The sequence below is a fragment of the Gossypium arboreum genome, chromosome 3 (genome assembly GCF_025698485.1).
Source record: "Gossypium arboreum isolate Shixiya-1 chromosome 3, ASM2569848v2, whole genome shotgun sequence".
NCBI lineage: Eukaryota > Viridiplantae > Streptophyta > Magnoliopsida > Malvales > Malvaceae > Gossypium > Gossypium arboreum.
Genome location: NC_069072.1, coordinates 33288597 through 33360685, shown reverse-complemented (window position 1 = coordinate 33360685; position 72089 = coordinate 33288597).

The following is a 72089-nucleotide window of genomic DNA, read 5'->3' as shown; positions in this document are numbered from 1 at the left end:
GGCCTATGTGGGCCCATACTCTTATATGGCCTACTTAGCCCAGAAACGGCCTTAATTGTGTACTTTACACAGCCTGGCCCACAATCTACCACACTTTGTGCGACTGGCCTAATGGGCCTGCTTGGCCCCGAGGCCTGAAGTGGCCCTGTATCAATTCAGCCCATGAAAATGCTCATGGCCATCTCATCGACCACATGGCCATGTTTTGTGACACGGCCTGCCACACGGGTGCTCACAAGCCCGTGTGGTGTCGACAACCGACTTTTTGACTTTTCAACCTTTCAGCTTTTTGACTTTTTAGCCTTTGCAGTTTTACATCCAATGGCAGTGTTCACGCACCAGTAATGTAACTGTAGCCTCAGCACTTCCATGATCAAAGCACCTATGATCAACCACAACATCTCCACTATCAGTCATATTATGATTAATCCAGAGACTATAGCATTGCAGAAAACTTTAACTGAATCATCACCACTTACCAAATGAGCTATTATAAATCCCCTCTTTCTCTTAAGATCTACGTATTCTTCCCCAAAGCTTCAACCTTCACACAAAATAGTTAACCAATTAATCAAACTCTACAATCCCACAAAATTGTATCTAGGAGTTAAGGTACTTACTAATAGAGAAGGTACCAGTTGCTGGGAAAGAGTATTCGGCCTCACACCCTAGTTACAGAAATCAGGCCCCTAACAACAAACATACGAAACATGGAAAAAATGTTAGATGAATATTACCCCACGGTAGGAAAGAGATAAAGTAATCGCTCGGCCTAAAAGGTACAGAAGCCGAATCTTTAAGAAAAAGTCAGATGAGATTCGGCTAGGGGAGCAAACCGCAAACACTCACCCAGACAACCACAAAATTTTGATAGCACCCTAGTAAGAATCGACCAAAAAAGAAAGAAGAGAAGGAAGAGTCCCAAACTCAGTGTATTTGGCTAACAAAGAAAGAGGCAACAAATGTTAAGAAGAGGGAAAGAGACGAAAAGAATCGACCAAACAAATTGTTGATCTCTAGGGAAGAGAAGAGTGTTTGCCACAGTCAGAAGGATATTCGATTAGGGTTCAAAGTAGGAAGGAAAAGAAAATATCCCCAAAGGTCAATTAGGCCAGAACCTCAAAATGCAAAGAAAGACTAGAAAGAAAACTGACAAAAAAGGAGACCAATACTACCTCACAATTTCGGCATCCACTTACCCATGACCGAATTGGCATTAAAGAGAGTCCCACATTTGGCCAACTACTACCTCTTTCCCCACTCCTTGATCCATTCCCCTCATCTCTCCCCTTTTCCCTCACTTGACCGATTCAAACTCCCTCAACTACTCCTCACCCGTCTAACCACTAGAGTCCCAAAGCCATCCAGCTACCCACACAGCCAATTGCAAAAAGGGACACCCTTGCGTGCAACAGGACTCAAACTTCAGTCCCTTGGCATAAAAATACGCCACTTACCACTAGACCAGCAGGCCTTTTATAACATGATCTCTCCCCAATTATTTAAAAGCCTACTAAGTGAAAACAAGGGTTTATTGAAATAGAAGCACAATTTTTCTCAAGCCAAGGCTTTAACCCAAGACTACCCAGACACTCACAGAGCACCAAACCACTGAGGCAACCATACAACCATGTCGCATACACACAAAAAAATTTAAAAGGGGTTTTCAGGATTTGAGGCGTTACAATTCTACCCTCCTTAAAGAAATTTTGGCCTCAAAATTTACCTGATCAGAATAGGTGAGGTTATTGTTGTCGCATCACTTCCTCGGGTTCCCACATAGCCTCCTTAGAACTGTAATTCTGCCAAAGAACTTTCACTAATGGGATTGATTTCCTTCTCAAGACTTTCACCTCTCGATCCAAGATTTGGATTGGTTCCATCTCGAAAGCCTTATCTTGGCTTAGATTGTTGACTAAATGGGTAATAAGTGAGGATGGTTGCCGAATATACAAACATACATATGCATGTGTAATTGAATTATGAATGTTTAGCAAGATGGTTAAACTAGTTGATTTATTGATTAAGCTCAAGGAGTTAAAGAAGGAGAATCAAGCAAGGGAAAGGCGAAGGTCATCGAGTAGCCAACTTGGACTATTTTTACCCAACACAAGGTAAGTCATTAAGCATATATTTGATATTGCTTAAATGATTGTAATATCTATGCAATTGTGTTTACTGAGATGAAATATATACAAATGTATGTGTATGAAAAGATGATAATGTTGAACGTAAAAGAGATAGTGAAATGTGTAGGAAGTTTGCTTTGGCACTAAGTGTGCGAGAAATAGATGTGTACGGTGTGAGATTGGCCTTGAGTGTGTGAGCTTGTAATGTACGGCACTAAGTGTGCGAGTTTGGACTATATGGCACTATGTGTGCGGGCTTGAATCATATGGCACTAAGTGTTCGTGATTGAGTATTAAGCACTATGTGTGCGAACTCTACACATATCTCCGATTGAACATTTATATGGAGGCGTGACTTTATCGAGATGAGTATGGACAGCGGAAAGAGTAAGTACCTTGAGTTCATGGCTAATAGATGCTATGTTCATGCTCGGGGTGGAGTTGGTAAGATTTAAATCTATGTGATGATTTCAATTGCATTCCCGTAAATAAGGTATCGTGGAATAGATGAAAGTTCATTTGATTGCATGATTGTTGCGGAAATGAAATGATGTATGGAAATTGCTTCAAATATCCTATTGAACAGTATATGAAATGTAAATGTATGACTTGGTATGAGATTGATCCGAAGATCTAAGGAACTATGGTATAGTTCGGTATGCATTTGGAACATTTGGCCTTGTTTCATTATTTCATTTTATGATAATTGTATTAATGGATGGTTGTGGAATGCTTATGACTTACCGAGTTATAAACTCACTCGGTGTTTTCTTGTCACCCATTTTAGGTTCCTTGGGCTCGTCTCCTTTTGGGTGTTTGTAACCGTCAACGAAGTCATCACACCGACGAGCAATCTTTGGTATTGTCTTCTTAGTCGACTTAGGAGAACATTTGGCATGTATGAGCTATTTTGTTTTGTTAAATTTTGGGTTGTAAACTTTAAGCCATGTGAAAATGGCCTATGTGGTCGTTTGAGTGGGATGCTAGAATCTATAGCCACGAGTCTTAGAAACCTTAATTTTGATAAGGTGGCCATAATTTGTGTCACGTATGATGGATGAGTAGTAAGACTAAGGAGGGATTCATGAAATTGGCATAGTCTACTGCAGTAACTGTTGCAGACAGCAGCAGTGATATGAGATCGAAAAATCACTAAAAATAGTAGAAGTGGAATTAATAGCTAAAAAAATTATGTACTCGAAGCTTGATGGGTCTATTTTCATATGGATGAAACAAAACGACCATATGAGCTGTATTTTAAGAGATATTAAAGTTCTCGTGAAACAGGGCCAGAACGGTTTCTGGATCCCCTGTTCCTACTTTGGAAAATCATTGTAAATTAACCAGAGATAATTAGGAGTCATACCATATATATGTAGATTCCTCTCTGAGTCTAGTTTCTATAGAAACAAACGGCATCAGTATTGAAGCCCTGTACAGGGAGATATCCAATTCGTAACGCACAAAGGTCAGTGTAGTCGATCCCTGCAATAGGGGAGACTTTAACTAATAAACTGTACTAATTGGCTTGACAAAAAATTCTAGAAAAAAATCTGTAGATGGACATATGAGTCTAGTTTCAGGGAAAAATTACGAAACTGATTTTCGAGTTGTAAAACTCAAGATATAATTTTTGAAGCGACTAGTACACAGATTGGCAGCTTGTCTAGGAAATTCTCAATAAGTGGTTTGAAGTCTGTTAACACCTCGTGTTCGACTCCGGCGACGGTCTCGGGTTCGGGGTGTTACAATTTTATTGGTATCAGAGCTATGGTTGTCGGTTTTAGGATTACCGTAGCGCGTGTGAGTCTAGCTATACATGCAAATGTGTTAGTGCTTAAAATGTGATGACTTCGACGGTTGAAATTTTTGTTTTGATTAGCAAATGGAACACAGGGTAGAGACCCTTGGTGGATGACGTTGAAAGTGTAGTTCTGCTTACGCTCAAGGGACACCGCCTGTTGAGCCTCGGTCATCCACGAATAATCAAGATGAAGGCGAAATAAGCCTTCTTCACCATGAGCAGTGGGTCGTGCATTATGCCCGAACTAATCCTACTGTCCAACCATTCCCAAATATAAATAATCCACCCCAAGAGCCCGTAATGCCATCGATTGCTGATCCTGTGAGGTGAGTAAACCACCGTGGACTTGATTAGGAAGCGTGGGGCGAGGAGTTTAAGGCCATAGTTCTTGATGATGCCGAAAGGGCTGAGTTCGCTTGATAACACCATTAGAGTGTTTGATGAACTGTCATGCACACCGATGAATGTCTTAAGTGTGCTATATCCTTGTTCGAGACTCACCTACTATTGGTGGAGGACCTTAATTTCCATAGTCCCAAAGGAACAAGTTACTTGGGATTTCTTCCAAACGAATTTCGAAAGAAATACATTAGTCAACGGTTCATCGATCAAAAGCGTAAGGAATTCTTGGAGCTCAAGCAAGGTCGTATGATGAGATCGAATCTGAACATGAGTTCGTAAGACTTAGTCGGTATGCTCGGGAGTGTGTGGCCGATGAGGTTGCTATGTGCAAAAGATTTGAAGAGGATTGAATGAAGAATTAAAGCTACTTGGTGGGTATTTTGGAGATAAAAGAATTTGTAACACTAGTTGAACGAGCACGCAAGGCGGAAGAGCTCGGAAGGAGAAGAGGAAGGCTGAATTTGAAGCTAGAGATTATCATAAAAGATCGACGGGCAAGGCTCCATTTTCGGTGTAAAGAAGTTCAGAGAGGACACAAATAAGTCGAGGCGATGCATGGGATTTCCATTAGAGCACAACCATCGATGGGCTCACGAGCTACCTCGGTAGCTAGTGTGGGCAATAATCGTCAAGAAAAGCCCGAATGCCCCCAATGTGGAAGGCGACACATAGGTGAATGTTGGGGTAAGTCATTAATAGGGCTGTTATGGATGCGGTTCGAGGACCACTTCATTAGAAATTGCACGAGCTAGATGAGAAGAATAAGATGCAAGGTGTAAGCTCTAGCGGACGACGGCTAGAGGTAGACCCCGAGGATTCGGGAGGTAGGGGTGGTAATCGAGAGGGTCTCGATACGCTTGTTCGATCCGAGACTCGTGCTCCTGCTAGAGCATATGCTATCCGCGTACGAGAGGAGGCATCCTCCCCTGACGTTATCACTGGTACTTTCACTCTCTTTGATACTAGTGTGATTGCATTGATTGACCCTGCATCTACTCATTCATATGTATGTGAAACCTTAGCATCCAGTAAGACTCTACCTGTTGAGTCTACTGAGTTCGTAATTCGGGTGTCAAATCCCTTGGGTCGTTACGTGCTGGTCGATAAAGTGTGTAAGAAATGCCCCCTAGTCATTCGAGGTTCCTGTTTTCCGGCGGACTTGATGCTTTTGCCGTTCGATAAATTTGATGTTATTCTTGGGTTGGATTGGTTGACCGTGCATGATGCGGTTGTGAATTGCAAAAGCAAGACTATTGATTTGAGATGCGCAAATAACGAGATGATCTGAGTTGAGTCTACGGACTTGAAGGGATTGCCAGCTGTAATATTATCAATGTTGGCCTAGAAATATGTAAGAAAAGGGTGCGAAGCATACCTTGCGTATGTACTTGATGATAAGGAGTTAAAAATAAAGCCGAATCATGCTTGGGTGGTTTGTGAATACCGGATGTTTTTCAGAAGAATTACCGGGTTTGCCACTTGTTCGGAGATAGAGTTTGGTATTGAGCTTGTACAGGACCACACCGATTTCGATAGCTCCGTATCGTATGGCACCAACGGAATTAAAGGAGTTGAAAGCTTCGGTTGCAAGAGTTGGTGGATAGAGGTTTTGCTCGCATGAGTTTTTCACCTTGGGGTGCACCGGTGTTGTTTGTGAAAAGAAGGACGGAACCATGAGGTTGTGCATCGACTATCGTCAACTTAATAAAGTGACAATAAAGAACAAATATCCGCTTACAGCGTATCGATGATTTGTTCGATCAAGCTGAAGGAGCCTCGGTGTTTTCAAAAATAGATTTGAGATCGGGCTATTATTAGTTGCGAATCCGAGATTCGGATATACCCAAAAGCGCCTTGAGCGAGATATGGTCACTCTGAATTCTTAGTGATGCCGTTTGGGCTCACTAATGCCCTACGGTATTTATGGATTTGATGAATCGGATCTTCGATCATATTTGGATCGGTTCGTAGTGGTGTTCATTGGCGACATCTTGGTCTATTCAAGAGATGAGACCGAACATGCGGAGCACACGAGATTAGTGTTGCAAATTTTACGGGATAAGCGGTTATATGCTAAGTTGACAAGTGTGAGTTCGGTTAAGAGAGGTTAGCTTCTTGGGTCATGTGGTATCTGCATCGGGTATTCGAGTCGACCGGTAAAATTTCAACTATACTTAGCTCGAAGCCTCAGAAATATTACCGAGGTTCGAGCTTTTGGGACTTGCTAGGTTACCGACGGTTTGTAAAAGGATTCTCGATGATAGCTACACTCATGACTTAAACCGCTTCGAAGGATGTCAAGTTTGAATGGACGGAAAAGTGTCGAGAAAAGTTTCGATCAATTGAAAACTCATTTAACTAAGCTCGGTTTTAGTGCGGCCGAATCGGCAAAGAGTTTGTCATTTATAGTGACGCCTCCTACTTAGGTTAGGTTGCGTATTAATGCAAGAAGGTCGAGTTGTGGCCTACGCGTCGAGACAATTGAAGCCACATGAGAAAAATTATCCGACTCATGATCTCGAATTGGTCGCCATCGTATTCGCCTTAAAGATATGGCGACATTACTTATTTGGTGAGAAGTGCCATGTGTATTCGGATCACAAAGTCTCAAATATTTGATGACTCAAAGAGACTTAAATCTGCGACAAAGACGTTGGCTCGAGTTGTTAAAAGATTACGAGCTTGTCATTGATTTCACGGGAAAGGCTAATGTGGTTGCGGACGCCTTAAGCGGAAATCCTTTGTTTGCTTTACGAGCAATGAATGTACACTTGTCTATTCTACCCGACAATGTGTTAGTAGCGAATTAAAGGCCAAACCATTGTTGACTCATCAAATTCGTGAAGCTCGAAAGTTGATGATGAGTTGGTTGCAAAACGGGTGAGTGTGTTCGAACAAGGAATCGAGTTTCATATTGGTGATGACGATTGTTTGAGGTTAAGAAGTCGTCGTGTGTTCCAAAGAATTGAACTTATTTCAATGATTACGAGCGAAGCCCATTGTAGCCGAATGGCAATCCTCCGGAGTACGAAGATGTACAACGATTTGAAAGCGCGGTTTTGGTGGCATGGTATGAAACGAGACATCTCCGACTTTGTTTGAGATGTTTAATATGTCAACAAGTGAAAGCGAAACATCAAGTGCCTTGAGGATTACTTGACCGATTACGATACCCAGTGGAAATGGGATCGAGTCACAATGGACTTTGTGTCCGGACCGCCATTGTCGTGAGCAAGAAGGATGCGATTTGGGTTGTTGATAGACTAACTAAGTCGGCTCACTTTATCCCCGTGCGTACGGACTTTTCATTGAATAAACTAGCTGAATTGTATGTTTCTCAGATTGTGAGATTACACGGGGTACCGATTTCTGTGGTGTCGGATAGAGATCCGAGGTTCACCTCGCGATTTTGGAAGAGATTGCAAGAAGCTTTAGGTACCAAGTTGCATTTCAGCACCGCCTTTCACCCCCAAACCGATGGTCAATCCGAGCGGATAATTCAGATACTTGAGGATATGTTGAGATGTTGCATCCTCGAGTTCAGTGGTTCATGGGAACGGTACTTACCTTTGATTGAATTCGCTTACAACAATAGTTTTCAATCAAGTATTAAGATGGCGCCTTACGAGGCCTTATACGGTGTAAATGCCGTACACCATTGTTTTGGACCGAGCTCGGTGAGAACAAAATTTTGGAGTGGATTTGATTAAAGATGAGAGAAAGTAAAAGTAATCCGTGAAAATCTGAAGATAGCCTCCGATCGTCAGAAGTCGTATGCGGATCTGAAACGAAAAGACATTGAGTATCAAGTGGGAGATAAAGTGTTTCTTAAAGTTTCGCCTTGGAAAAAGATACTCAGATTTGGCCGTAAAGGCAAATTGAGCCGAGGTTCATCGGGCCATATGAGATATCCGAATGAGTCGGTCCAGTTGCGTATCGTTTGATTTTGCCCCCTGAACTTGAAAAGATTCACGACGTCTTTCATGTTTCGATGCTTCGACGCTATAGGTCTGATCCGTCGCACGTAATTAGTCCATCAGAGGTTAAAATTCAAGCCGATATGAGTTATGAAAAAGAACCGATTCGTATCCTAGCTCGTGAAGTGAAGGAGTTGCGAAACAAAAGGGTTCCGTTAGTAAAAGTGTTATGGCTCAAACACGGGATGGAAGAAGCTACTTGGGAACCCGAGAACTCTATGAAGGAGCGATACCCAAACCTATTTACCGGTAAGATTTTTGGGGACGAAAATTTCTTAAGTGGGGGAGAGTTGTGACAGCCTTAAAACGACCCTAGTCGGAATGTGGTTTCGGGACTACAAAATCGAGGCATAAAAATAATTTGATATTTATTTTGATGCCTATAATATGTGTTAACTCATGTGTGACATTTTGATGCTTTAATTTAGAGTTATAAATGTGAATTTCACTAGAAAGGACCTAGTAGAAAACTTTGAAAGTATGATGGGAAATGTATGATGACTAATTAAAGCATGCATGCAAAACAATGGCCTTGCATGTCAAATACCCCTTTTACAAGTGATGGCCGGCCATGACAAGGAGTATGGGCTAAACATGTCATGAAACATGTTTTGTTGGTGCATTAGGGAAACAATAAACAAATAAGCATGGGTAGTAAAAAAAGAAAAAAACGTGTGAGTGAAACCCCCATTGCCGTACATGGAAGAAAAGAAAAGAAAAAATTTTGCTCATCCATTTCATTCTCTCTTGACCGAAAATACTAGAGGGAAGGGAGGAATTTTGCTTCATGCTTGGGTTGGAAGAGGATTAGGAAGAGGTTTGGCTATATTTGCATCAAGATTAAGGTATGTTTGATGTTGTGCCATGAGATTCATGCATGTTTTTGGTTGCTAACTTGATGTTCTTATTAGCCCATGGTTCAAATCTTTGTTATATCATGGGGATGGTATTTGGCCAAGGTGGATTTTGAGTTAATGCCATTGCATGTTAAATATGAAGCTTGATGATGATACATGTGATGGTGGATTGAGGACTCTTAGATTTTCTTTGAGCATTTTGAATGATATACTAAGTTGTTTGTGTAATCGTGACCAAAATTATGGTGTTGTGATGTATTCGCCATGGTACATCCCCAAGTGTGATTTATGCTCTTTGCATGGAGAGTAAGATTTGTGTTTCAAATCATGTTCATGTTTAGTTACAATCAACTTGAGATTCGGCTCTAGCATACATATATGTATATATGTTTGAGCATGATGTATTGGTATGACGTATATACTATCTTAAGGTATATACTTACTTATGATGATGTTTTGGTTATGAAGGAAATGATAGATGTGTATTGAGTTACAATATGGAAAGGTATTAGTTAGTAATGTATGCTGTTTTGTGTGGTAATAAGTGCATAAATGGTCTCAACATGGACATGCATATTCGGCCACATGAAGGGAAATTGGTGAGCATGTATTCGGTTAGAGGCAACCATATTGAAGCCTTATCTTGGCTTAGATTGTTGACTAAATGGGTAATAAGTGAGGATGGTTGCGAATATACAAACATACATATGCATGTGTAATTGAATTATGAATGTTTAGCAAGATGGTTAAACTAGTTGATTTATTGATTAAGCTCAAGGAGTTAAAGAAGGAGAATCAAGCAAGGGAAAGGCGAAGGTCATCGAGTAGCCAACTTGGACTATTTTACCCAACACAAGGTAAGTCATTAAGCATATATTTGATATTGCTTAAATGATTGTAATATCTATGCAATTGTGTTTCTTGAGATGAAATATATACAAATGTATGTGTATGAAAAGATGATAATGTTGAGCGTAAAAGAGATAGTGAAATGTGTAGGAAGTTTGCTTTGGCACTAAGTGTGCGAGAAATAGATGTGTACGGTGTGAGATTGGCACCGAGTGTGTGAGCTTGTAATGTACGGCACTAAGTGTGCGAGTTTGGACTATATGGCACTATGTGTGCGGGCTTGAATCATATGGCACTAAGTGTTCGTGATTGAGTATTAAGCACTATGTGTGCGAACTCTACACATATCTCCGATTGAACATTTATATGGGCGTGACTTTATCGAGATGAGTATGGACAGCGGAAAGAGTAAGTACCTTGAGTTCATGGCTAATAGATGCTATGTTCATGCTCGGGTGGAGTTGGTAAGATTTAAATCTATGTGATGATTTCAATTGCATTCCGTAAATAAGGTATCGTGGAATAGATGAAAGTTCATTTGATTGCATGATTGTTGCGGAAATGAAATGATGTATGGAAATTGCTTCAAATATCCTATTGAACAGTATATGAAATGTAAATGTATGACTTGGTATGAGATTGATCCGAAGATCTAAGGAACTATGGTATAGTTCGGTATGGCTGGAACATTTGGCCTTGTTTCATTATTTCATTTTATGATAATTGTATTAATGGATGGTTGTGGAATGCTTATGACTTACCGAGTTATAAACTCGCTCGGTGTTTTCTTGTCACCCATTTTAGGTTCCTTGGGCTCGTCTCCTTTTGGGTGTTCAGAATCGTCAACGAAGTCATCACACCGTGAGCAATCTTTGGTATTGTCTTCTTAGTCGACTTAGGAGAACATTTGGCATGTATGAGCTATTTTGTTTTGTTAAATTTTGGGAAGTAAACTTTAAGCCATGTGAAAATGGCCTATGTGGTCGTTTGAGTGGGATGCTAGAATCTATAGCCACGAGTCTTAGAAACCTTAATTTTGATAAGGTGGCCATAATTTGTGTCACGTATGATGGATGAGTAGTAAGACTAAGGAAGGATTCATGAAATTGGCATAGTCTACTGCAGTAACTGTTGCGGACAGCAGCAGTGATATGAGATCGAAAAATCACTAAAAATAGTATAAGTGGAATTAATAGCTAAAAAAATTACATACTTGAAGCTTGATGGGTCTAGTTTCATATGGATGAAACAAAACGACCATATGAGCTGTATTTTACGAGATATTAAAGTTCTCGTGAAACAGGGCCAGAAAGGTTTCTGGATCCCCTGTTCCGACTTTGGAAAATCATTGTAAATTAACCAGAGATAATTAGGAGTCATGCCATATATTTGTAGATTCCTCTCTGAGTCTAGTTTCTATAGAAACAAACGTCATTAGTATTGAAGCCCTGTACAGGGAGATATCCAATTCGTAACGCACAAAGGTCAGTGTAGTCGATCCCTGCAACAGGGGAGACTTTAACTAATAAACTGTACTAATTGGCTTGACAAAAAATTCTAGAAAAAAATCTTTAGATGGACATATGAGTCTAGTTTCAGGGAAAAATTACAAAACTGATTTTCGAGTTGTAAAACTCAAGATATGATTTTTGAAGCGACTAGTACACAGATTGGCAGCTTGTCTAGGAAATTCTCAATAAGTGGTTTGAAGTCTGTTAACACCTCGTGTTCGACTCCGGCGACGGTCTCGGGTTCGGGGTGTTACACTACAAATCTTCGATAGTACCCAGCCAGTCTCAAAAAACTACAAACTTCTAACACAGTCTTAGGTTGCTTCCAATCTAAAACAGCCTCAATTTTCTGAAGATCAATCCAAATCCCCTCTGCAGATACCACATGACCCAAAAATGTTACCTCACGTAACCAGAATTCACACTTGCTAAACTTGGCATACAATTGTTTCTTTCTCAAGATTTGCAGAACCACCAGCAGATGTTCATCATGTTCATCTTCAGTCTTCGAATACACTAGTATGTCATCGATAAATACTACAACAAATCAGTCCAGATAGGGTTGAAACACTCTGTTCATCAGATCCATAAAAGCCGATGGTGCATTCGTCAATCCAAAAGGCATTACCAGAAACTTGTAATGACCATAACGAGTTCTAAATGTCGTCTTGTGCATATCGGCCTCTTTAACTCTCAGTTCATGATACCCTGACCGGAGATCTATTTTAGAGAAAACCGATGCTCCTTGCAGTTGATCGAATAGATCATCAATCCTTGGCAGAGGATACTTGTTCTTGATGGTCTGCTTATTCAGCTGTCTGTAATCAATACACATACGCATGGATCTATCCTTCTTTTCCACAAACAAGACTGGTGCTCCCCACGGAGATAGACTAGGTCGAATAAATCCACGGTCCAGTAATTCTTGAATTTGGGCCTTAAGCTCTATAATCTCCTTCGGTACCATTCTATAAGGGGTGATAGACACCGAAGCTATACCAAGAAGGAGACCTATCCCAAACTCTACGTTGTGTTTTGGAGTTAATCCAGGTAGCTCCTCAGGAAAGACGTCCAAAAAATCCTTGACCATTCTGATATCCTTTACCGAAGAGTCGCCAACATCTAACACACTGACATAGGCCAGAAACGCCTCACAACCTTTGCAAACTAACTTCTCAGCCCTTAGTGCAGAAATTACATTACTTAAATAGTTCTGTCATTCCCCAATTACCACTACCTCCTCATCTGTCATAGTTCTCAGTACGACCCGTTTAATGGCACAATCCAAGTTTACCCTATGTTTAACTAGCCAATCTATACCCAGTATTAAGTCGAATTCTCTGAAAGGCAGCTCCATAAGATCGGCTAGAAATATTATTCCTTGTATCTCCAAGGGAACATCTCTAAACATCTTATTTATTCGAACAGACTACCCCAAGGAACTTAAAACAGTGATCTCAGTCATAGTGTTTTAAGCCATAATACCCAATATTTTAGACACAGAGCACGCTATGTATGAATGTGTAGACCCTACATCAATCAATGCAGTATAAGGTACAATATGGATAAAGAACGTATCAATAATGACATCTGGTGCATCTCCATCCTCTCGGTGACGTGCAGCATGAACTAGTGTCGGTTGCCTCGCCTTAATATGACCAGCACCTCTGCCCAGTGCTCCGCGACCATGGCCCATATCATTACCACCTTTAGCTTGACCACGGCCTCTCAGTGGTTGACCAATACCCATACCTGTAGCTTGCATCTGATCGGGCCTTCGCGGACAATCCTTAACTCGGTCCTCCAATGATCCACACCTCAGACATGCACCCAACTTCCTCCAACAGTCACCTTGATGGCATTTTCCACAGTCAGCACAGAATTACGGTCCAGCTGTAGCAACAGTAGCAGGGGCTCTAACTCTGAGTGATCCATCAGCCTTGGGCTTTTTCTTAAACCTCTGAAAAGAGTTTGAGGGCTCAGTATCCCTTTTACCTCTGCCTTTCTCTCTATTTTGGCACTCAGTGCGCGTTACAATCTCGACGATTTTTACCGTGTCAACCAATGCTGCTAAATCCCGCTCCCTCTAAGGAGCTATTAAAACTATTAGACCATCCCTGAGGCCATCCTCAAAACAAACACACCGCTCTTATTATGTTGCCACAATCCCACGTGCATAGCAGCTCAACCTCAAAAATTCAGCCCCATATTCAACCACTGTCCTATATCCCTGAGTAAAGTTCAGAAATTCTCTTCTACGGGCATCCACATAGCTGGCACCCACATATTTAGCCTAGAAAGTAATCTTGAAAAACTCCCAGGTCAAGCGATTAGGTTAAGCGCCCTCTTTGACGGTAAGCCACCATTGGTAAGCTTCGTCTCTCAGTAGAAATACTGCAACTTTTAGCTTTTGATCAAGGGTACAATCAAGGTCATCCATGATCCTTTCTGTGGCCTCGATCCAATATTCAGCCACATTAGGGGCAACTCCAGCAATACCCTTAAATATCTCTGCCACATTAGACCTGAGTTGTTCCGTAATCGACCCACAACCCACATTACCAGTACCAGGCCCAGCGACCCTTTCCAAAATCCTCAACATTGCCTAGGGCAGTGTGTCATCCAAAGCTGCTTGATTTGAGACCCTGTCTCAGCCATAGCTGAAGCTCCCCATTAGGCTGGTGTCCAGAAGATGAATACCCAGCCCGAGCACCCCCACGGCTTCTGTCGCGGCCTCTACCATGAGTACCTCTAGTGCTCATTATCTACTCGCGCTTTTATCTATATTAAAAGTTTTATGCCAGTCAATTATTATTCCAGTATTTATTACAGATGTTTTATAGACAACATTATTTCAGAGTTCATTTTTGCAATTCACCGTTCGAACTTTACTCTAGCTAAAGAGTTTTCTGTACAATTTTTACAACCTAGAATAGTCTTAGTAATATCATTTCAATACTATTATTTAAGTATAAATAATCAGAAGACTGACAGTATCGGCGCGGAGATTCAGTGTACCACTTCTTTAGAAAAACATTTCCACAGTTTTAAAAACCCAAACCCATAGCTAAATTTTGCAACCTGACTCTGATACCACCAAATGTAACACCCCAAACCCAACCTAGATGTTATGGTTGAATCTGTGATGTCACATTGGTGTGTTTTTCCAAAACTCAAATTTTATGAGAAACCATTCTCCTTAAAGGTTCCTTTGGGTTGATTAAAACCTAGGATGTCTTTTCAAAAGAAAAACTCAAATTATTTTAAGAAATCATAATAAGTTTTCATTGAACTCTTTAAACAAAAGTTGTTTTGCAAACTCTCAGATTCCGTTGCGTAAACGTGGTGTTTGTAGTAAATCATCAGTTTATAACTTTTTAATTTTAAAACTCGAGACCTACAACTAATAGATAAAAATTCAAGTAAATAAAACCCCAAATTAAATAAAAATTAAAGTGGCCTTATTACATATTAAAAACCCAAAATAAAACCTTAATTGTAGTATAAAAAGATATAACTACATTGAGTGGCCACCATTGAATCCTACGTCACTTCGATCCGACTAAGCCTGGGGATTTCCTGCACAGAAAATTAGATGGGTGAGTTTACGAAAACTCAGTGTGTGAAATCACAAAATAAAAAACAATCAGAGTAAAGGCAATCAAGGCCTAGGCCCGTTAGTTCCAGTTAGGGCCTTAACCGCTTTCTCAGTAACAGAATCAGTCTGGGCCTGAGCCCATTTCAGTAACAGAATCAGTTTGGGCTTTAGCCTAATACAGTACAGTATGCAAACACATAATCCTACCTAATCCATCCACTACACACCATCACCATACTAGCCTTACACACCATATAGGGATAAAATCGACCCACCCAACCCTACATACCAAGTCGTACCGATTTTGGTACTAAATCAGTATTTGCAGTAGAGTTGCCAGTAATAGGCTTATAGCCTTTCAGTATACTTCCTCCAAAATCATATGTCCCACCCCATGTAATGCAAAATAATATACGTGTATACAGAATTATCATGCTTAGAAACAGTCACACATTATACAAGGGTATTTCAGTCAATTCCCCTCTCAGCGGTATTATGGTCATTCATCAGTACAGGGTCCAAGTGTACTTACCGACCCAACAGTAGGTCCACAGTCGTCCCAGGCGACCCATGCAACCTTAACAGTCAATCGGTGAAGATAGGCCTTTAGCCCATATTGCGGGCCCATGTGGGCCCATACTCTCATATGGCTCACTTAGCTTAGAAATGGCCTTAACTGTGTAGTTTACACAGCATGGCCCACAATTTACCACACTTTATACGATTTTCCCGTGTGTGGCCCACAAGCCCATTGGGCCTACTTAACCTCGTGACCTAAAGTGGCCCAGTATCGATTCGGCCCATGAAAACGTTCATAACCATCTCATCGACCACATGACCAAGTTTTGTAACACGGCTTGCCACACTGATGCTAACATGCCCGTGTGGTGTCGACAACCCACTTTCTGACTTTTTAGCCTTTCGGGTTCTCGACTTTTTAGCCTTTGCAGTTTCACATCCAATGGCAGTGTTCACGCACCTATAATTTAACTGTAGCCATAGCACTTCCGTGATCAAAGCACCTATGATCGACCACAACATCTCCACCATCAGTCATATTGCGATTAATCCAGAGACTATAGCATTGCAGAAAACATTTAACCGAATCATCCCCACTTATCGAACAAGCTATTGTAAAGCCCCTCTTGCTCCTAAGATCTAAGTATTCTTCCCCAAAGCTTCAACCTTCACATGAAATAGTTAACCAATTAATCAAACTCTACAATCCCACATAATTGTATTTAGGAGTTACGGTACATACAAATAGAAAAGGTACCACTTTTAGGGAAAGAGTATTCTGCCTCACACCTTAGTTACATAAATCAGGCCCCTAACAACAAACGTACGGAACATGGCAAAAGTGTTAGATGAATATTACGCCACGATAGGAAGGAGAGAAAGTAATTGCTTGGCCTAAAAGCTACAGAAGCTGAATCTTTAAGAAAAAGTCAGATGAGATTCGGCTAGGGGAGCAAACCCCAAACACTGACCCAAAAAACCATAAAATTTTGATAGCACCCTAGCAAGAATCTGCCAGAAAGAAAGAAGAGAAAGTAGAGTCCCACACTCAAGGTATTTGGCTAAGAAAGAAAGAGGCAACAAATGTAGAGAAGAGGGAAGAAGAGGAAAAGAATCAGCCAAAGGAATTGTTGATTTCTAAGGAAGAGAAGAGTGTTTGCCACAGTCAGAAGGATATTCGGTTAGGGTTTGAAGTAGAAAGGAAAAGAAAATATCTCTAAAGGTCAATTCGCCACAACCTCAGAAGGCAAAGAAAGACTAGAAAGAAAAATAACAAAAAAGGAGAGCAATACTACCACACAATTTCAGGACTCCACTTACCCATGACCGAATTGGCATTATAGAGACTCCCATATTCGGCCAACTACTAACTCCTCCCCCACTCCTTGATCCACTCCCCTTATCTCTCCCCGAATCTCTCCCCTTTTCTCTTACTTGACCGATTCAAACTCCCTCAACTACTCCTCACCTGTCCAACCACTAGAGTCCCAAAGCCATCCAACTACCCACACGGCCGATTGCAAAAAGGGACACCCTTGCGTGCAACAGAACTCGAACTCTAGTCCTTTAGCATAGAAACACGCCACTTACCACTAGACCAGCAGGCCTTTTATGACATGATCTCTCCCCAATTATTTAAAATCCTACTAACTGAAAATAGGGGTTTATTCAAATAGAAGCACAATTTTGCTCAAGCTAAGGCTTGAACCCAAGACTACCTAGACACTCCCAGAGCACCAAACCACTGAGGCAACCATACAACCATGTCGCATACACACAAAATAATTTAATAGGGGTTTTTGGGATTTGCAGTGTTACATCCGCCCTCAAATCTCTTGTACATGATGGCTTCGGTTGATATGCACTCCCTAGCGTATTTGTTAAGCCATACGAACTCACCCTCATATCCTGTTACTGTCATTCGGGCTTGCTTCAATTCTAGAAACTTCTTCCTCTTTTGATATATAAACCTCTGACTAATATACTTCTTCGAAATTCCTCTTGGAAGAAATCCTATGTAATGCTTTCCCTTGGTATAATCGACATAAGGGTGTTCCACCACTGGTAGGCCGAGTCTCACAGGAGTGACACAATACACTTCATGCACTCCTCAAGTGTGCAAGACAACTCATCGAATACCCTAATGGTGTTTTCTAGCCAGAACTCTGCCCTTTCGGGATCATCATCTATGTTTACTCTAAACTCCTCGGCCCCTTGCTTCCTAATTCTGTCAACAAGAGGTTTCTCCCTTCTTAACATCTCTACCCCTTAGGGTGCTATGGGGTTAGGTTGAGGGATTGGAGGGGGTGGGGAGGTGGAGTGCTTGAATTTGCACGAACAAACTTTGAATACCAGGCATCCATCATATGGAGGTAAGCTTCTCTAGTCCCTCCTCCCTAACTCATTGTCACGGGCCCACTCTCTACTAGCACGGTCCCTTCAGCGGGAGCCGGGGCGTTACTCTCTACATCGTCCGCTGTTGCTTCGTCAGGATCTATTTACTATATAAAAACACAATTTAAATTTGTCAGAAGTCGTTACGCTATCACAATATATTCATGAAATGTATAGCTAGACTCGTACTCATGCTAGGTTAGTTCGAGAATGGACTAAACCATAGCTCTAATACCACTAAATGTAACACATTTTACCCGAGTTCGATACCGGAATAGGATATAAGGTTTTACCGGACTTAAACACATACAAACGAACATTTACTAGTTATGAAACTTCGCTCTAATTTAAAACTATTAACAATACCCTAATGTCCCTACTATGGGCCTACGAGGCCCCGAACACACTTTGGAGTTGATTTGGGACAAATCTGAGCTCTCTAGAAAACTTGGTAAAATTTCAAGTAAACAGGGACACACGCCCGCATGTCTTCTTAACGTGGCCATGTTGAAGGCCTGTGTGGCTCACACGGCCTGAACTTTTCGGGACACGCCCGTGTCCCTAGCCCGTGTGAATTTATTTTTTTATTCGAAACTATAGGGGTTTTTACACGGCTTGGCACACGCCCGTGTCCATGACCCATGTCTCCCACACGATCATTACATGCCTATGTCTTAGCCCGTGTGCAAAAACCTTGCCATTCTGTTTCTGACATTAGTAACCCCTTAAGGGCACACGACCATAGTACACACCTGTGTACTAGGACGTGCCCTCCACACGGTTAGGGCCTACGGCCGTGTCTCCGCCCGTGTGGTTAATACTGGGCACTCTATTTTGCCAACTTTAGGTGCAGTGGACACACGTCCTTACCACATGCCCATGGGGCAAGCCGTGTGTCACACATGGTCTAGACACACGCCCGTTTCTCTGCTCATATGGACAAAAACAAAGCTATTTACCAAGCCTTTTTGCCACCCTTACTTGTACCAACCTACACAACATCAACCAAAACCAATCCAAGCATAACACATATAACCAAAACAACCAAAACCATAAGAAATTTGCATCAAATGCATTTAATAATAATCAATATTAGCTAACATTTAATAATAATCAAGTCGGCCCATTTTATTCCCGTACGTACGGATTATTCACTGGATAAACTAGCTGAATTGTATGTTTCTCAGATTGTGAGATTACACAGGGTACCTATTTCTATTGTGTCGGATAGAGATCTGAGATTCACCTCACGATTTTGGAAGAAATTGCAAGAAGCTTTGGGTACCAAGTTGCATTTTAGCTCCTCTTTTCACCCCCAAACCAATGGTCAATCTAAGCGGATAATTCAGATACTTGAGGATATGTTGAGATGTTGCATCCTCGAGTTTAGTGGTTCATGGGAACGGTATCTACCTTTGATTGAGTTCGCTTACAACAATAGTTTTCAGTCAAGCATTAAGATGGCGCCTTATGAGGCTTTGTACGGTCGAAAATGCCGTACACCATTGTTTTGGACCGAGCTTGGTGAAACTAAAATTTTCGGAGTTGATTTGATTAAAGATGCTGAGCAGAAAGTAAAAATAATTCGTGAAAGTCTGAAGGCAGCATCAGATCGTCAGAAGTCGTACGCGGATTTGAAACGAAAGGACATTGAGTATCAGGCGAGAGATAAAGTGTTTCTTAAAGTTTCACCTTAGAAAAGGATACTCAGATTTGGGCGTAAGGGCAAACATAGTCCGAGGTTCATAAGGTCGTATGAAATATCCGAATGAGTTGGTCCGATGGCATATAGATTGATGTTACCCCCTGATCTTGAGAAGATTCACGACGTCTTTCATGTTTCGATGCTTCGACGTTATAGATCTGATCCCTCGCATATAATAAATCCATCAGAGGTTGAAATTCAACCCGATATGAGTTATGAAGAAGAACCGGTTCGCATCCTAGCTCGTGAAGTGAAAGAGTTGCGAAACAAAAAGGTTCCTTTAGTGAAAGTGTTATGGCTCAAACATGGGATAGAAGAAGCTACTTGGGAACCCGAGAACTCTATGAAAGAACGATACCCAAACCTATTTACCGGTAAGATTTTCGGGGACGAAAATTTCTTAAAGTGGGGGAGAGTTGTGACAGCCCTAAATTGACCCTAGCCGGAAAGTGGTTTTGGGACCACTAAACCGAGTCATAAAATTAACTAACCGTCATAGTTGATGCTTATTATATGTATATATGCATGTGTGAAAATTTCATGTTTGAATTTTGTTAATTGTAAGTGAATTTTATTAAATAGGACTTATGTGAGAAAATTTAGAAATGTGCTAGGCAAATGTAAAGTGGCCTATTAATGCATGTTATGAAAATGATGGGTTTGCATGTCAAATTACCCAAAATTTGAGCTAGTGGCCGGCCATGCTATGGGGTGAAACATGTTGTGAACATGTTGTGTTAGTGTGTTATGTTAGAAAGAATAAAATAAAGGGTTAGTAATTAAGTAATGAAAAGGGAGGGGTGATGAAACCAAAGTTGTCTCCCCCTTACCCCCCCATTGCCGTGACTTGAAGAAAAAAAAAAGAGAAAAAGCTCTCATGTTGTTCAAGTTGGCCAAATAGAAGAAAGAAAGGAAGGGAAAGAGCTTGGAGAAAATCGGCTATGGTGGTTCACTAGATTAAGGTATGTTTAATGTTGCTTTGAAAGTTCATACATCCCTTGGATGATTAGTCTAAATTCTAACTATCTCATGGAGGGATTTGGGGTTATTAGAGAGTTAGTATTCGACTAAGAGGCTTCAAAAGTTTTAGTTGAAGCCTTGATACTATTAGCATGTTGGCTATATAGATGTGTTATGAGGCTTGAGGTGTTAGATAAATTTTAACTCATCACCAAGTTCTTTAAGCAACCCAAGTTAAAAGTTTCGGTATTGAGGTATCTTGAGCATTCGGCCATGGTAGGAGGTAGAAGAGAAATATGGTTGTTGTTAGATGAAGTAGAGTCTAACAAATGAGCACATATGTGCATTAGTTGCTTGATGGAGAAGAATCGGCTAGCAAGTTGTGTGCTAAGGCCGAATATAAGTTTGAACATTATTGAGTAATGTATGTGTTTTGGAATTGATGGAATGGAAAGTATGCTTAAATTGTGTTATGAACAATTATGTGTTAAATCAAGGTTTGCTAAGCTAGCTATTAAGGTGAAGTGAAAATGTTAGTATTTGATTTCTAGTGTATATATGTGTATTAGCCGAGTTTTGAACTTGAAACTAAATGGTATTTAGTCAATACAAGTGACCATATTTGTAGAATGTATTAAGTATACAATCGGCCTCAACATAGACATGCATATTCGCCACATGAATGAGTACATAGGTTGATGTGTATGTTCGCCATAGGTAAGCATATTGATGGCTTTATCTTGACTTAGAAAATTCGCTAAGGAGAATATTGGCTAATATGTTGAATTTGATTCGTGATTTCATACATATATGACTCTAATGCCTAATATATAAGGGCTAAGTACCTTAAATTCCTCTTTGATGTTCAAAATGATTAAATCAATTTATTTGTTAATATTAAGCTCAAGAGCAAAGGGAACTAAATCGATAAAGGGAAGGAAAAGAGATCGAATAGCAATCGAAATTGTTCGACAACATCCGAGGTAAGTTTTCGAGTAATGAAACTTAGTTTCTGATTTGATTAAGTCATGACGTATAATCATAACAAATATCTGGCGATATAATGATTCTACTTGAATTATGTGTTGAGTTAATTAGTCTATACGTATGATGGGTAGCCGTATGTGCATAGAAATCATGTCATGAAGCAAGCGAATTATCTTTGTTCTTATGTGGCTATTGAGCTGAAAATGGGAATGCTTAATAATTGATTTGTGTTTGAATTCTAGTTATGAAAATGAAATAAGGATGTGTCATGATTTACTTGATATGTGCATGAATATTTGGATGCTAACGGGTTAAGTCCCAAGACATTTGTGCTAGTGATTAATTAGGGCTAAGTCCCAAGGCATTTGTCTGAGTTACAAATTCCGGGCTAAGTCCCGAAGGCATTTGTGCGAGTTACTAATTCCGGGCTAAGTCCCGAAGGCTTTTGTGTGAGTTACAAATTCCGGGCTAAGCCCCGAAGGCATTTGTGCAAGTTATTATATCCGGGCTAAGTCCCGAAGGCATCTGTGCTAGTGACCATATCTGGACTAAGACCTGAAGGCCTTGTGCGAGTGGTTATATCCGGCTAAATCCCGAAGATAATTCGGTTTGGGAATGAGTGATCTTGCTGTAATAATTTCAATTAATACGCTCGAAAAAATCCCAACAATGAGGTACGTTTCGTATGTGCATTGAGAAAATTGATTCCATCGAAATAGTATTTGCTCAATCGATTAACAAGCTTCCGGCTTTTGGTTAAGTTAATTTCTTATGTAAGAGTATAAGGGTTGGTAATGTGAAGTAGGTATGATTTTGAGAATGTGTGTATTTGAAATTATCCGTTTAGTCATATGAATGCTATACTTCAATTGAGCCTAATTTCATTGCACGAAACTTACTAAGCATTAAATGCTTACTCCGTTTCTTTGATTCTCTGTTTTATAGATTTTGGTTCGTCAGCTATCGGACTCGGGATTGTCGAAGTCAAATTCATCCACACTATCAAAGCCCCTTTGGTACACTTTTGGTTGAACTCTGAAATGGCATGTATAGGACTACCCTTTCTGTTGTTGGTCATGTACCCTTTGGTTTTGTATAAATTTGGATAGCCATGCGAAAATGGCTTATATACTCTTTGAGCATAGCATTATAATCGTTTTGTATGTTGTTCATTGAGAGGCATGGAAATGTTTAGTAACGATTAGCCATTGGAATGGTTAATCATGATCATTTTGGTGTTTTGTATGACAAATTCTAGTTGATTCATGGAAAACCATGAAATAGGTAAAGTTTACCTTAAAAACAGATGCTGACAGCAGTAGTGGTGTGGATTTGAAAAATCACTAAAAATAGTAGGAATGGAGCTAAATAGTGAAAAAAATTATGTAATTGAACCTTGATGAATCTACTTTCGTATGGAAGAAATGAAACGAACATGTGAGTCGTATTTTAAGAGATATTTAAGTTATCGTGGAACAGGGCCAGAGTGATTTCTGGATCCCCTGATCTGACTTTGAAAATTCACTATAAATTAACCAGAGATAATTAGAAGTCATGCCCTATATGTACAGATTCCTTTTCGAGTCTAGTTTATTTAGAAATAAAGGCATAAGTATTGAAGTCCTGTACAAGGAGTTATCTAAGTCGCAATGTATGAAGGTCAGAGTAGTCGAACCCTGTAACAGGGGAGACTTTAACTAATAAACTGTACTAATTGGCCTGACCAAAAATTCTAGAAAACAATTTGTAGATGGATATATGAGTCTAGTGTCAGGGAAAATTTACGAAACTGATTTTCAAGTTTTGGAACTCAAGATATGATTTTTAAGGTGACAGTGACGCAGTTAGCCAACTAGTCTGGAAATTTTTAAAATGCACTGTGAAAATAAGTGAATTAAGTCTGTTAACCCCTCGTGTCCGACCCCGGCAACGGTCTCGGGTACGGGGTGTTACATTTTTATTGGTATCAGAGCTACGGTTTAGTCGATTCTAGGACTACCGTAATACGTTTGGGTCTAGCCATACATGCCATTTTGTGATTATTTGATAGTGTGGTGATTTCTGACATTTGCAAATGTGTTTATTTATAGTAATGGATCCCGATCCCAACCGAGCGGTAGCTGATGATCTTGAGAGTGTAGCGCCTGCTCCCGCACAAGGGACAGCGCTGGTGGACTCTCAACCTATTGCTAGCAATCCGAATGATGAAGCTAGACAAGCTTTTTATAGCGTGATGAATGATTGGTTTAACCAATACATTCGAACTAATATGGCTGTTCCACAACCTCCATTCCCGACTAATACCACCCCCGCACCTACAATACCTCCGGCAACCGACCAAATAAGGTCAAATAAGCCCCTAGTTGACAGAATTCGAAAACACGGGGCTAATGAATTTAAAGCTACGGACAGCGATGATGCCGAGTAAGCTGAATTTGGTTGGACAACACTATTCGGGTACTCGATGAGCTATCTTGCACACCCGATGAGTGCCTAAAGTGTACTATCTCCTTGCTACGTGATTATGCCTACTATTGGTGGAATACGCGACTTACATTGTACCCAGAGAGCAAGTAACTCGGGAGTTTTTCCAAACCGAGTTTCGAAAAAAGTATATCAGTCAGAGATTCATGGATCAAAAACGGAAGGAATTTCTTGAACTTAAACAAGGTTCCATGTCGGTTACCGACTATGAACGAAAGTTTGTAAGGCTTAGCCGGTACGCTCAAGAATGCATTTCTTCAGAAGCCGTAATGTGTAAACGTTTCGAGGATGGACTGAATGATGATATAAAGCTGTATGTTGGCATTTTAGAAATCCGAGAATTTGTGATACTTGTCGAGCGAGCTTGCAAAGCCGAGGAGCTCAGCAAGGAGAAAAGGAAAGCTGATATGGGAGCAAAGGAGTTTCGTAAGAGATCTTCGGGAAAGCCCTTTCAACAGTCATCGAAGAAATTTAGAGATGATTTAGGCCGATCAAGAGACACTTCGGGCTTTTCTAGACGAGATCGTGATCGACCCCCTGTGAGTGCACGACTCACTTCGGTCGCCAATGTTGGAAATGATCATCGAGACGTAACGAGTGTCGATGATTGTGGTAAATGGCATTCGGGAGTTGTAGATTCCATGATCGCTCTGTTACAAGTCGGATCAGTGACCACTTTATTAAAGATTGCCCGAGATTGTCCGAGCAGAACGTAAATCGAGTGGGAAACCCGGTGCTACTCTCGCTCGGGGTAGACCATCTAGGAATACGGGCAATGCTAGTGGCGGTCGAGAGGATCTAGAGATGCTACACCAGATCTCGAGGCTCGTGCTCTGCTAGAGCTTATGCTATATCTGTGAGCGAGGATGCTTCCTCGCCAGATGTTATTACCGATACTTTTACTCTCTTTGATACTAATGTGATTGCTTTGATTGACCCCGGTTCTACTTATTCCTATATATGTGAAACCTTAGCATCCAAAGAAGACTCTCACCGTTGAGTCTCTCGAGTTTGTAATTCGGTGTCAAATCCCTTGGGTCGTTATGTGCTTGTCGACAAAGTGTGTAAGAAATGTCCTTTAGAAATCAGAGGTTCCTGCTTTCTGGCCAATTTGATGCTTTTACCGTTTGATGAATTTGATGTTATCCTCGGTATGGATTGGCTAACCGTTCATGATGCAATTGTGAAATGCAAAAGAAAAACTATCGATTTGAGGTGTGCAAATAGTGAGATGATTCGAGTTGATCCGAACAAAATTTCAGCCATACTTAACTGGAAGCCTCCGAGAAAAATTACTAAGGTTTGGAGCTTTTTGGGACTTGCCGGTTACTAATGACGGTTTGTAAAAGGTTTCTCGATGATAGCCACACCAATGACGAAGCTACTTCAAAAAGATGTTAAGTTCGAATGGACGGAAAAATGTCAGAAAAGTTTTGATCAACTGAAAACTTATTTGACTGAAGCTCCAATTCTAGTGCAGCCCGAATCAGGCAAAGAGTTTGTCATTTATAGTGATGCCTCCCTACTTGGGTTGGGATGCATATTGATGCAAGAAGGTCGAGTTGTAGCTTATGCGTCGAGGCAACTGAAGCCACATGAGAAAAATTATCCAACCCATGATCTCGAACTAGCTGCCATCGTATTCGCTTTGAAAATATGGCGGCATTACTTATTTGGTGAGAAGTGCCATGTATATTCGGATCACAAAAGTCCCAAATACTTGATGACTCAAAGAGACTTGAATCTGCGACAAAGACGTTGGCTCGAGTTGTTGAAAGATTATGAGCTTGTCATTGACTATCACCCGGGAAAGGCTAATGTGGTTGCGGATGCCTTAAGTCGTAAAACACTGTTTGCTTTACGAGCGATGAATGTACACTTGTCTGTTCTATCCGACAATGTGCTAGTGGCAGAATTAAAGGCCAAACCATTGTTGATTCATCAAATTCGTGAAGCTCAGAAAGTCGATGATGAACTAGTTGCAAAACGGTTTGAATGTGTTTCGAATATGGAATCAGAGTTTCAAATTGATGATGACGATTGTTTGAGGTTCAGAAGTCATTTGTGTGTTCCAAGAAATTCAGAACTTATTTCGATGATTCTGAACGTAGCTCATTGTAGCCGAATGTCAATTCACCCGGGGAGTACGAAAATGTACAACGATCTGAAATGTCAGTTTTGGTGGCATGGTATGAAACGAGACATTTCTGATTTTGTTTCGAAGTGTTTAATATGTTAGCAAGTGAAGGCGGAACATCAAGTGCCTACGGGTTTACTTTAGCCGATCATGATACCCGAATGGAAATGGGATCGAGTCACGATGGATTTTGTGTCTCGGTTTCCATTGTCGACAAGTAAGAAAGATGCGATTTGGGTTGTTGTTGATAGACTGACCAAGTCGGCCCATTTTATTCTCGTACGTACGGATTATTCATTGGATAAACTTGCTGAATTGTATGTTTCTCAGATTGTAAGATTACACGGGGTACCTATTTCTATTGTGTCGGATAGAGATCCGAGATTCACCTCACGATTTTGGAAGAAATTGCAAGAAGCTTTGGGTACCAAGTTGCATTTTAGCACCGCTTTTCACCCCCAAACCGATGGTCAATCTGAGCGGATAATTCAGATACTTGAGGATATGTTGAGATGTTGCATCCTCGAGTTTAGTGGTTCATGGGAGCGGTATCTACCTTTGATTGAGTTCGCTTACAACAATAGTTTTCAGTCAAGCATTAAGATGGTGCCTTATGAGGCTTTGTACGGTCGAAAATGCCGTACACCATTGTTTTGGACCGAGCTTGGTAAAACTAAAATTTTCGGAGTTGATTTGATTAAAGATGTTGAGCAGAAAGTAAAAATAATTTGTGAAAGTCTGAAGGCAGCATCAGATCGTCAGAAGTCGTATGCGGATTTGAAACGAAATATGACACCCCTAATGTGACCCTAGTCAGAGAGTGGTTTCGGGACCACAAAACCGAGTCACAAGAATAATTAGGTGTTATATTCTGTGCTTATTGTATGTGGAATTTGTATGCGTAAATATTTCGTGCCTTGATTTTATTAATTAGGTGCTAATTCATAAGAAAGGACCCATGTGTTAGGACTTGAAAATGTGATAGGTGAATTTTAAGTGGCCAAATAATGCATGAAGTAAAGACATGAGGATTTGCATGTCAATTTAGCCAACTATAGGAAGTGGCCGCCATGGTAATGAAGATGGGCAAAAGAAAACATGTCTTGAACATGTTTTGCTAATGGTGGATGTTAGAAATAATAAAATAAAGTGCATGGGCAAAGGAACATGTTTCAAACATGTCTAGTTAATGGATCATGTTAGAAAGAATAAAGAAATGGAGAAAAAGGGAAATGATGAACAAAAAAAAGAGTGTGGATGCCCCCTTGTTGCCGTGAGTTGAGGAAAAGAAAGGAGAAAAAAAATTTGTTGTTCATCCTTTCTCATTTTGTTACAATTGCCATGGCTTGAGAAGAAGAAAAAAAAGTGTTCATGTTTTCTTTCTTTTGCTATAGCCGAAACAAAGGGTGAAAAGAAGGGAGATTTACTCAAGTCAATTCGGCAAGTACCTTTGGCTACTAGGAGGTAAGCTTTGAGTTTGTTGATTTGGTTTTGTAATATGCTAAGTTGAATGGTGGATGCACTCTTGGTAAGGTCAAGGAAGTTGAGATTTCTTGTGTGTGTCTAGGCAAAATGCCGAATGATTTAGTGTTGGAGATAGGAGCTTACTTAGAATGATAAATTCTTCTCCTATGATTATTTTTCTTGCATGTTAAATGGCTCCTACTTAGCCATGCAAAAATTTGTAATTTGTATGGATGATTGGAGCATTCGGCTAGGGTATAAAGGAAGGGATTTTGGTTGTTTCATCTAAGTATGGATGATGAATGTGCTATGGAAAGAAATCGGTCTTCCTATGAATATGATTCGTGAATGTTTATATTAGTAAAATAATTTATGTTCAAACACTTGAGGATTCGGCATTGTCCATGACTATTGTGTTTAGGAGGTGATTTTGATTATTTGAATATTGGAAAGTAAGAATAGGTGTGATCGGTCATGGGAATTTGAGATGTTGTACATTAGAATTGAAAATACTTGAGACTAGGTTACCTTAATAGTGATAATACATTCGGCCTTGATGCATTAATTGAATGTTGGCTAAGGTTTTAATATTTTGAACAAGGATAGTTGTGAATGGAGTGAAAACCATTAAATTATACACATAAGTATCCAGCAAGAAATTTAACTACTAAATGTATTTATACTAGGAGATCAAGACATCAAAAGGGGAGAATCAAGCAAAGGCAAAGCAAAGATAATCGAGTAGTCGATTGGAAATCGTTTCATCCAATATAAGGTAAGTCATTAAGCATATATTTGGTATTGTTTTAAATGATCATAATATCTATGCAATTGTGTTTAATGAGATGATATGTAAATGAAAATGTATGTGTATGGAATGATGACATTGTTGAATGTAAAAGAAATAGTGAAATGTGTAGAAAGTTTGCTTTCGGCACTAAGTGTCTTGAGCAATAGGTGTGCACGGTGTTTAGATTGGCACTAAGTGTGCATGCTGGAAATATATGGCACTAAGTGTGCATGCTGGAAATATATGGCACTAAGTGTGCATGCTAGAAATATATGGCTTGGGTGTGCGAGCTCAAGGGTATGGCACTATGTGTGCGGGCTTAAATCACATGGCACTAAGTGTGCGAAATCGAGTATTAAGCCATTGTGTGTGCGTACTTATATATATATATCTCCGATCGAACAATTATATCGAGTGGAGTATGGACAGTGGAAAGAGTAAGTACCTTGAGTTCGTGGCTAATAGATACTATGTTCATGCTCGGGGTTGAGTCGGTAAGTTTTAAATCTATGTGATGATTTCAATTGCATGATTGTTGCGAAATGAAATGATGAATGGAAATTGCTTCAAATATCCTATTGAATAGTATATGAAATGTAAATGTATGACTTGGTATGACATTGATCCGAAAGGTCTAAGGAACTATGGTAGTTCGGTATGGTGGAACGCTGGGCCTTGTTTCATTATTTCATTTTATGATAATTTTAGTAACGGATGGTTGTGAAGTGCTTATGACTTCATCGAGTTATAAACTCACTAGGTGTTTTCTTGTCACCCATTTTAGGTCTCTTGGACTCGTATCGTTTGCGTTCTCGTAACCATCGTTGAAGTCATCACCATTTGGGAATCTTTTGGTATTGTCTTCGTAGTTGAACTAGGAGAACATTTGGCATGTATAGGCTATTTTGTTTTGTTGAATTTGGGTTGTAAACTTTAAGCCATGCGAAAATGGCCTATGTGGTCGGTTGAGTGTGAATCTAAAACCTATAGGCACGAGCCTTAGAAACCTTAATTTTGATAAGGTGGCCATAGTTTGTATTATGTATGATGAAATAGTTGGCCATGGAAGAATTATGAAATAGTCATTGTTTGCTTTAGTAATGATGCTGCCAGCAGCAGTGAGGTGAGATGGAAAAATCACTAAAAATAGTAGAAGTAGAATTAAATAGTGAATAAATTATGAAATTGAACCATGATGAATCTATTTTCATATGGACGAAACGAAACGACCATATGAGCTGTATTTTAAGGATAATCAGGTTTTCATGAAACAGGGCCAGAACGGTTTCTGGATCCCTGCTCCGACTTTGAAAATTTACTATAAATTAACCAGAGAGAATTAGAAGTCATGCTCTATATGTACAGATTCCCTTGTGAGTCTAGTTTCTCTAGAAACAAACGCATAAGTGTTGGAGCCCTTTACAGGAAGATATCCAAGTCATAGTGCACAAAGGTCAGTGTAGTCGAACCCTGAAATAGGGGAGACTTTAACTAATAAACTGTACTAATTGGCTTGACGAAAAATTCTAGGAAATAATTTGTAGATGGTATAATGAGTCTAGTTTCAGGGAAAATTTACAAAACTTATTTTCAAGTTCTGGAACTCGAGATATGATTTTTAAGAGGACAAGGACGCAGATTAGCTAGCTTTGCACGAATGTAAATTAAATATTTCCAAGAGAGAAATAAGGAAGTAAGCCGGTAACACCACGTGGTCAAATCCGGTGACGGTCACGGGTTTGGGATGTTACATTTATTGGTATCGAGCTATGGTTTAGTCGGTTCTAGGACTACCATAGCGCGTGTGAGTCTAGCTATACATGCCAAATTGTTAGTGCTTAAAAGGTGATGACTTGACGGTTGAAGTTTTGTTTTGATTAACAAATGGAACCCGGGGTAGAGAGACCCTTGGCGGATGATGTTGAAAGTGTAGCGGCTGCTCCAAATAAAGGGACGCCACTGTTGAGCCTCGATCATCCGCGAATAATCAAAATGAAGGCGAAACAAGCCTTCTTCACCATGATGAATGAGTGGGTCGCATAATATGCCCGAACCAATCCGCTGTCCAACCATTCCCGAATTTAAATCGCACCCAAGAGCCCGCAATGCCTCCGATTCTTGATCTGTGAGGTGAGTAAACCACTGTAGACCTGATTAGGAAGCGGGGCTGAGGAGTTCAAGGCCATAGTTACTAATGATGCCGAAAAGGCCGAGTTTCGCTCGATAACACCATTCGAGTGTTAGATGAACTATCATGCACACCGATGAATGTCTTAAGTGTGTTATATCCTTGTTGCGAGACTCGACTTACTATTGGTGGAGGACTTTAATTTCCATAGTCCCAAACGAACGAGTTACTTGGGATTTCTTTCAATCGAATTTCAAAAGAAATACATTAGTCAACGGTTCATCGATCGAGCGTAAGGAATTCTTGGAACTCAAGCAAGGCCGTATGATCAGATCTGAATCTGAACATGAGTTCGTAAGACTTAGTCGGTATGCTCGGAGTGTGTGGTGATGAGGTTGCTATGTGCAAAAGATTTGAAGAAGGATTGAATGAAGATTTAAAGCTACTAGTGGGTTTTTGGAGATAAAGGAGTTAAGTAACACTAGTTGAACGAGCATGCAAGGCGGAAGAACTTGGAAAAGAGAAGAAGAAGGCTGAATTTGAAACAAGAGATTATCATAAAAGATTGGCGAGTAAAGCTCCATTCTCGGCTGTAAAGAAGTTTAGGAGGACACTAATAAGTCGAGGCGCATGGGAATTTCCATCGAGCCAGACCATTGGCGGACTCCGAGCTACTTCAGTAGCTAGTGTGGGCAATAATCGTCGAGAGAAACCTGAATGCCCCCAATGTGGAAGACGACACCTAGGTGAATGTTGGGGTAAGTGCATTAATAGGGCTGTTATGGATGCGGTTGAAGGACCACTTCATTAGAGATTGCACGAGCTAGATGAGAGTAATAAGGCGCAAGGTGCAAGACCTAGTGGAACGACTGCTAGAGGTAGGCCCCAAGAATTTCGGAGGTAGGGGTGGTAATCGAGAGGAGCCTCGACACTACTGTTCGATCCGAGACCCGTGCTCTGCTAGAGCATATGCCATCCGCGTCGAGAGGAGGCATCCTCCTGACGTTATCCTTTGGTACTTTTACTCTCTTTGATACTAGTGTGATTGCATTGATTGACCCCGGCTCTACTCATTCATATGTATGTGAAACCTTAGCATCCGGTAAGACTCTACCGTTGAGTCTCATCGAGTTCGTAATTCGAGTGTCAAACCCTTTGGGTCAATACGTACTCGTTGATAAAGTGTGCAAGAGATGCCCCTAATAATTCGAGAATCTGTTTTTCTACCGATCGATGCTTCTACCATTTGATGAATTCGATGTTATTCTTGGTATGGATTGGTGACCGTACATGATGCAAATGGTGGGTGCAAAGGAAAACCATTAATTTGAGGAGTGCAAATAACGAGGTGGTCGAGTCGAGTCTCTTGATTTAAAAGGAGTGCCGCGATAATATCTTCAATGACCGCCGAAACATGTGAAAAGGGTGTGAAACATACCTTGCGTATGTGCTTGATAGCAAAGAGACGGAAAGGAAACTTGAATCGGTACCGTGGTCCTGTGAGTATTGGATGTTTTTCCGAGGAGTTACTGGGATTGCCACGGTTCGAGAAGTGGAATTTGGCATCGAAGTTGTACCGGTACTACGCCGATCTCAATAGCCCGTGTCGTATGGCATTAACGGAATTAAAGGAATTGAAGGTTCAATTGCAAGAATTGACGGATAGAGGTTTCGCTCGACCGAGTTTTTCTCCATGGGCGCACCGATATTGTTTGTGAAGAAGAAGGATGGAACTATGAGATTGTGCATCGACTATCGTCAGTTGAATAAAGTGACGATAAAGAATAAATATCTGTTGCCACGAATTGACGATTTGTTTGATCAATTAAAGGGAGCCTCAGTGTTTTCAAAGATAGATTTGAGGTCGGGGTACTATCGGTTGAGGGTCCGAGAATCGGACATACCAAAACTGCTTTTAGAGCGAGGTACGGTCACTCTGAATTCTTAGTGATGCCGTTTAGGCTCACTAATGCCCTCATGTATTTATGGATTTAATGAATAGAATTTTCAGGCCATACTTGGATCGGTTCGTAGTTGTATTTATCGATGACATTTGGTCTATTCAAGAGATGGCGAACATCTTTGAACACACGAGGCTAGTGTTGCAAATCTTACGAGATAAGCGATTATCACGCAAAGTTCGATAAATGTGAATTTTGGTTGAGAGAGGTTAGCTTTTGGGGCACGTGGTGTCCGCATGATCGGTGTCGAGGTGGACCCGAACAAAATTTCAGCCATAGTCGATTGGAAACCTCCAAGGAATGTTGCGAAGTTAGGAGCTTTTGGGGCTTCTTGGATACTATCGACGATTTGTGAAAGGTTTTCGGTGATAGCTGCACCGATGATGAAACTACTCCAAAAAGATGTTAAGTTCGAGTGGTTGGAGCATTTGTCAAGAAAGTTTCGATCGACTAAAAACTGGTTTAACCGAGGCCCCAGTGCTAGTACAGCCAGAGTCCGGTAAAGAGTTTGTCATATCTGATGACGCATCCTTGCTTGGGTTAGGTTGTGTGTTGATGCAAGAAGGTCGAGCTGTGGCTTACGCGTCGAGACAACTAAAGCCGCATGAGAGAAACTATCCGACCCATGACCTTGAACTAGTAGCCATAGTGTTCGCCTTGAAGATATGGCGGCATTACTTGTTTGGAGAAAGGTGTCATATTTATTCGGACCATAAGAGTCTTAAAAATCTGGTGACTCAAGGAGATCTAAACTTGCGACAAAGACGTTGGCTTGAGTTGTCGAAGGACTATGAACTTGTCATTGATTATCACCCAGGAAAGGCCAACGTGGTGGCCGATGCTTTAAGTCGTAAGGCACTGTCTGCTTTGAGAGCGATGGATGCTCATCTATCTGTTTCACCCGAGGAGGTGTTAGTAGTCGAATTAGAGGCCAAACCGTTATTGATTCATCAAATACTTGAATCTCAGAAGGTCGACGCTAAATTGGTCGCTAAACGAGTCGAATATGTTTCGAATGAGGAATCGGAATTTCAGATTAACGACAATGATTGCTAGACGTTCAAGGGTCGATTATGTATTCCAAGGATTGAACTTGTTTCGATGATTTTGAACGAGGCTCACGATGAGTCGAATGTCATCCACCGGGTAGTACTAAAATGTACAATGATCCAAACGCCAATTTTGGTGGCCCGGTATGAAACGAGACATTTCGAATTTGTTTCAAGTGTTTGACATGTCAACAAGTGAAAGCGGAACATCAAGTACCATCGGGATTACTTGACCAATCATGATACCCGAATGGAAATGGGATCGAGTAACAATGGACTTTGTGTGCAGGTTACCATTGACTCGAATAAGAAAGACTGATGCAGGTCATTGTTGATAGATGACCAAGTCCGCTTATTTTATTCTGTCCGCACGGATTTTTCGCTTGATAGATTGGCGAATTATCGTCTCCCAAATTGTTTGATTGCATGGGATACCATTTCTATCGTGTCGGATAGAGACCCAAGATTTACATCGCGATTTTGGAAGAAATTGCAAGAGGCTTTGGGTACCAAGCTGCATTTTAGCACTTTTCACCCCCAAACCGATGGTCAATCCGAACGGATAATTCAAATACTCGAGGATATGTTGAGATGTTGTATCCTTGAGTTTAGTGGCTCATGGGAACGGTATTTACCTTTGGTTGAATTCGCTTACAACAATAGCTTTCAAACAAGTATTAAGATGGCGCCTTACGAGGCTTTATACGGTCGTAAATGCCGTACACCATTGTTTTGGACTGAGCTCGGTGAAAGCAAAATTTTCGGGGTGGATTTGATTAAAGATGCTGAACAGAAAGTGAAAGTAATCCGTGAAAGTCTGAAGATAGCCTCCGATCGTCAGAAGTCGTACGCGGATCTGAAACGAAAAGACATCGAGTATCAGGTGGGAGATAAAGTGTTTCTTAAAGTTTCGCCTTGGAAAAAGATACTCAGATTTGGCCGTAAAGGCAAATTGAGTCTGAGGTTCATTGGGCCATATGAGATATCCAAACGAGTCGGTCCAGTTGCATATCGTTTGATTTTGCCCCCTGAACTCGAAAAGATTCACAACGTCTTTCATGTTTCGATGCTTCGACGCTATAGATCTGATCCATCGCACGTGATTAGTCCATCAAAGGTTGAAATGCAAGCCAATATGAGTTACGAGGAAGAACCCACTCGTATCCTAGCTCGGGAAGTAAAAGAGTTATGAAACAAGAAAGTTCCGTTAGTAAAAGTGTTATGGCTCAAACACGAGATAGAAGAAGCTACATGGGAACCCGAGAACTCTATGAAATAACGATACCCAAACCTATTTACCGGTAAGATTTTCGGGGATGAAAATCTCTTAAGTGGGGGAGAGTTGTGACACCCCTAATGTGACCCTAGTCGGAGAGTGGTTTCGGGACCACAAAATCGAGTCACAAGAATAATTAGGTGTTATATTCTGTGCTTATTGTATGTGGAATTTGTATGCGTAAATATTTCGTGCCTTGATTTTATTAATTAGGTGCTAATTCATAAGAAAGGACCCATGTGTTAGGACTTGAAAATGTGATAGGAGAATTTTTAAGTGGCCAAATAATGCATGAAGTAAAGACATGAGGGATTTGCATGTCAATTTAGCCAACTATAGGAAGTGGCCGACCATGGTAATGAAGATGGGCAAAAGAAAACATGTCTTGAACATGTTTTGCTAATGGTGGATGTTAGAAATAATAAAATAAAGAGCATGGGCAAAGGGAACATGTTTCAAACATGTCTAGTTAATGGATCATGTTAGAAAGAATAAAGAAATGGAGAAAAAAGGGGAAATGATGAACAAAAAAAAAAAAAGAGTGTGGATGCCCCCCCTTGTTGCCGTGAGTTGAGGAAAAAGAAAGGAGAAAAAAAATTTTGTTGTTCATCCTTTCTCATTTTGTTACAATTGCCATGGCTTGAGAAGAAGAAAAAAAAAGTGTTCATGTTTTCTTTCTTTTGCTATAGCCGAAACAAAGGGTGAAAAGAAGGGAGATTTACTCAAGTCAATTCGGCAAGTACCTTTGGCTACTAGGAGGTAAGCTTTGAGTTTGTTGATTTGGTTTTGTAATATGCTAAGTTGAATGGTGGATGCACTCTTGGTAAGGTCAAGGAAGTTGAGATTTCTTGTGTGTGTCTAGGCAAAATGCGAATGATTTAGTGTTGGAGATAGGAGCTTACTTAGAATGATAAATTCTTCTCCTATGATTATTTTTCTTGCATGTTAAATGGCTCCTACTTAGCCATGCAAAATTTGTAATTTGTATGGATGATTGGAGCATTCGGCTAGGGTATAAAGGAAGGGATTTTGGTTGTTTCATCTAAGTATGGATGATGAATGTGCTATGGAAAGAAATCGGTCTTCCTATGAATATGATTCGTGAATGTTTATATTAGTAAAATAATTTATGTTCAAACACTTGAGGATTCGGCATTGTCCATGACTATTGTGTTTAGGAGGTGATTTTGATTATTTCGAATATTGGAAAGTAAGAATAGGTGTGATCGGTCATGGGAATTTGAGATGTTGTACATTAGAATTGAAAATACTTGAGACTAGGTTACCTTAATAGTGATAATACATTTGGCCTTGATGCATTAATTGAATGTTGGCTAAGGTTTTAATATTTTGAACAAGGATAGTTGTGAATGGAGTGAAAACCATTAAATTATACACATAAGTATCCAGCAAGAAATTTAACTACTAAATGTATTTATACTAGGAGATCAAGACATCAAAAGGGGAGAATCAAGCAAAGGCAAAGCAAAGATAATCGAGTAGTCGATTGGAAATCGTTTCATCAATATAAGGTAAGTCATTAAGCATATATTTGGTATTGTTTTAAATGATCATAATATCTATGCAATTGTGTTTAATGAGATGATATGTAAATGAAAATGTATGTGTATGGAATGATGACATTGTTGAATGTAAAAGAAATAGTGAAATGTGTAGAAAGTTTGCTTTCGGCACTAAGTGTCTTGAGCAATATGTGTGTACGGTGTGAGATTGGCACTAAGTGTGCATGCTGGAAATATATGGCACTAAGTGTGCATGCTGGAAATATATGGCACTAAGTGTGCATGCTGGAAATATCTGACCTTTGGGTGTGCGAGCTCGAAAGGTATGGCACTATGTGTGCGGGCTTAAATCACATGGCACTAAGTGTGCGAAATCGAGTATTAAGCACTGTGTGTGCGTACTCTATATATATATATATCTCCGATCGAACAATTATATCGAGTGAGTATGGACAGCGGAAAGAGTAAGTACCTTGAGTTCGTGGCTAATAGATACTATGTTCATGCTCGGGGTTGAGTCGGTAAGTTTTAAATCTATGTGATGATTTCAATTGCATGATTGTTGCGGAAATGAAATGATGAATGGAAATTGCTTCAAATATCCTATTGAATAGTATATGAAATGTAAATGTATGACTTGGTATGACATTGATCCGAAAGGTCTAAGGAACTATGGTAGTTCGGTATGTATTTGGAGCAATGGGCCTTGTTTCATTATTTCATTTTATGATAATTTTAGTAACGGATGGTTGTGAAGTGCTTATGACTTATCTGAGTTATAAACTCACTCGGTGTTTTCTTGTCACCCATTTTAGGTCTCTTGGACTCAGATCGTTTATGCGTGCTCGAACCATCGTTGAAGTCATCACACATTTGGGAATCTTTTGGTATTGTCTTCGTAGTTGAACTAGGAGAACATTTGGCATGTATAGGCTATTTTGTTTTGTTGAATTTCGGGTTGTAAACTTTAAGCCATGCGAAAATGGCCTATGTGGTTGGTTGAGTGTGAATCTAAAACCTATAGGCACGAGCCTTAGAAACCTTAATTTTGATAAGGTGGCCATAATTTGTATTATGTATGATGAAATAGTTGGCCATGGAAGAATTATGAAATAGTCATTGTTTGCTTTAGTAACAGATGCTGCCAGCAGCAGTGAGGTGAGATGGAAAAATCACTAAAAATAGTAGAAGTAGAATTAAATAGTGAATAAATTATTAAATTGAACCATGATGAATCTATTTTCATATGGACGAAACAAAACGACCATATGAGCTGTATTTTAAGGGATAATCAGGTTTTCGCGAAACAGGGCCAGAACGGTTTCTGGATCCCCTGCTCCGACTTTGAAAATTTCTATAAATTAACCAGAGAGAATTAGAAGTCATGCTCTATATGTACAGATTCCCTTATGAGTCTAGTTTCTCTAGAAACAAACGGCATAAGTTTTGGAGCCCTGTACAGGAAGATATCCAAGTCGTAGTGCACAAAGGTCAGTGTAGTCGAACCCTAAAATAGGGGAGACTTTAACTAATAAACTGTACTAATTGGCTTGACGAAAAATTCTAGGAAAAAATTTGTAGATGGAATTATGAGTCTAGTTTCAGGGAAAATTTACGAAACTGATTTTCGAGTTCTGGAACTCGAGATATGATTTTTAAGAGGATAGTGACGCAGTTAGCTAGCCTGCCTGGAACAGAAATTAAATATTTCCAAGAGAGAAATAAGGGAAGTAAGCCCGGTAACACCACGTGGTCAAATCCGGTGACGGTCACGGGTTTGGGGTGTTACACGAGAGGACATTGAGTATCAGGCGGGAAATAAAGTGTTTCTTAACGTTTCACCTTGGAAAAAGATACTCAGATTTGGGCGTAAGGGCAAACTGAGTCCGAGGTTCATAGGGCCGTATGAAATATCCGAACGAGTTGGTCTGGTGGCATATAGATTGATGTTACCCCCTGACCTTGAGAAGATTCACGACGTCTTTCGTGTTTCGATGCTTCGACGTTATAGATCTGATCCATCGCACATAATAAATCCATCAGAGGTTGAAATTCAACCCGATATGAGTTATGAAAAAGAACAGATTCGTATCCTAGCTCGTGAAGTGAAAGAGTTGCGAAACAAAAAGGTTCCTTTAGTGAAAGTGTTATGGCTCAAACATGGGATGGAAGAAGCTACTTGGGAACCCGAGAACTCTATGAAAGAACGATACCCAAACCTATTTACCGGTAAGATTTTCGGGGACGAAAATTTCTTAAAGTGGGGGAGAGTTGTGACAGCCCTAAATTGACCCTAGTCAGAAAGTGGTTTTGGGACCACTAAACCGAGTCATAAAAATAATTAACCGTCATAGTTGATGCTTATTATATGTATATATGCATGTGTGAAAATTTCATGTTTGAATTTTGTTAATTGTAAGTGAATTTTATTAAATAGGACTTATGTGAGAAAATTTAGAAATGTGCTAGGCAAATGTAAAGTGGCCTATTAATGCATGTTATGAAAATGATGGGTTTGCATGTCAAATTACCGAAAATTTGAGCTAGTGGCCGGCCATGTTATGGGGTGAAACATGTTGAGAACATGTTGTGTTAGTGTGTTATGTTAGAAAGAATAAAATAAAGGGGTTAGTAATTAAGTAATGAAAAGGGAGGGGTGATGAAACCAAAGTTGTCTCCCCCTTACCCCCCCCATTGCCGTGACTTGAAGAAAAAAAAAAGAGAAAAAGCTCTCATGTTGTTCAAGTTGGCCGAATAGAAGAAAGAAAGGAAGGGAAAGAGCTTGGAGAAAATCGGCTATGGTGGTTCACTAGATTAAGGTATGTTTAATGTTGCTTTGAAAGTTCATACATCCCTTGGATGATTAGTCTAAATTCTAACTATCTCATGGAGGGATTTGGGGTTATTAGAGAGTTAGTATTCGACTAAGAGGCTTCAAAAGTTTTAGTTGAAGCCTTGATACTATTAGCATGTTGGCCATATGGATGTGTTATGAGGCTTGAGTTGTTAGATAAATTTTAACTCATCACCAAGTTCTTTAAGCAACCCAAGTTAAAAGTTTCGGTATTGAGGTATCTTGAGCATTCGGCCATGGTAGGAGGTAGAAGAGAAATATGGTTGTTGTTAGATGAAGTAGAGTCTAACAAATGAGCACATATGTGCATTAGTTGCTAGATGGAGAAGAATCGGCTAGCAAGTTGTGTGCTAAGGCCGAATATAAGTTTGAACATTATTGAGTAATGTATGTGTTTTGGAATTGATGGAATGGAAAGTATGCTTAAATTGTGTTATGAACAATTATGTGTTAAATCAAGGTTTGCTAAGCTAGCTATTAAGGTGAAGTGCAAATGTTAGTATTTGATTTCTAGTGTATATATGTGTATTAGCCGAGTTTTGAACTTGAAACTAAATGGTATTTAGTCAATACAAGTGACCATATTTGTAGAATGTATTAAGTATACAATCGGCCTCAACATAGACATGCATATTCGGCCACATGAATGAGTACATAGGTTGATGTGTATGTTTGGCCATACGTAAGCATATTGATGGCTTTATCTTGACTTAGAAAATTCGGCTAAGGAGAATATTGGCTAATATGTTGAATTTGATTCGTGATTTCATACATATATGACTCTAATGCCTAATATATAAGGGCTAAGTACCTTAAATTCCTCTTTGATGTTCAAAATGATTAAATCAATTTATTTGTTAATATTAAGCTCAAGAGCAAGGGGGAACTAAATCCGATAAAGGGAAGGAAAAAGTGATCGAATAGCAATCGAATTCGTTCGACAACATCCGAGGTAAGTTTTCGAGTAATGAAACTTAGTTTACGATTTGATTAAGTCATGACGTATAATCATAACAAATATACGGCGATATAATGATTCTACTTGAATTATGTGTTGAGTTAATTAGTCTATACGTATGATGGGTAGCCGTATGTGCATAGAAATCATGTCATGAAGCAAGCGAATCATGCTGTTAGTATGTGGCTATTGAGCGAAAATGGGAATGCTTAATAATTGATTTGTGTTTGAATTCTAGTTATGAAAATGAAATAAGGATGTGTCATGATTTACTGATATGTGCATGAATATTCGGATGCTAACGGGGTTAAGTCCCGAAGACATTTGTGCTAGTGATTAATTCCGGGCTAAGTCCCGAAGGCATTTGTACGAGTTACAAATTCTGGGCTAAGTCCCGAAGGCATTTGTGCGAGTTACTAATTACGGGCTAAGTCCCGAAGGCTTTTGTGCGAGTTACAAATTTCGGGCTAAGCCCCGAAGGCATTTGTGCAAGTTATTATATCCGGGCTAAGTCCCGAAGGCATCTATGCTAGTGACCATATCCGGACTAAGACCCGAAGGCCTTGTGCGAGTGGTTATATCTGGCTAAATCTCGAAGATAATTAGGTTTTGGAATTAGCGATCTTGCTGTAATAATTTCAATTAATATGCTCGTAAAATCCCAACAATGAGGTACGTTTCGTATGTGCATTGAGAAAATTGATTCCATCTAAATAGCATTTGCTCAATCGATTAACAAGCTTCCGGCTTTTGGTTAAGTTAATTTCTTATGTAAGAGTATAAGGGTTGGTAATGTGAAGTAGGTATGATTTTGAGAATGTGTGTATATGAAATTATCCGTTTAGTCATATGAATGCTATACTTCAATTGAGCCTAATTTCATTGCACGAAACTTACTAAGCATTAAATGCTTACTCCATTTCTTTGATTCTCTGTTTTATAGATTTTGGTTCGTCAGCTATCGGACTCGGGAATGTCGAAGTCGAAGTCGTCCACACTATCAAAGCCCCTTTGGTACACTTTTGGTTGAACTCTAAAATGGCATGTATAGGACTACCCTTTTTGTTTTTGGTCATGTACCCTTTGGTTTTGTATAAATTTGGATAGCCATGCGAAAATGGCTTATATACTCTTTAAGCATAGCATTATAATCGTTTTGTATGTTGTTCATTGAGAGGCATGAAAATGTTTAGTAACGATTAGCCATTGGAATGGTTAATCATGATCATTTTGGTGTTTTGTATGACAAATTCTAGTTGATTCATGGAAAACCATGAAATAGGTAAAGTTTACCTTAAAAACAGATGCTGACAGCAGCAGTGGTGTGGATTTGAAAAATCACTAAAAATAGTAGGAATGGAACTAAATAGTGAAAAAAATTATGTAATTGAACCTTGATGAATCTACTTTCGTATGGAAGAAACGAAACGAACATGTGAGTCGTATTTTAAGAGATATTTAAGCTATCGTGGAACAGGGCCAGAGTGATTTCTGGATCCCCTGATCTGACTTTGAAAATTCACTATAACTTAACCAGAGATAATTAGAAGTCATATTCTATATTTACAGATTCCTTTTCGAGTCTAGTTTCTTTAGAAACAAACGGCATAAGTATTGAAGCCCTGTACAAGGAGTTATCTAAGTCGCAATGCATGAAGGTCAGAGTAGTCAAACCCTGTAACAGGGGAGACTTTAACTAATAAACTGTACTAATTGGCCCAACAAAAAATTCTTGAAAAAAATTTGTAGATGGATATATGAGTCTAGTGTCAGGGAAAATTTACGAAACTGATTTTCGAGTTTTGGAACTCAAGATATGATTTTTAAGGTGACAGTGACGCAGTTAGCCAGCTAGTCTGGAAATTTTAAAATGCCTTCGTGAAAATAAGTGAATTAAGTCTGTTAACCCTCGTGTCGACCCGGAAGCGGTCTGGAGTGCACGGGTGTTACATTTTTATTGGTATCAGAGCTACGGTTTAGTCGATTCTAGGACTACCGTAATATGTTTGGGTCTAGCCATACATGTCATTTTGTGATTATTTGATAGTGTGGTGATTTCTGACATTTGCAAATGTGTTTATTTATAGTAATGGATCCCGAACCCGACCGAGCGGTAGCTAATGATCTTAAGAGTGTAGCGCCTGCTCCCGCACAAGGGACAGCGCCGGTGGACTCTCAACCTATTGCTAGCAATCCGAATGATGAAGCTAGACAAGCTTTTTATAGCGTGATGAATGATTGGTTTAACCAATACATTCGAACTAATACGGCTGTTCCACAACCTCCATTCCCGACTAATAGCACCCCCGCACCTACAATACCTCCGGCAACCGACCAAATAAGGTCAAATAAACCCCCAGTTGGCAGAATCCGAAAACACGGGGCTACTGAATTTAAAGCTACGGACAGCGATGATGCCGAGCAAGCTGAATTTTTGTTGGACAACACTATTCGGGTACTCGATGAGCTATCTTGCACACCCGATGAGTGCCTAAAGTGTACTATCTCCTTGCTATGTGATTCTGCCTACTATTGGTGGAATATGTTGACTTCTGTTGTGCTCAGGGAGCAAGTAACCTGGGAGTTTTTCCAAACCGAGTTTTAGAAAAAGTATATCAGTCAGAGATTCATGGATCAAAAACGGAAGGAATTTCTTGAACTTAAACAAGGTTCCATGTCGGTTACCGACTATGAACGAAAGTTTGTAAGGCTTAGCCGGTACGCTCGAGAATGCATTTCTTCAGAATCCGTAATGTGTAAACGTTTCGAGGATGGACTGAATGATGATATAAAGTTGTATGTTGGCATTTTAGAAATCCAAGAATTTGTGGTACTTGTCGAGCGAGCTTGCAAAGCCGAGGAGCTCAGTAAGGAGAAAAGGAAAGCTGATATTGGAGCAAAGGAGTTTCGTAAGAGATCTTCGGGAAAGCCCTTTCAACAGTCATCGAAGAAATTTAGAGATGATTTAGGCCGATCAAGAGACACTTCGGGCTTTTCTAGACGAGATCGTGATCGACCCCCTATGAGTGCACGAGTCACTTCGGTCGCCAGTGTTGGAAATGATCGTCGAGACAGAACGGAGTGTTAGTATTGTGGTAAATGGCATTCGGGGAGTTGTAGATTCCATGACCGCTCCTGTTACAAGTGCGAATCAGCTGACCACTTTATTAAAGATTGCCCGAGATTGTCTGAACTGAACGTAAATTAGAGTGGGAAACCTGGTGTTACTACTGCTCGGGGTAGACCATCTAGGAATACGGGCAATGCTAGTGGTGGTCAGAGAGGATCTAGAGATACTACAACCAGATCTGAGGCTCGTGCTCCTGCTAGAGCTTATGCTATACGCGCACGCGAGGATGCTTCCTCGCCAGATGTTATTACCGGTACTTTTACTCTCTTTGATACTAATGTGATTGCTTTGATTGACCCTAGTTCTACTCATTCCTATATATGTGAAACCTTAGCATCCAGTAAGACTCTACCTGTTGAGTCTTCTGAGTTTGTAATTCGGGTGTCAAATCCCTTGGGTCGTTATGTGCTTGTCGACAAAGTGTGTAAGAAATGTCCCTTAGAAATCAGAGGTTCCTACTTTCTGGCCAATTTGATGCTTTTACCGTTTGATGAATTTGATGTTATCCTCGGTATGGATTGGCTAACCATTCACGATGCAGTTGTGAATTGCAAAAGAAAAACTATCGATTTGAGGTGTGCAAATAATGAGATGATCCGAGTTGATCCGAATAAAATTTCAGCCATACTTAACTAGAAGCCTCCGAGAAATATTACTGAGGTTCGGAGCTTTTTGGGACTTGCCGGTTACTACCGACGGTTTGTAAAAGGTTTCTCGATGATAGCCACACCAATGACGAAGCTATTTCAAAAAGATGTTAAGTTCGAATGGACGGAAAAATGTCAGAAAAGTTTTGATCAACTGAAAACTTATTTGACTGAAGCTCCAATTCTAGTGCAGCCCGAATCAGGCAAAGAGTTTGTCATTTATAGTGATTCCTCCCTACTTAGGTTGGGTTGCGTATTGATGCAAGAAGGTTGAGTTGTAGCTTATGCGTCGAGGCAACTGAAGCCACATGAGAAAAATTATCCAACCCATGATCTCAAACTAGCTGCCATCGTATTCGCTTTGAAAATATGGCGGCATTACTTATTTGGTGAGAAGTGCCATGTATATTCGGATCACAAAAGTCTCAAATATTTGATGACTCAAAGAGACTTGAATCTGCGACAAAGACGTTGGCTCGAGTTGTTGAAAGATTATGAGCTTGTCATTGACTATCACCCGGGAAAGGCTAATATGGTTGCGGATGCCTTAAGTCGAAAAACACCTTGTTTGCTTTACTGACGATGAATGTACACTTGTGCGTTCTATCCGACAATGTGCTAGTGGCAGAATTAAAGGCCAAACCATTGTTGATTCATCAAATTCGTAAAGCTCAAAAAGTCGATGATGAACTGGTTGCAAAATGGGCTGAATGTTTTTCAAATATGGAATCAAAGTTTCAAATTGATGATGACGATTGTTTGAGGTTCAGAAGTCATTTGTGTGTTCCAAAAAATTCAGAACTTATTTTGATGATTCTGAACGAAGCTCATTGTAGCCGAATGTCAATTCACCCGGGAGTACGAAAATGTACAACGATCTCAAACGCCGCTTTGGTGGCATGGTATGAAACGAGACATTTCGATTTTGTTTCGAAGTGTTTAATATGTCAGCAAGTGAAGGCGGAACATCAAGTGCCTACGGGTTTACTTCAGCCGATCATGATACCCGAATGGAAATGGGATCGAGTCACGATGGATTTTGTGTCTGGGTTGCCATTGTCGACAAGTAAGAAAGATGCGATTTGGGTTGTTGTTGATAGGTGACCAAGTCGGCCCATTTTATTCCGCACGCACGGATTATTCCTTTGGATAAACTAGCGGAATTGTATGTTTCTCGTTGTGAGATTACACGGGGTACCTATTTCTATTGTGTCGAATAGAGATCCGAGATTCACCTCATGATTTTGGAAGAAATTGCAAGAAGCTTTGGGTACCAAGTTGCATTTTAGCACCGCTTTTCACCCCCAAACCAATGGTCAATCTGAGCGGATAATTCAGATACTTGAGGATATGTTGAGATGTTGCATCCTCGAGTTTAGTGGTTCATGGGAGCGGTATCTACCTTTGATTGAGTTCGCTTACAACAATAGTTTTCAGTCAAGCATTAAGATGGCGCCTTATGAGGCTTTGTACGGTCGAAAATGCCGTACACCATTGTTTTGGACCAAGCTTGGTCAAACTAAAATTTTCGGAGTTGATTTGATTAAAGATGCTGAGCAGAAAGTAAAAATAATTCGTGAAACTCTGAAGGCAGCATCAGATCATCAAAAGTCGTACGCGGATTTGAAACGAAAGGACATTGAGTATCAGGCGGGAGATAAAGTGTTTCTTAAAGTTTCACCTTGGAAAAAGATACTCAGATTTGGGCGTAAGGGCAAACTGAGTCCGAGGTTCATAGGGCCGTATGAAATATCCGAACGAGTTGGTCCGGTGGCATATAGATTGATGTTACCCCCTGATCTTGAGAAGATTCACGACGTCTTTCATGTTTCGATGCTTCGACGTTATAGATCTGATCCATCGCACATAATAAATCCATCAGAGGTTGAAATTCAACCCGATATGAGTTATGAAGAAGAACCAATTCGTATCCTAGCTCGTGAAGTGAAAGAGTTGCGAAACAAAAAGGTTCCTTTAGTGAAAGTGTTATGGCTCAAACATGGGATGGAAGAAGCTACTTGGGAACCCGAGAACTCTATGAAAGAACAATGCCCAAACCTATTTACCGGTAAGATTTTCGGGGACGAAAATTTCTTAAAGTGGGGGAGAGTTGTGACAGCCCTAAATTGACCCTAGTCGGAAAGTGGTTTCGGGACCATTAAACCGAGTCATAAAAATAATTAACCGTCATAGTTGATGCTTATTATATGTATATATGCATGTGTGAAAATTTCATGTTTGAATTTTGTTAATTGTAAGTGAATTTTATTAAATAGGACTTATGTGAGAAAATTTAGAAATGTGCTAGGCAAATGTAATGTGACATCCCAAAATTGACCCTAGTCGGGATGTGGTTTCGGGACCACAAAACTGAGGCATAAAAATAATTTATAATTTATTTTGATGCCTATAATATGTGTTAATTCATGTGTGACATTTTTGATGTTTCGATTTAGAGTTATAAATGTGAATTTCACTAGAAAGGGCCTAGTAGTAAACATTGAAAGTATGATGGGGAAATGTGGGATGACTAGTTGATAATACATGCAAAAATAAAGGATTTGCATGTCAAATTTCCCCTAACATGAAGTGGCCTGCCATGACAAGGAATCATGGGCTAAACATGTCATGAAACATGTTTTGTTGGTGCACTAGGAGAAACAATAAACAAATGAGTATGGGTAATAAAGAAAGAAAAAAAAAAATGTGTCTGCGTGAGTGAAACCCCCCTTGCCGTGCATTGTGGAAGAGAAAAGAAAAATTTTGTTCATCCATTTTCTCTTCTTTGCCGAAAATACTAAGGAAAAGGGAGGATTTTTGCTTCATGCTTGGTTTAGAAGAGAACTAGAAGGGATTTGGCTATACTTGCATCAAGATTAAGGTATGTTTGAGGTTGTGTCATGAGATTCATGCTTGTTTTGGTTGCTAACTTGATGTGCATGTTAGCCATGGTTCAAATCCTTGTTATGCCATGGAAATGGTATTTGGCCAAGGTGGATTTTGTGTTAATGCCATTGCATGTTAAATATGAAGCTTGTTAATGGTGTATGCGTGATGGGGATTGATGGCTCTTGGACTTTCTTTTTAGTATTTTGAGTGAGACATTAAGTTCTTTGCTTAATCATGACCAAAATGATGGTGTTGTGATGTATTCGGTCATGGTATATCCACAAGTATGATTCATGCATGTTGCATGGTAGGTAAGATTTGAGCTTTGAATATGTGTTTGCACATGATGAATTGGTATGACATATATACTATTTCAAGGTATATATTTGCTTGGGATGATGTTTTCGGTTATGTAGTACATGAGAGATGTGTATTGAGCTACAATATGTAATCGTTAGTTAGTAAAATGCATGCTGTTTTTGTGTGGTATTAAGTGCATAATCGGCCTCAACATGGACATGCATATTCGGCCACATGAGGGGAAATTGGTGTGCATGCATTCGGTTAGAGGCAAGCATATTGATGCCTATTCTTGGCTTAGAAAATTCGCTAAGAGGAATACTAACTAAGGTGTTGAGTTCGATTCATGATTTTGTACATATGCGACTTTGATGCCTAATGAGTAGATATTTATATATTGGCTAGGCATCTTGAATTCCTCTTCCGATGCTCAAATGATAAAACCAATTTATTTGTTAAATTTAGCTCAAGAAGCTAGAGGTGGAGAATCAAGCAAAGGCAAAGGAAAGATAATCGAGTAGTCGATTGGAAATCGTTTCATCCAATATAAGGTAAGTCATTAAGCATATATTTGGTGTTGATGTAAATGACCATAATATATACACAATTGTGTTTAAATGAATTGATGTGTAAATGGAAATGTATGTGTATGGAATGATGCCATTGTTGAATGTATAAAGGCAGCAAAATGCATAAGGTATTGGTCTCGGCACTAAGTGTGCGGGTATAAATGGACACGGTGACAAGATTGGCACTAAGTGTGCGGGTTTAAAATTGTACAGCACTAAGTGTGCGAGTTTGATTATATAGCACTAAGTGTGCGAGCTGAAAATTATATAGCACTAAGTGTGCGAGCTGAAAATATATAGCACTAAGTGTGCGGATTCACTATATGCTCTTGTATTACAATTGGCACTGAGTGTGCGACATTATCGAGTTAATCCGGACAGCGGATCGGGTAAGTACCTCGAGCTCATGATGAATAGAGAATACGTTCATGCTTGGGGTTGAATTGGTAAGCCTTAAATCTATGTGATGATTGAAATTGTATGGTTGTGCTGGAAAATGAGTTAATGTGTAAAATGCTTGATTATCTTGTTGTGTAGAATATGAAATGTGGATGTATGACTTGGTGCGAGATTGGACCGAAAGGTCCGAGGTATTATGGTATAGATTCGATATGGATGAGTACCTAGCCTCGTTCTTTGTACATGTTGTAGTGGTGTATCATTGGATTGATGAATGCTTATGACTTACTGAGTTGTAAACTCACTCGGTTTTTTCTTGTCACCCATTTTAGGTCTCTCGATTCATATTGCTTGCGTGATCGGGACCGTCGTTGAAGTCATCACACCGGCTGAAATCTTGTGGTATTGTTTTCGTTGTTGAAGAACATTTGGCATGTATAGGCTATTATATTTTGTCGAATTGTGGGTTGTAAACTTTAAGCCATGTGAAAATGGCCTATGTGGTCGTCGAGTGGGATGCTAGAACCTATAGCCACGAGTCTTAGAAACTCAAATTTTGATAAGGTGGCCATAATTTGTGTCATGTATGATGGATGATTAAGGCCAAGGAAAAATTCATGAAATTGGCATAGTCTACTGCAGTAACTGTTGCGGACAGCAGCAGTGGGATGAGATTGAAAATCACTAAAAATAGTAGAAGTAGAATTAAATAGTGAGTAAATTATGGAACTGGACCTTGATGAATCTATTTTATATGGACGAAACGAAACGACCATATGAGCAGTATACTGAGAAATATTAAAGTTCTCGTGAGACAGGGCCAGAACGGTTTCTGGGTCCCCTGTCGCGACTTTGAAAATTTACCATAAATTATCCAGAAAGAATTAGGAGTCATGCCTTATATGTACAGATTCCATTTTGAGTCTAGTTTCATTAGAAACAAACGGAACCAGTATTAAATCCCTGTACAGAGAGATATTCAAGTTGTAACACGCGAAGGTCAGAGCAGTCGATCCCTGTAACATGGGTGACTTTAACTAATAAACTGTACCAATTGGCCCAACCAAAATTCTAAAATATATCCATGGATGGGTATATGAGTCTAAATTCAGGAAAATTTACGAAACCAGTTTCCGAGTTTTGAAACTCGAGATATGATTTTAAGGCGACGGTGACGCAGTTTTCCAGCCTGTCCAGAAATGCCAAATTGGTCGGTACTTTAAGAGGATTTGTCTCGTTAACCCCTCGTGTCCGACACCGGCGATGGTCTCTGGTTTGGGGTGTTACAATTTAATTGGTATCATAGCTATGGTTTAGTCGATTCTAGGACTACCATAGCGCGTGTGAGTCTAGCTATGCATGCCAAATTGTTAGTGCTGAATAATGTGATGACTTCTGACGGTTGAAATTTTTGTTTTAAATAGCAATGGAACCCGGGATAGAGACCCTTGGCGGATGGCGTTGAAGGTGTAGCGGCTGCTCCGCACAAGGGACACCGCTGTTGAGCCTCAGTCATCCGCGAATAATCAAAATGAAGGGGCGAAACAAGCCTTCTTCACCATGATGAATGAGTGGGTCGCATAATATGCCCGAACCGACCCGGCTGTCCAACCATTCCGAATTTAAATACTCCACCCCAAGAGCCCGTAATGCCATCGATTCATTGATCTGTGAGGCTGAGTAAACCACCGTGGACTTGATTAGGAAGCGTGGGGCGAGGAGTTTAAGGCCATAGTTACCGAGCGATGCCGAAAGGGCCGAGTTCGCTTGATAACACCATTAGAGTGTTTGATGAATTGTCATGCACACCGATGAATGTCTTAAGTGTGCTATATCTTTGTTAAGAGACTCACCTACTATTGGTGGAGGACCTTGATTTCCATAGTCCCAAAGGAACAAGTTACTTGGGATTTCTTTCAAATGGAATTTGGAAGAAATATATTAGTCAACAGTTCATTGATCGAAGCGTAAGGAGTTCTTGGAACTCAAGCAAGGCCGTATGATCAGATCTCGAATACGAACATGAGTTCGTAAGACTTAGTCGGTATGCTCGGAGTGTGTGGCTGATGAGGTTGCGATGTGCAAAAGATTTGAAGAAGGATTGAATGAAGAGTTAAAGTTACTAGTGGGAATTTTGGAGATAAAGGAGTTCGTGACACTAGTCGAACGAGCACGCAAGGCGGAAGAACTTGGGAAGGAGAAGAAGAAGGCTGAATTTGAAGCAAGAGATTACCGTAAAAGATCGACGAGTAAAGCTCCGTTCTCGGCTGTAAAGAGGTTCGTGGAGGACACCGATGAAGTCGAGGACGATTGCGGGAATTTCCATTAGAGCCCGACCATTGACGGACTCCGAGCTACTTGATAGCTAGTGTGGGCAATAATCATCAAGAGAGACTGAATGCCCCCAATGTGGAAGACGACACCTAGGTGAATGTTGGGGTAAGTGCATTAATAGGGCTGTTATGGATGCGGTTGAAGGACCACTTCATTAGAGATTGCACGAGCTAGATGAGAGGAATAAGACGCAAGGTGCAAGACCTAGTGGAACGACGGTGGAGGTAGGCCCCGAGAATCTCTGGAGGTAGGGGTGGTAATCGAGAGGAGCCTCTAATACGGCTGTCCGATCCGAGACCCGTACTCTGCTAGAGCATATGCCATCCGCGCACGAGAGGAGGCATCCTCCCTAGCGTTATCACCGGTACTTTTACTCTCTTTGATACTAGTGTGATTGCATTGATTGACCCCGGCTCTACTCATTCATATGTATGTGAAACCTTAGCATCCAAAGAAGACTCTACCGTTGAGTCTTACGAGTTTATAATTCAAGTGTCAAACCCTTTGGGTCGATCGTACTCGTTGATAAAGTGTGCAAGAGATGCCCCTAATAATTGAGAATCTGCTTTCCTACCGATCGATGCTTCTACCATTTAATGAATTCGATGTTATTCTTGGTATGGATTGGTGACCGTACATGATGCGGTGGTGGATGCAAAGGAAAACCATTGATTTGAGGAGTGCAAATAATGAGGTAGTCCGAGTCGAGTCTCTCGATTTAAAAGGAGCGCCAGCGATAATATCTTCTATGACCGCCGTAGGTATGTGAAAAGGGTGTGAAACATACCTTGCGTATGTGTTTGGAAGTAAAGAGACGGAAAGGAAACTCGAATCGGTACCAGTGGTTTGTGAGTATTCAGATGTTTTTCCCGAGGAGTTACCGGATTGCCACGGTTCGAGAAGTGGAATTCGCATCGAAGTTGTACCGGTACTACGCCGATTTCAATAGCCCCGTATCGTATGGCATTAACGGAATTAAAGGAATTGAAGGTTCAATTGCAAGAATTGACGGATAGAGGTTTCGCTCGATCGAGTTTTTCTCCATGGGCGCTTTGTATTGTTTGTGAAGAAGAAGGACGGAACCATGAGGTTGTGCATCGACTATCGTCAACTCAATAAAGTGACGATAAAGAATAAATATCCATTGCCACGAATTGACGATTTGTTTGATCAATTAAAGGAGCCTCGGTGTTTTCAAAGATAGATTTGAGGTCGGGTACTATCGGTTGAGGGTCCGAGAATCGGACATACCCAAAACCGCTTTTAGAAGCGAGGTACGATCACTACGAATTCTTGGTGATGCCGTTTGGGCTCACTAATGCCCTGCGATGTTTATGGATTTAATGAATAGAATTTTCAGGCCATACTTGGATCGGTTCGTAGTTGTATTTATCGATGACATTTTGGTCTATTCGAGAGATGAAACTGAGCATGCTGAACACTTGAGGCTAGTGTTGCAAATCTTACGAGATAAGCAGTTATACGCAAAGTTCAGTAAATGTGAATTTTGGTTGAAAGAGGTTAGCTTTTTGGGGCGCGTGGTGTCCGCATCGGTATCGGTGGACCGAACAAAATTCGCCATAGTCGATTGGAAACCACCAAGGAATGTTACCGAAGTTAGGAGCTTTTTGGGGCTTGCCGGTTATTACCGACGATTTGTAAAAGGTTTCTCACGATAGCCACACCAATGATGAAGCTACTCCAAAAGGATGTTAAGTTCGAATGGACGGAGAAATGTCAGAAAAGTTTTGATCAACTGAAAGCTTATTTGACTGAAGCCCCAATTCTAGTGCAACCCGAATCGGGCAAAGAGTTTGTCATTTATAGTGACGCATCCCTACTTGGGTTGGGTTGCGTATTGATGCAAGAAGGGCGAGTTGTGGCCTGCGCGTCGAGGCAATTAAAGCCACATGAGAAAAATTATCCGACCCATGATCTCGAATTGGTCGCCATCGTATTCGCCTTAAATATATGGCGACATTACTTATTTGGTGAGAAGTGCCATGTGTATTCGGATCACAAAAGTCTCAAATATTTGATGACCCAAAGAGACTTAAATCTGCGACAAAGGCGATGGCTCGAGTTGTTAAAAGATTATGAGCTCGTCATTGATTATCACCGGGAAGGGCTAATGTGGTTGCGGATGCCTTAAGCCGAAATCACTATTTGCTTTCTGAGCGATGAATGTACACTTGTCTATCCTACCCGCAATGTGTTAGTAGCTGAATTGAAAGCCAAACCATTATTGATACGTCAAATTCGTGAAGCTCGTAAAGTCGACGATGAGTTGGTTGCAAAACGGGATGAGTGTGTTCGAACAAGGACTCGGAATTTCAAATCGATGATGACGATTGTTTGAGGTTCGAAGTCGTCTGTGTGTTCCAAAGAATTGAACTTATTCCAATAATTTTGAACGAAGCCCATTGTAGCCGAATGGCAATCCACCCGGGAGTACGAAGATGTACAACGATTTGAAACGTCGGTTTTGGTGGCATGGTATGAAACGAGACATCTCGATTTTGTTTGAGATGTTTAATATGTCAACAAGTGAAAGCGGAACATCAAGTGCCTTGAGATTACTTCACCGATCACGATACCCGAGTGGAAATGGGATCGAGTCACAATGGACTTTGTATCCGGACTGCCATTGTCAGTGAGTAAGAACGATGCGATTTGGGTCGTTGTCGATAGACTGACTAAGTCGGCTCACTTTATCCCGACGCACGGATTTTTTCAATGGACAAACTAGCCGAATTGTACGTTTCTCAGATTGTGAGATTACACGGGGTGCCTATTTCCATCGTGTCGGATAGAGATCCGAGATTTACCTCGCGATTTTGGAAGAAGTTGCAAGAAGCTTTGTGTACCAAGTTGCATTTCAGCACCGCCTTTCACCCCTAAACCGATGGTCAATCCGAACGGATAATTCAAATACTCGAAGATATGTTGAGATGTTGTATCCTTGAGTTTAGTGGTTCATGGAAGCAGATATCCGCTTTGATTGAATTCGCCACAACAATAGCTTTCAATCAAGTATTAAGATAGCGCCTTACGAGGCTTTATACGATCGTAAATGCCGTACCCCATTATTCTCGGTGAACTTAGTGAAGGTAAATTCTTGAGGTTGATTTGGTTAAGGATGCCGAGCAAAGAGTTCGAGTAATTCGTGAAAGTTTGAAAGTCGCCGGATCGCCAAAAGTCGTATGCGGATTTGAAAAGAAAAGATATTGAATATCGGGTTGGAGACAAGGTCTTTCTCAAAGTTTCACCTTGGAAGAAGGTGCTTAGATTTGGCCGTAAGGAAAATAGAGTCCGAGGTTCATCGGTCCGTATGAAGTATCCGAACGAGTTGGACCAAGAGCGTCTCGATTAATTTTACCCCGAGCTTGAAAGGATCCACAACGTTTTCCATGTCTCGATGCTTGACGATATAGGTCGATCCATCGCACGTAATCGCTCCGCCTCGAGATTGAGATTCACCTAATTTGAGCTATGAAGAGGAACCGGTTCGCATTCTGATGCGTGAAGTAAAAGAGCTACGAAACAAGAAAATCCCATTAGTGAAGGTGTTGTGGCATAAACGCGAATTGAAGAAGCCACTTGGGAACTTGAGGACTCTATGAGAGAGCGATACCGAGCCTATTTCTGGTAAGATTTTCGGGACGAAAATTTCTAAGTGGGGAGAGTTGTGACATCCCAAAATTGACCCTAGTCGGGATGTGGTTTCGGGACCATTAAAACCGAGGCATAAAAATAATTTATAATTTATTTTGATGCCTATAATATGTGTTAATTCATGTGTGACATTTTGATGTTTGATTTAGAGTTATAAATGTGAATTTCACTAGAAAGGGCCTAGTAGTAAACATTGAAAGTATGATGGGGAAATGTGGGATGACTAGTTGATAATACATGCAAAAATAAGGGATTTGCATGTCAAATTTCCCCCCCTAACATGAAGTGGCCGGCCATGACAAGGAATCATGGGCTAAACATGTCATGAAACATGTTTTGTTGGTGCACTAGGGAGAAACAATAAACAAATGAGTATGGGTAATAAAGAAAGAAAAAAAAAATGTGTGTGTGTGAGTGAAACCCCCCTTGCCGTGCATTGTGGAAGAGAAAAGAAAATTTTGTTCATCCATTTTCTCTTCTTTGGCCGAAAATACTAAGGAAAAAGGGAGGATTTTTGCTTCATGCTTGGTTTAGAAGAGAACTAGAAGGGGATTTGGCTATACTTGCATCAAGATTAAGGTATGTTTGAGGTTGTGTCATGAGATTCATGCTTGTTTTGGTTGCTAACTTGATGTGCATGTTAGCCATGGTTCAAATCCTTGTTATGCCATGGAAATGGTATTTGGCCAAGGTGGATTTTGTGTTAATGCCATTGCATGTTAAATATGAAGCTTGTTAATGGTGTACGTGATGGGGATTGATGGCTCTTGGACTTTCTTTTTAGTATTTTTGAGTGAGACATTAAGTTCTTTGCTTAATCATGACCAAAATGATGGTGTTGTGATGTATTCGGTCATGGTATATCCACAAGTATGATTCATGCATGTTGCATGGTAGGTAAGATTTGAGCTTTGAATATGTGTTTGCACATGATGAATTGGTATGACATATATACTATTTCAAGGTATATATTTGCTTGGGATGATGTTTTCGGTTATGTAGTACATGAGAGATGTGTATTGAGCTACGTATGTAATCGTTAGTTAGTAAAATGCATGCTGTTTTTGTGTGGTATTAAGTGCATAATCGGCCTCAACATGGACATGCATATTCGGCCACATGAGGGGAAATTGGTGTGCATGCATTCGGTTAGAGGCAAGCATATTGATGCCTATTCTTGGCTTAGAAAATTCGCTAAGAGGAATACTAACTAAGGTGTTGAGTTCGATTCATGATTTTGTACATATGCGACTTTGATGCCTAATGAGTAGATATTTATATATTGGCTAGGCATCTTGAATTCCTCTTCCGATGCTCAAATGATAAAACCAATTTATTTGTTAAATTTAGCTCAAGAAGCTAGAGGTGGAGAATCAAGCAAAGGCAAAGGAAAGATAATCGAGTAGTCGATTGGAAATCGTTTCATCCAATATAAGGTAAGTCATTAAGCATATATTTGGTGTTGATGTAAATGACCATAATATATACACAATTGTGTTTAAATGAATTGATGTGTAAATGGAAATGTATGTGTATGGAATGATGCCATTGTTGAATGTATAAAGGCAGCAAAATGCATAAGGTATTGGTCTCGGGACTAAGTGTGCGGGTATAAATGGACACGGTGACAAGATTGGCACTAAGTGTGCGGGTTTAAAATTGTACAGCACTAAGTGTGCGAGTTTGATTATATAGCACTAAGTGTGCGAGCTGAAAATTATATAGCACTAAGTGTGCGAGCTGAAAATATATAGCACTAAGTGTGCGGATTCACTATATGCTCTTGTATTACAATTGGCACTGAGTGTGCGACATTATCGAGTTAATCCCGGACAGCGGATCGGGTAAGTACCTCGAGCTCATGATGAATAGAGAATACGTTTATGCTTGGGGTTGAATTGGTAAGCCTTAAATCTATGTGATGATTGAAATTGTATGGTTGTGCTGGAAAATGAGTTAATGTGTAAAAATGCTTCGATTATCTTGTTGTGTAGAATATGAAATGTGGATGTATGACTTGGTGCGAGATTGGACCGAAAGGTCCGAGGTATTATGGTATAGATTCGATATGGATGAGTACCTAGCCTCGTTCTTTGTACATGTTGTAGTGATGTGTCGATTGGATTGATGAATGCTTATGACTTACTGAGTTGTAAACTCACTCGGTGTTTTTTTCTTGTCACCCATTTTAGGTCTCTCGGATTCGTATTGCTTGCGTGATCGGGACCGTCGTTGAAGTCATCACACCGGCTGAAATCTTGTGGTATTGTTTTCGTTGTTGAAGAACATTTGGCATGTATAGGCTATTATATTTTGTCGAATTGTGGGTTGTAAACTTTAAGCCATGTGAAAATGGCCTATGTGGTCGTCGAGTGGGATGCTAGAACCTATAGCCACGAGTCTTAGAAACTCAAATTTTGATAAGGTGGCCATAATTTGTGTCATGTATGATGGATGATTAAGGCCAAGGAAAAATTCATGAAATTGGCATAGTCTACTGCAGTAACTGTTGCGGACAGCAGCAGTGGGATGAGATTGAAAAATCACTAAAAATAGTAGAAGTAGAATTAAATAGTGAGTAAATTATGGAACTGAACCTTGATGAATCTATTTTTATATGGACGAAACGAAATGACCATATGAGCAGTATACTGAGAAATATTAAAGTTCTCGTGAGACAGGGCCAGAACGGTTTCTGGGTCCCCTGTCGCGACTTTGAAAATTTACCATAAATTATCCAGAAAGAATTAGGAGTCATGCCTTATATTTACAGATTCCATTTTGAGTCTAGTTTCATTAGAAACAAACGGCACCAGTATTAAAGCCCTGTACAGAGAGATATTCAAGTTGTAACACGCGAAGGTCAGAGCAGTCGATCCCTGTAACATGGGTGACTTTAACTAATAAACTGTACCAATTGGCCCAACCAAAAATTCTAAAAATATATCCATGGATGGGTATATGAGTCTAAATTCAGGGAAAATTTACGAAACCAGTTTCCGAGTTTTGAAACTCGAGATATGATTTTTAAGGCGACGGTGACGCAGTTTTCCAGCCTGTCCAGAAATGCCAAATTGGTCGGTACTTTAAGAGGATTTGTCTCGTTAACCCCTCGTGTCCGACACCGGCGATGGTCTTGGGTTTGGGGTGTTACATGTAAAGTGGCCTATTAATGCATGTTATGAAAATGATGGGTTTGCATGTCAAATTACCCAAAATTTGAGCTAGTGGCCAGCCATGCTATGGGGTGAAACATGTTGTGAACATGTTGTGTTAGTGTGTTATGTTAAAAAGAATAAAATAAAGGGGTTAGTAATTAAGTAATGAAAAGGGAGGGGTGATGAAACCAAAGTTGTCTCCCCCTTACCCCCCCACATTGCCATGACTTGAAGAAAAACAAAAGAGAAAAAGCTCTCATGTTGTTCAAGTTGGCCGAATAGAAGAAAGAAAGGAAGGGAAAGAGCTTGGAGAAAATCGGCTATGGTGGTTCACTAGATTAAGGTATGTTTAATGTTGCTTTGAAAGTTCATACATCCCTTGGATGATTAGTCTAAATTCTAACTATCTCATGGAGGGATTTGGGGTTATTAGAGAGTTAGTATTCGACTAAGAGGCTTCAAAAGTTTTAGTTGAAGCCTTGATACTATTATCATGTTGGCTATATGGATGTGTTATGAGGCTTGAGGTGTTAGATAAATTTTAACTCATCACCAAGTTCTTTAAGCAACCCAAGTTAAAAGTTTCGGTATTGAGGTATCTTGAGCATTCGGCCATGGTAGGAGGTAGAAGAGAAATATGGTTGTTGTTAGATGAAGTAGAGTCTAACAAATGAGCACATATGTGCATTAGTTTCTAGATGGAGAAGAATCGGCTAGCAAGTTGTGTGCTAAGGCCGAATATAAGTTTGAACATTATTGAGTAATGTATGTGTTTTGGAATTGATGGAATGGAGAGTATGCTTAAATTGTGTTATGAACAATTATGTATTAAATCAAGGTTTGCTAAGCTAGCTATTAAGGTGAAGTGCAAATGTTAGTATTTGATTTCTAGTGTATATATGTGTATTAGCTGAGTTTTGAACTTGAAACAAAATGGTATTTAGTCAATACAAGTGACCATATTTGTAGAATGTATTAAGTATACAATCAGCCTCAACATAGACATGCATATTCGGCCACATGAATGAGTACATAGGTTGATGTGTATGTTCGGCCATAGGTAAGCATATTGATGGCTTTATCTTGACTTAGAAAATTCGGCTAAGGAGAATATTGGCTAATATGTTGAATTTGATTCGTGATTTCATACATATATGACTCTAATGCCTAATATATAAGGGCTAAGTACCTTAAATTCCTCTTTGATGTTCAAAATGATTAAATCAATTTATTTGTTAATATTAAGCTCAAGAGCAAAAGGGAACTAAATCCGATAAAGGGAAGGAAAAAGTGATCGAATAGCAATTGAAATCGTTCGACAACATCCGAGGTAAGTTTTCGAGTAATGAAACTTAGTTTACGATTTGATTAAGTCATGACGTATAATCATAACAAATATACGGCGATATAATGATTCTACTTGAATTATGTGTTGAGTTAATTAGTCTATACGTATGATGGGTAGCCGTATGTGCATAGAAATCATGTCATGAAGCAAGCCGAACCATGCTGTTCGTATGTGGCTATTGAGCCGAAAATGGGAATGCTTAATAATTGATTTATGTTTGAATTCTAGTTATGAAAATGAAATAAGGATGTGTCATGATTTACTGATATGTGCATGAATATTCGGATGCTAACGGGGTTAAGTCCCGAAGACATTTGTGCTAGTGATTAATTCCGAGCTAAGTCCCGAAGGCATTTGTGCGAGTTACAAATTCCGGGCTAAGTCCCAAGGCATTTGTGCGAGTTACTAATTTCTGGCTAAGTCCCGAAGGCTTTTGTGCGAGTTACAAATTCCGGGCTAAGCCCCAAAGGCATTTGTGCAAGTTATTATATCCGGGCTAAGTCCCGAAGGCATCTGTGCTAGTGACTATATCCGGACTAAGACCGAAGGCCTTGTGCGAGTGGTTATATCCGGGTAAATCCCGAAGATAATTGGGTTTAGGAATGAGCGATCTTGCTGTAATAATTTCAATTAATACGCTCATAAAATCCCAACAATGAGGTACGTTTCGTATGTGCATTGAGAAAATTGATTCCATCTAAATAGTATTTGCTCAATCGATTAACAAGCTTCCGGCTTTTGGTTAAGTTAATTTCTTATGTAAGAGTATAAGGGTTGGTAATGTGAAGTAGGTATGATTTTGAGAATGTGTGTATATGAAATTATCTGTTTAGTCATATGAATGCTATACTTCAATTGAGCCTAATTTCATTGCACGAAACTTACTAAGCATTAAATGCTTACTCCGTTTCTTTGATTCTCTGTTTTATAGATTTTGGTTCGTCAGCTATCAGACTCGGGATTGTCGAAGTCGAAGTCGTCCACACTATCAAAGCCCCTTTGGTACACTTTTGGTTGAACTCTAAAATGGCATGTATAGGACTACCCTTTTTGTTGTTGGTCATGTACCCTTTGGTTTTGTATAAATTTGGATAGCCATGCGAAAATGGCTTATATACTCTTTGAGCATAGCATTATAATCGTTTTGTATGTTGTTCATTGAGAGGCATGGAAATGTTTAGTAACGATTAGCCATTGGAATGGTTAATCATGATCATTTTGGTGTTTTGTATGACAAATTCTAGTTGATTCATGGAAAACCATGAAATATGTAAAGTTTACCTTAAAAGCAGATCTTGACAGACAGTGAGTGGTGTGGATTTGAAAATCACTAAAAATAGTAGGAATGGAACTAAATAGTGAAAAAATTATGTAATTGAACCTTGATGAATCTACTTTCGTATGGAAGAAACGAAACGAACATGTGAGTCGTATTTTAAGAGATATTTAAGTTATCGTGGAACAGGGCCAGAGTGATTTCTGGATCCCCTGATCTGACTTTGAAAATTCACTATAAATTAACCAGAGATAATTAGAAGTCATGCCCTATATGTACAGATTCCTTTTCGAGTCTAGTTTCTTTAGAAATAAAGGCATAAGAATTGAAGCCCTGTACAAGGAGTTATCTAAGTCGCAATACATGAATGTCAGAGTAGTCAAACCCTGTAACAGGGGAGACTTTAACTAATAAACTGTACTAATTGGCCAGACCAAAAATTCTAGAAAAACATTTGTAGATGGATATATGAGTCTAGTGTCAGGGAAAATTTACGAAACTGATTTTCAATGTTTTGGAACTCAAGATATGATTTTTAAGGTGATAGTAACGCAGTTAGCAGCTAGTCTGGAAATTTTTAAAATGGACTGTGAAAATAAGTGAATTAAGTCTGTTAACCCCTCGTGTCCGACCCCGGCAACGGTCTCGGGTACGGGGTGTTACAACATCCATCATATGAGCCAACACTTGTGGCTAAACTAACAAGACACTAAACAAAAGATTCAAGTCCCTATACATGCCACAATCAAAATATTAAACTAGCTATACCAAAGCTTCAGGTGATAGTGTGATTGATGCCTCTGACGTCCCTTGATCCCCGATACTAGCTTGGCGACACTATAAGAAAATGGAAAGGAGAGGGAGTAACATAAACTTAGTAAGCTGCATTTAAATAAATAACAACGTCAACCATGCCTATTTAAAACACATAGCATATAATAAATCAACACAACATTCTTGAGTGCACAAAGGTAGATATCACCACATACTTATACATCACAAATATAAGCCAAAGATTTCAAAATCATTTTCATAGATAGAACTTACTCATGTTATTCTTACCATTAAGACATCATAACTAGACTCATATCTCATGAGTTTTGAATAAGAATCTGTACCACTCACAACATGGTTATATCATTCCATATCATTGTCATAAACTTTAAAATAACCTGTGAAACCATTTAGAATACTAAAGGATATCTGACAAGCTTTACATAAGAGGGTGAATTGCCGATGCCATGATCCAAACATGGTCTTACACTGGCTCACATTTCGAGTACGACACCGTGTCCCAGAATGGTCTTACACTAGCTCTCGTCTCAATGCTGATGCCATGTCCTAGACATGGTCTTACACTAGCTCTCGTCTCAATGCCGATGCCATGTCCTAGACATGTCTTACACTGGCTCTCATAATATGGCCGATGTCATGTCCCAGACATGGTCTTACACTAGCGCACATATCAATGCTGATGCCATGTCCCAGACATGGTCTTACACTGGCGTACATATCAATACCGATGCCATGTCCCAGACATGGTCTTACACTAGCTCACATATCAATGCCAAAATCATGTCCCAGACATGGTCTTACACTGGCTCTCATTACATTGCCGATGCCATGTTCTAAACATGGTCTTACACTAGCACACATATCACTTAAATGTCATGGCATGGATATCCAATCTATTCCTAGGCTCAATCGGGAATTTTCCACATTAATTTCATCATGCATTATTCATAATCATATTCAACCATATTATGCAAAATCGATCATTCAACCCATAATAGCGATAAAGTTTCTGTACTTACGTACAACTTACTTCGGTATATAAAAAGTGGGCGACTAGTTGGATTTAATCTACTTGCTTGGCCTTCTCCCGGTCTAGGCCCAAATTTTGTATTTCTTTATCTAGAATGATAAAAATTCACTAATTTAATCATCATATTAACCAATGTATTTCATAATTCATATTTTGAAAAAATGACCATTTTACCCCTAAACTTTCACAAAATTATGATTTTACCCTTAGGCTCGTAAATCTATTTTTATTGAATTTCCTCATTAACCAAGCATAGATAAAACTACTTTAAGCCTATAGCATCTCACAATCTCAATTATTTCACACATTTGCCACATAATTTATAACTTATGCAAAATGGTCCCTAGTTAGGGTTTCCATGAAAACTACTTCACAAAAGTTGTTTATTTAACAACCAAGATTCTTTTTCTTCCATAAAAATTTAGAAAACAACATGAATAATCTCATGGAAAAACCCTATACTTTCAACCATTTTGCAAAATAGTCCCTTCATTAGCTAGATTATGCTACAAGGGTCCCAAAAGTACAAAAATGATTAAGAAAAGCCATCAAAATCACTTACTTGCAAGAGTCTAAACTTGCTGAAAATTTCAAGCTTCCATGGCCCTCTTTCTTGAAGACAATCGATGGAGAAGAGAAGAAATAAAAAAAAAAGATGATAGCTTTTCCTTATTTTATTTTATTCTAGTCAAATTGGTCACCAAATTTCACCTAATTTTGACTTTTTGATTTTCTTTGTCCCTATGGCTGGCCATGCTATTAATAAAGGCATATTTTAATAAAGGCATATTTTATCTTTAAAGACCCTTAATTTTTGTTCTCTAGCTATTTGAAACCTTTAGCTAATGAGATAAAACTTTTGTCCCTTATGCGATTTAGTCCTTTTTTCGCAATTAAGCATGCAATCGCTAAAATTATTTCACCAAAATTTTCATGAACTCATATAAATATGCTATAACACATAAAATAATATTAAAAATAATTTCTCTGACCTTAGGTTAGTGATTCTGAAACCACTGTTCCGACTAGGCCCAAAATCGGGCTGTTATAGTTATTATATGAGAGTTCGACTAATGGTAATTATTTTTTTCCAATTGCCTTCAAATTCTAGAATACAGCTGTGAAACATATCTTTAAGAATTCAAATCACGCATTTAAATTAACCATCCATCTGAGGATGAAATGCGGTACTTAAATTATAATCACTTACCCAGAACTTCTTGTAACTTGTTCTAGAATCGGGATGTGAATATTGGATCTCAATTAGAAATAATAGAAACTAGCATACCATATAATTTGAAAATCTCAGAAACATATAATTTAGACAATCTACTAATAAAGAAATCCATTAATACCAAGATAAAATATGCAGACTTCGTCAAACGATCGACGATCACTCAAATAGCATCTTTCTTTTTCAAAAACAGAGGTAATCCCAATATAAAATTCATAATAACTTTATCCCATTTCCATTCCAATATCATCACTGGCTGTAACAGTCATGAAAGTATCAGTACCTGATGTTCAGCTTTAACTTGCTGACATATCAATCATTTAAATACAAATTTAGAAATATCACACTTAATTCTGGGACACTAGCGCATCTTTTTCAAATCAATGTACATTTTATTATTCTCCGGATGATAGAAATATTACTATTATAAGTTTCGTGCAAAAATTTATGTACAAGCTTTGAATATTTCAATACACAGGCTTTGCTTTTGAATAACAGACAATTACCAAATCCATCCTGAAATTCTAAATCAGAAGTTGACTCACTCTGTACCAAATTAACTTGCAACTTATATCACTTTTCTGAGCGTCACAGACCTATTGTAAAAACTTTGGTTTAACTTTAATCTCATCTAAAATTGAGTCATTATCAGACAATTACAATCGGATTTTCACTGCTCATAAGACAAACAGAGACTTCCTATTTAGAGTATCCACAAGTATATTTGCTTTTCCCGAATAATAATCAATTACAGATCCAAATCTTTCAGCAATTCAAGTTATCTACACTATCTCAGATTCAAAAATTTTTGCGACATTAGAAAATTTAAACTTTTATGATCAATACATATATGACATTTTTCACCAAACAGATAATATCGGCAAATTTTCAATGCAAAAACAATAGCTGTCAATTCTAAATCATGTATCGGGTAATTCTTTTCATGTGGTTTTAACTTTCTGGAAACATAAGCTATTACTTTGCCTCACTACATCAAAACACAGTCTAACCCATTCAATGATGCATCACTGTAAATCACAAATTCCTTACCCAATTCAGGTTGATCTAGAACTGATGTTTCGATCAACAGGGCTTTCAACTGATCAAAACTTTACTGAAATTTATCGGTCCAATCAAATCTTTCATCTTTCTATAATAATCATTTCATTACTGTAGCTATTTCAATTATTAACATCAAAGCTTTGAATTATTCTGAAGCCAGAATCATCAAATAGATTAAAAATCACAGTGTTATAATAGGACCAACATTTAAACAGTATAGATGGAACAAGATCTCAACATCAATAGTATTCTCCAAATAGAAGAAGAAAACCAAAAGTAGTCCCAACAACAATCAATGCCATAATATAATTTCTATAATCAGAAATTTAAATCACCAAACTCCTATGATCGAGTCAGGGTTTATGACAGTAGTAAATGTAATTACCTCTGGACAATGAATATCTTTCACAGTTAAACCATGTTTGATAGATAAGATCAAACCATAAGAATAATAAAAAAACCAAGATAATGAAATCCAAAATGTGAAGCTATACTGAATTTCTAAGAATACAACCCATATTAAATGGTAATGAGATCGATGATATCCCAGAGAAAGTCCAGAAGAATAATATTGCTCATACCTACTAGAAATAGTGTAAATTGTATATTTGGATTTCAACAAATCAACCAGTAGAAGTAGGAAATAGTATCATATGAATCTTACCATCAAGTCGTCTCTCAAACTTGATAGTTTAGAAAACCAGGGGAAGATAGAGCAATACCGCTCATGAATCAATCAGACAAACAATAATTTCGTCTAATATAATGATTCGCCAACCTTTCTATATGATAAATATTGCATCTAAACATGAACAATTTCATATTCCTCTGAGAATAACAGAACATGTAGAATACTCAAAAGAAATTACTATAATATGCTCGATTATGACAGCTACATTCAAATATCTTTGCAATTTCATCACTATTCCACTGACTAATAAAGTCATCAATAATCTCACATTCTAATTGATATCGTACCTACAGGATCCAATTCGGAAGAAATTTTCAGCTAATCCATTCTATAGATACCGTATCTGAATAAGTCAATTACTCATGAATAACTTCTTCCTCAATAGTGACATTGCGTATCCCAAATAAATCTCTAGAATAATTTGATGTATCCCGAATAAATCTTTAGAATAATTTGATGTCTCTTTTAAAACCATCTTTATTTAGTAATTCATTCTCAACTCTGACCGCATTTTTACTCATTCAGCCACTGAACTTTTCAATTTCACACTTGTGAACTGAATCAATATAAATCTTGTGAATTTCATTATTTAAAACTGTACCGGTGAGGGGGTAGAAGTCATAAAGCCTCAAAATTTAACTTTCATAAATACACACATATAATATAACATTTATCATGAACATGTTCATTATAAAACATTTATTTCATACATTTATGAATCTCTACTCACCATAAGCAACATTTTTACTGAAATACTTGAGTATCACTTTGAACGTTATCGGAATTAACTCGGTTGGAAAGCATCTCTGTTTATTAGTAAAACAAATCTCATCACTGTCAAAGGATATCACACTATCACTAGTTATATAATGGCATGTATTTATAGACTTCACGTATGCTACGTTCAGTCCGAGAACTGACTAAATCGCAGCTTTGATACTAATAAATGTAGCACCCTAACCCGAAACCGTCGTCAAAATAGGGTTACAGAGTATTACCAAAGTTTACAAGTCAAGTAATAGACATTTCATAAAGGTTTAGCGTTCATATCAGATTTCAATCAAATTTAATCATATAGTCCCTTACATAGGCCCTCAAAGCCCAAATCATGCATTAGAATCATGTCGGGACTAAACCGGGAACTCAAAAAATTTTTCGTACAATTTCCAAGTTTTTCCTAACTGCACGGGTCACATGCTCGTGTGGTTCACACGGCCAGGGACACACCCATGTCTCAAGCTGTGTAACTGTCTAACTTGGGGCACACGGTCAAGTCACACACCCATGTGCTAGATCGTGTGTAGGTGTAGGGGTCACACGGCTAAGCTACACGCCCATGTTCTAGGTTGTTTGTCACACACGGCTGAGAACGCTCGTGTCTTTACCTGTGTGGACAAAAATAGGCTATTTTCCAAGCCACATTTCTCACCCAATTTATCTTCCTCTTACACCAATACTTTAACATACTCACAAGCCATTTTTAATCAATTAATTCAAGAAAAAACCGAGTCTTATGCATGACATAATATAACATACAACAATCGTGCTCTTAATCACCTCAAATAACACTTTACCATTATGTAATCAAACATACAAAACTTACTTAACTTATCAAATTCACCTACATGCGTATTTTACCAAATATGCTAGAATTAATCATCAATATGATAACATGATTTCTATCATTCAACTATTTAAGCACACACCAAACATGTTATAGACCCATTAATACATATCAAAACAGGTTCATCACAAGCCATTCCAATGGCTAGTTTTAACCCAAATATTTACGTGTCAATATTAGCTAATTAACCTATACATGCCATTATAACTATAATTAATTTTCCATATGTACCAAAATGGGCCAATGGATAGTGTGAGTGATCTCCACCGATGCTTCCAATCTAACAAGCTTCTGAATTACTATAGAACAATGGAAAATAAAACAGAGTAAGCATGAAATGCTTAGTAAGTTCGTATAACATGGTAAATAACTTATCATTTATCAATCAATTTTATCATAAGCCCTAAACACATATCCTCATCATGTTAGCCAAGTAATCATATATGATAGTTCTTAATCATGGATGAACAAAATCATCAAGCATGATCCACATTCATGTAATAACCAATTCATGCATCATTGTATCAAGTAATGTCATTTCCATGTACTTCATGTACATATGGGTAATAATTTGTTTCTAATTCAGCTATCTCATATAAACAACAAAAAACATATAACACCCCTTACCCGTACCCGAGGCAGGGATAAGGTACGAGGCATTACTGGACAAACATACAAACATTAAACTAAAATACGGGCCATAAAATTTCATTCATATTTCAAAACATTCATTCACTTACACATAGTCCCTTATTTGAGTCTACGAAGCCCAAAACATAATTTAGAAAGGGTTCGGGACTAAACCGAAAACTTACGAAAATCTTGGAAATTTCATGCTTTAAGGCTCCACACGCCGGTGTCCCAAAGTCATGTTCCATACACGACAGAGACACATGGTCGTGTCTCTGCCTGTGTGGAATATACCTAGGCTATTTTCCAAGCTTTGGTCAACCTTAATCTCTTACACACTTATACAAAATTAAAAGCATATAACATGGTATTCATTTAATGATTAAATATTCTCAATTAAACCACAAACATAGCATTTGTATGTCATCATACATGTGTCTCTCATACTCATTTTACCTTGTTTATTATAGTACCACTTATACATTTATACCAAGATTATCATCTTACCAAATATCTTCAGCTTAATCATCAAGCATTCATCTTTAAAACTAGATCATATCTTTATAAAATACCACAATTCAGATGTGCAAAATAACATGTTTGCCTGAAACATTTAAATTCAACTCCATACCCAACAAGCATTACATTGAGACTAGTCATATATATATACATGTCATGATACATATCATTCTCTTTCTGTTTTCTTATAAACACATATCATTTATTTCATTATATCAATATTTCATATACCATAGTTTCCATGTATTCCACATATATTTATTTTCCTCCTCCTCCTCTCCATTCCACATCCTTAATGTATATAGCATTCTTCTAAGTACGATTTCACAATTTACTAATAAATGCTCAGATCAAACTATCCACACGAATCATAGTCACTTATTTATTTATAATTCGAGTTACAGAGCTCCAAATTAGGATCCGTAAATTTATCCTGAAACTAGACTCACATATGTTTCCACCATAAAATTTTCATAATTTTTAGTTTAGCCAATTTGTACAGTTTATTCATTAAAATTTCCCCTGTTTCACTTTCTGACAATTCTGCCCTCTCTTCACTAAAAAATAATTATCTTACAGTACAGAACTCAGATAATGTTCTTGTTGATTTATATTGAAAATAGACTCATTAGGTGTTTTAAAAATTTAATTTTAAGCCTCTAATTATTTTTATCCAAATTTTTGTGATTTTCCAAAGTCAGAACAGGGGATCACGTAATCATTCTAAACCAGTCTCACAAAAACATAAATATCTCAAAATATAGAACTCCTTTTCTTGCTCTGTTTCTTTTATATGAAAATAGACTCATTAAGATTTAATTTGATATATCATTCAGTCTCTGATTTAATTGCTACTATTTTTGGTGATTTTTCAAAATCACATCACTGCTACTTTCCAAAACAGTTTTATTGTTAATTCACTCTTTCACACTTTCTTTGTATTAACCTCATTTTAACATACATATCACAAATCATTTTCACCACATTTCATACATCACAAGTATAGGCCCATGATCACAAGGTCACCATAAAATCATCCTCATGTATAACTTAATTATTTATAACCTTACCACATCCTGGTCACTTAATGAACACATCATTCACATAACCAAGTTCCTGCACTTATTCATCATAAAACTCACAAAGCAATACATAGAGAGTCTCCCGTTGAACACTTCGGATCAATCCTTGATACTTGGTGGTTTCAGCACATAGCTCCACCCATCATATAGTTCGGCTCTCTTGTACACATGGTGAACACTCAGTACCACCCATGTGACCTAGCCAATTTATCTCGTAGCTCTCTTGTCTACATGGTGTCCTTCACCTGGAACCACGCATGCGACCTAGCTACATATATACCGTAGCTCTCTTGTCTACATGGTGTACACATAGTATCACCCATGCGACCTAGCTACATCATAATGTCTTGTAGCTCTCTTGTACACATGATGTGCACTCAGCACCATGCATGTGACCTAGCTACATACTATCTGTATCATCCAATCTTTCCGAAGGTTCAACTGGGATTTCTCTCTCTTTTCCAACAATTTCACCAATCAAGTAATTATCCACAAACATATTTCCAATATTATTATAAAACATCATAATACAAGTAATATTGATGTATTACTTACATATAAACTTACATCTCATTTAATATCAAGGCAATAACATTAAAATACACATTGCCTTATTAAAAATCATATGAACTTACAATTTCCCATAATATCCATAATCATAGAAATCATATTTATGTGTGATAATTCAATGCACTTCATGTACCATAGACATATTTTTAAATCAATTCATAAACTTGGCACCATAATCATTTAATTTAACATAATTCAATTAATTCACTAAATTTAACTTTCAAATATAAATTACAAACATTGTTGTTGTATTATTATCATGCCAACTTACATACTTTCAACACCTTGGAAATCATAATAAATATATCAATTTTACATTGAAACATGCATAAATTAATGCTTATTATACATATGAACTTACCTCGATACTAAAACGACCATTTTACCAACTTTTCTTATTTTCGATTTTTCTCTCATTCTAGGTTCAAATCTCGTTTTTCGGGATTTAAAACAACATATTTTACTTATTTAATTAATTTACTATACAAATAGTCCTTAACTCAAACTTTGGAAAAATTACAATTTTTCTCCTAAAATTTTGCATATTTACACTTTTGCCCCTAGGCTCGGGAATTAAAATTCATCCCTTATTCTTATGTTTTATGACATACTAATCACTTTTCCCTTCTATGGAAACATCAAATTCTCACTCTAACATATACTTATGACTATTAGGTATTTTTACCGATTAAGCCCTTTTACTCGTTTTCACTCAAAACCGAGTAGCACAAGTTGTCTAACATAATTTAAAACCTCATATTCTATCATAAAACAGAAAAATAAACACATTTCACCTATGGGTATTTTTCCAAATAAGAATCCTAGCTTAAATTATTGCTAGAATAAGCTTAATCAAATTACCGGGATTCTAAAAACGTAAAGAACTTGAAAAACGGGGTTAGAACGGACTTACTATTGAGCTTGGAAAGCTTGAAAACCCTAGCCATGGCTTCCCCCATGCTAATTTCGGCCTCCATGAAAAACATGAGTCAATTTTGGCTTTATTTTCCCTTTTTATTTCTTTTCATTACCAAATGACCAAAATGCCCTTCCTTACTAAACTTTCAAAAATTCCATCCATGTCCAATTTTTTTGTCCATCACTTAGAAATTGGTCAAGGTTCTATTTAAGACATCTTAATTAATATTTCAAAGCAATTTCATACTAGAAACTTCTAGAATGCAAGTTTTGCAACTTATTCAATTTAGTCCCTAACTTCAAATTGAGCACTTTATGCATAGAATTTCTTCACGAAATTTTCAAACAATCATGAAATCATATCATATACCTCACAATAATCATAAAATAATTATTTCTATCTCGAATTTTTTGGTCCCGAAACCTCTGTTCCAACTAGACCCAATTTTGGGCTATTACAAAACATGTATGGGCTCAATAATAACCAAATTCTCATATACATATATTTTCCACATCATGAATTCAAATAACATATACAATTCATATCCCTGTATTTCTAGTACATTTTCAAAATCATTCATCTCGATTTTAGATTATTTCATGTTGGCACTTCACCCATTAAATCATTTGAAATATCAATGTCACACGAGATATACACTTAAGGTGTACTAATCTATATTCATGGATCAAATTTATTAAATAGATTTCATGTTCATATATCATCAACTTGTATTTCCATAAATCATGTATCATTATTTCATGTATTTCAAGTAGAAAATTGTAATAATTCATTTCTTGTTCATATTTTCTCATGTCAGAATTTTGGCAGATGAATTATTGAAAACATCGATGGATACACAGATAGTACACTTGCAGTGTACAAATCAAAAACCATCAAATCATATTCAGGAGTACCCAATTAGCGCATATAATCAGGAAGCACACTCTCGAGCCTTGTAATAGGAAGCTCACATAGAGCCATTTTGGGAAGCTTATCTATGCTATATAACAGGAAGCTCATAAGAGCTATAATTAGAAAGTTCATAATGAACCATATCGAGAAGCTCCTGATAGCCAATATCGGGAAGTTCAGGTGAGCACTATCGAGAAGCTCACAAGGAGCTAATGTAACGAGAAGTTCACAAAAAACCTTTAATCAGGATTCTCATAAGAGCTAAGGTGTGTCCACAACAAATGTAGGATCACAACCTATGGGGATGCTTGAAGAGCTATTATCGGGAAGCTCATGTAATAGTCTGACTTAGACCCTAATCGGAACGGTGGTTTTGGGACCACGAATCTGAGTCAAAAAATATTTTAATATTATTTTCTATATCTCTTTTGTGTGAATTTATATCTGTGAAATTTTTGTGATTTAATTTTATTGTTTAAGTGTCCGATTTAATAAAAGGACTTAATCGCGTAAAATGAAAATTTAGTGGTTATTTCAAAAAAGGGATAAATTATTAGTGGCTTTCTAACTTGAAGTATCTATGTTATAAATAAACCAAAATAATGTGTAATGGTCGGTTATATCCTTATATTATGTGTTATGGTTATTTAATTATAAAGGATATAATGGTAATTAATTAAAATGTTATTATAAATCATAATAAAACTTAAGTTAAAGTTTAGTTTTTTTTTTCATCCACCGAAAAAAAAAAAGAAACAACAGAAGCTAGGTTCAGCCATCTTTCTCATCTTGATTCAAGGTTCGTTCTTAGTCAGTTTTTGATAATTTTTACGTTTTTGAGATCGTTGCTTCGAGTACTACAAAACCCATGCTTGAATTTTTTATTTTGGTGAATATTTTGAGTTATGCCATTGTTGAGAGCTTGTGATTTTTTTTGTTTGATGATGAAATATAAAAGAAATGTTTTAGATTAATATGTT